At 36.2% G+C, this 72,089-nt stretch overlaps 1 protein-coding gene across 1 annotated transcript; it reads left to right on the forward strand.

The window, feature by feature from the left end:
* The first annotated feature begins 762 nt into the window (after window positions 1-762).
* On the forward strand, window positions 763-51,610 carry LOC149828436 (putative protein S-acyltransferase 14). Its single transcript, XM_090017575.1, has 7 exons — window positions 763-1,210; window positions 44,977-45,223; window positions 45,434-45,525; window positions 48,948-49,071; window positions 49,159-49,244; window positions 49,313-49,378; window positions 51,079-51,610. Exons 1-7 carry the CDS (start codon window positions 1,001-1,003, stop codon window positions 51,202-51,204), a joined length of 951 nt encoding a protein of 316 aa, XP_089873701.1. The 5' UTR covers window positions 763-1,000; the 3' UTR covers window positions 51,205-51,610.
* Window positions 51,611-72,089: the final 20,479 nt, after the last annotated feature.

Consider the following 72,089-nt stretch of genomic DNA (forward strand, 5'->3'; position numbering starts at 1 on the left):
GTTCATTTACAAAATAAATGATTGTTTCAAACTTGCAAGAGAATTTCAATTCCAAAACTCATTGCTTGCAGCCAAACGCTTCAAGCATCCCACACATTATGGCATAAAATATATTTTAAAAATAGTTATTAACAATTAATGAGGGTATACAAGCAGAGCTCAGCTGAGCCGAACATTGATCATTCATATTAGACTTGCCGAGCCCATTTTCACGAATTCGAATGAGCTCTTTAGGAGTTGAACATGAACCGAACCATGAGTGCATCATCTTGTTTCTCAACACGACCTGCTGTGCGCTCTATATGCTCGGCCGAGCCATAATACGACCCTCATGATCTCTCTCCCCCCATCGACCCCAACAGCTGCTCTGAACCTATCAACCCAGCCCACCACCACTCCCTAAACTTTCTCTTCCATTAACATAGCTTCGCAACTAACGTGGAGCTAACCATGGACCCCAGCAGAGTAACCAGGCTCTCGTAACCCATGACTGAACTAAGCCAAGTAGAGTAACCTCATTACCTCTACCTTACCATCAGCCCTGATCTAAACCTACTAGTCCGAGCCCTTCAACACTCTACTGGACGATGTAAACAGTTAGAATTCTGGTTTGATGTGGCCAATACCGGATCGTAACCAAAACCATGTCTGCATCCGATATGGTTTTTTGCCTTGCTAAATCCGAATTCAGTCGGATATCAATTAAAATCCGATCCATTAACATCTCTTACTCTGAACCTTCCGAGACTTCCCCAAACAACCGACCGTACCCCGGTCAAACTCTCTGTCGTCAATACCTTCCCACCCAATCCCCAACATCCCACGAGGGAATGAAACCTTGCAATTGTGGGAAACGGCGGGCGATGGGACTCCGGCAATCTCCTATCTTCGCCAATTTCCGCGGTCATGAAATGGTAGGAGCGATCCTTTGGTGAGGGAGGAGGAAGAGAGGGAAGCGAATAGCGATCGGTCGATTTTGCTGGCCATCCTTCTCCTCATCATGTACAGAGTGGGGGCGGTGATGGCGTGGAACGTTTTCAGATTCTGCACTGCGCTCAGGGGCCTCGGCTCCATCATGATTCTCCTTGTCCTTGGCGTCGTCGGCGTTACCTACTATGCGGTCGTCATTACCAACTACGGCCCTTTGTTGCAACATGGTGGCCTTGAATCCCTGATCGCCTTCTTGATCCTGCTCTGCTTCCATGCTCTGGTACAAATCTCTCTCTCTCTCTCTAAATCCATCGGGATGCCATGAGGCAGCTTATTCAGATGATTGAATTTGGCGCTGTTTGACTCATTTTAGTGCTCACATAAAGAGCGCCGTATTCATGCCGCCTACAAGATGCTTGGATTCTCTATGCCTTTCAGCGGAATTGATTGGAGATGATAACTCATACGCGTTGTGTTTGTTAGTTTTAACTAGGTTTCTTCTTTTAAGGAATTCGTGGTTAAGAAATGGGAACACATGTGGCCGTGGTGACTAGCGAGAAATGCTGGAAGTCAGGATTGTCTTTGTCTCTAACAGGGCTCGTTGGGATAGAGCAACCATTTCATTCACTTTCAGAGTGGAAATCAAACGGGTATATTGCAAGATGTTCTCTCTTTCCTAGTTTAACAACAAAAAGAATAAACTTCTTTAATTTGCATGGTAATTACCACAGCTAAATGTGCGACAGAAGCAGAGACACATGCATAACTGACAATTTCTAGAGTCTGATCTAGGAAATTAATTGTTTCTTCTGTCCTTCTGAGTAGTAGCTACGGGGATTTGGAAGACAATTCAAGCAGCTTGGGATTGTCCGGAGAGTCACTGATAAGAAATCTGGGAGGAGAGATGCCATTTGGTCGTTCGACATCTATGTCACATGGATTCAGCTGTAGATACAACAAACACATTCGTTTGTGTGAGGTTTTCCATTATAAATAAGGGTATATGGTACTGGAGTGAAAATGGAATATCTAGTGGCAGACCAGCATTCCCTGTTTGCAGGAGGAATGGAAGGCTGTACTCAACGTATGTTTATTTGGCAGTGATTTGTTGCTTGTCAGGCTGCACCATTTTTCTTCCCTCTTGATGGTGTTGGTGAGCCACATTCATTTTGTTTGCGAGACTGTTGTTATGTCACAGGCTAGTTCACTCACTGTATTAACAAGAGCAGTCGTGTTTGATTAATAACTGCATGACAAAGAATGGGATTTAAATAATATGCACACTTTTATTGATCATATCTATTGTCTTATGATTCTCATTTACATGGTACACTGTTGGGATGAAGACTTGATTTTGATATAAAGAGGCATTTGTCACGAGGATATCCTCTTCTTTTAAGAGTCATTTGGTAGGGGATGTTAACAGTATCTAGGTTCTTTTGGTTTATACCAGGGTCACAAATATCACCTTTTTTTCTTCAATTTATTTTGGATTTAGCATGTTGGTTCAAAAGTTAAGCTTCGTTTGTACTACAAAATTTTTAATGCAATTTATTTTTTAAAGTTCCACTTATTTTTAGATTCTCTTGAGAAACCATTGCTACTAGCTGTAATGAAAGAGGAGAAAAACAATACAATAAAATGCCTCCTATGGGCTTACAAGAGCTCAAGAACAAGGACCACTTATGGGTCAATACATAAACACATTCTGACAACCCACTAAGAGGTGAAAGCACAAGTAAAAAATATAAATATTATTGAGAGAGAGGGTCCTTGAGAAAGCATAACCCATCCAAGGGGTAACACCCCTTTATATCCACATAAAGGCCCATATAGAGCGGTAGGGAGCATCCCACACAACTATAAATATAGCCGTTGGGAGCTCCCAACGACTATATGTCACTTTTTACTAAAAAAACCAACACAAAACAGAAAAATAAAGAAAGGAAAAAATACAAAAATGACCAATGCACCCCTAATGAGCACAACCTATTGCATATATGTGAAAAAACCAAAATACCCCTAAAGGTAGTACCTATTACATCGATGTAAAATATGTATATACTTATTTATATGTATATATATGCATGCACATGTACAACTTAGCACTCCCCCTCAAACTTATTGTGTAATCACCGAAAGTTTGTCAAGTAGGGAGAAAGAAACACTTTTGTGAAGAAATCAACCAACTGGAACTCCAATGTTAGATAAGGTAGGACCATAGGATAATAGTCTTCTTAAGGTATCCTTCACGAACATAGTGGCAATCCATCTCGATATGCTTGGTTCGTTCATAGAACATGTGATTGTTGGCCATATAGATGGCGTTTTTATTGTCACAATATAACCTTGTGGGTGATTGCATATGTACTCCCATGTCTTCCAATAATCTTCTCAACCACACGATTTCAGATGTCGTGGTAGCCATGGCGTGATACTCAACTATGGTTGACGATAAAGACTCTTTTGCTACTTCTTGCATTTTAGGATACCAACGAATCACATATAAGCACACAAAATCCGTAGTTGAGTGTCTATCGTTAGGATCCCATCTCCGGTCAGAGTCAGAATATGCAATTAATTCAAGTAGAGAGGAGGAATATAAAAAATATCCTTTAAAAATAGAATTTTGTAAATATCTAATAATGCGCATAACAACACTCATGTGCACAGTTGTAGGTGAATGTTGAAACTGGCTTACTGTATGCACTGCATGAGAAATGTCAGGTCAGATGATCATTAAATAAGGGCTCTAATTATCTACCGATAAGGAGTGGGGTCTTCCAAGGGTGTCCCATCATCGATCTTCATATTTTCGTTGTTAACTTCATGAATATCTACCCTCTTTTCATCTGTAATGTCAGACCTGTCATTAATCTTAGTGGCAAATTGGGATTGAGTTAGAAAATAACCACGATCCAAATATGCTACCTCAATCGCTAAAAGTATCTAAGGAAGCCTAGATCTATCATTTCAAAACTTTGTTTCAAAATATCTCTTATAGTAATGATTATATCATCAACATAAAGAAGAAAAATAACATCTCCATCAGATTGCTGAACAAATATAGCAGTGTTAGTATAACAAGACTTAAAACCAAGTTTAAACATAATAGAGCTAAATCTTTCATATCAGGCCTTAGGAGTTTGTTTTAAACCATACAAAGCTTTACGTAGATGAAGAATCTTTTTTGCTAGAATTTCATGTCCTGGTGGAGGATCCATGTATACTTCTTTTAATTCATCATTTAAAAAAACATTTTTGACATTCATATGATAGATGTGTCAATTCTTGATAGAGGTCTTCCTAGTTGTTGATGCAAAGATTTCATTCATAGTCTATACCATATTCTTGGGTATAACTCTTAGCAACTAACCTAGCCTTATATCGTTTAAGGGAGCCATCACTCTTGGTTTTAACCTTGTACACCCATTTATAACTTATGAACTTTTTCCCTTTAGGTAAATCTACTATTCTAAAGCATCAACTTCTATGTTCATGGTTTCTATCCATTTAGGATGGGTTTTGGCTTGTTTATAAGAATTGGATTCGAAATAAGATTTTTTTTTGTTAGACATGCTCTATATTGAGGGAAAAAAGACTCATAGGATACAAATCTATTTGGGAGTCTAGATTCTCTAGTAGATATCCCAAGTCTAAAATACTTTTCTAAGGCATTGGGTTGACTATCATTGTCCTGTCTGCTATATTGAAGAATGAGATGGCTATGTATATCATGGATTACATCACCAAGAGTATTTAGATGAGGTTCTTCCTTCAAAATATCAATACTTAAAGAATCTTATCTTTAGGAAGCAACTCAAACAAGAAAAAGTAGTTACTAGCTTGCTTAGGCACATTTTGATAAAAAAAACTTTATTTTTTCAAAAAATTCACATTTCTAGAGATATAGAGTCCATCATTACGAAAATCATAACATATAAATCCTTTTTGGAGTTTTTGTATTCGAGAAAAACACAAGGAATTGCACGAAGGGATAATTTGTCATTTTTGTTAGTAAGAACGAAGCATTTGCATCCAAATGTTCTCAATCTAGAATAATGAGGAAAATTTTTATAACATTTTTCAAGAGGGGTAATATTTTGAAGCTTCACAGAGGGAATACGATTTATGGGATAAACAACGGTAAGAGTAACTTCAACCCAAAAATTTTTTGGGACATTTTTTGAAATGAGAAGGGTTCCAATAGTTTCTATGATATGCCTATGTTTTCTTTCTGCGAAGCCATTTTGTTGAGTATAGGGACAAGTTCTTTGGTGTATAATTTCATTGAGTTCTAATACCTTTTGAAATCATTTGACATAAACTTTCCCTCAGAATCGTAGCAAAAAATAGTTATATTGGACTCAAATAAAATTTTGACCAAATTATTAAAGGATTTAAAATTTTTATATACTTCATTTTTGTGCGTAAGAAAATAAATCCATGTGTATCGAGAATAATCATCAACAAAGATTACATAATAAGCATAACCACCCTTAGATACAATTGGTGCTTGACCCCATACATCCAAATGTATTAATTCAAGCAATTTAGTAGCAAAAAATGTTATTTCTTGAAAGAAAGTGCCCTTCATTTTTCTAATAATACAATCATGCAATCAAAATTTTCATTACAATTTTTTCTCAAATGAGGTACATTGGATAATTTAGATATGTTAGAATGTTGTAGCTTTTGATGCCACAAAACAATATCCAAATCTTGTACATTGTAACAAAAAGTATTTTTGAAAATTATCAATCGATCCGTGCACTAGAGATCTCCTTCTCTATGGCCTTCCCTAATCTGCATCCTGGACTAGAGATCCTGCACCAAACATTGATCCGATGAAAAGGAGATTCTACAACTATGATCGACTATTTGAGAGACAAAAAGAAAATTTAAATTGAGTTTTCGTACAAATCTAATTTTTTGTATAGAAAAATTTGAAGGATTTTTAAAATCACCAATCCTTTTATGTCAAGAGAGGAGCCATCGATGGTGAAAACATTAGATCTACTCGAATTATTTTTACATTTGGAAAGTAAGTAATTATGTTTGTTTAGTTGTCAAAAGCACTAGTCGGAGCCTAGGCGGAATACTCCTAAAATGACTAGTTGAGACTAGTCAGCCTAGGCGGGACAAAAAAATTAACCATCAAGAAAAACAAACATATTACAATAAATAGTTAAAATGTAGTAACAAACATATGATTGTAACTATGGATGAAGTGTGTAATTCAATGTAACATGTAGCAAAATTTATGAAATTGCATAATATTGAACATACACCAAAACTTGGGGTACACCATCCGATTACTCTCTCTCTCTCTCTCTCTCTATATATATATATATATATATATATAGAGAGAGAGAGAGAGAGAGAGAGAGAGGATTATCTTGCCCCTATTTCGTTAAGTCACTGTTAGGACCCTCCAGAACTCATAGTTTTTAGATGTTTTATGCTCAATCTGAACCGTTAGATATGTTTATGATTGTTGTTGAATAGAGAACATGTAATTGATAAATCATCATTATGCTCAGATATGTATTTTAAAAAGGTAAAAAAATTATCGGTTGATATCGTACTATAATTTCATTATAAAATATTCATATTTTTACATCAAATCAATTTAAGGCAAATCTTGTTTCTTAATGAATAAGTATTGATAAACAGATCTAATGGTTAAAATTGAGCATAAAACACCTAAAACTTTGATATTTGGAGGTTCTTAACGGTGATGTAAAGAAAAAGGGATAAGGATGAACCCCATTCTCATATATATATATATATATATATATATATATATATATATATATATAGAGAGAGAGAGAGAGAGAGAGAGAGAGAGAGAGAGAGAGAGAGAACTGAAAAAATAGATTTTATATGTGTGTGTTTAAAAAATACATGCTTATATGTAAACAACAAAAATAAAAAAGAAGGAAAAAAGAAAAAAATGAGAAAAAAAGAAGAGAGTGGAGGGGCAAGAGGAGGAAAAAGAAAAGAGAAAAAAATAAAAATGAAGGGAAAGAAAGGAGACAAAAAAATGGCAACCATGTCCCTACGGCGTAGGCAGAGACAACTTAGGTGCCACCTAAGCAACCTAGGTGAACAAATAGGGCCCTACCACCTAGACCCATAAGCTTGAGCCGTGGCCCTTTGCCTAGCCTACCTAAGCGACCTAGGCGGAGACTGGGCATAACTTTTTACAACTAAGTATGGGGGGTCATATGAAAAGAAGCACCAGAGTCCAAGAGCCAAGAAATTTTACCTGGAAAAGAAAAAGAGGAGACCGCAACACTGGTGATGAAAGAATATGACCCTTTGAGAAGCAGTTGTAGGGTCTCCATTAATTGGGATAACAACATGGTTCCTACGAATTTTGAATTTCCATTGGTTCCATTCTTATCTTCATACATCTACGCCCGCCGCTCTTTGTTCATATTTTCCTTTCAATTCGGGGCAATAAGGCTTAATGTGCTTCGGATTTTCACAATTATGGCATATAATCTTCTTTCTTCATCATTACGTTGCCTCCCAAAGTTGGGTCTTGTGAAGTGAGGAGGCTTGTAGGTATTAGTGTTGGCATCGGGTCTTTGGACTTGGTCATGGTCTTCAATCTAGTCTCTTCCATACATATTTCAGCCAATACTTCATGAAGAGGTGGAGGCTCATCTTTCTCGTGATGAGTGATGGTGACCCTTACATGTTCGAATTCGGGTTTAAGGCCTTGATAAATTGAAAAAACTGCTCTTCTAAGATTTATTTTTTTCTTAGACGAGTATCATTGTGTGTGACCCAAATAGGCTCTAATTTAACCATTTGGTTCCAAAGTCTTTTTAACGATTCATAGTACTCACACACACTTTTGTCACCTTATTTTCACTTATGGATCTTGTCACGTATTTTCCATTCATAAGCGACATCTCTGTAAGAATATGATTACTTGATAAAAGTTCAAGTCTCATCCGCTCTTTCAAATTCAAGATATTCTGACAAGGCTCCTTACCTATGTCACATGGGTGCGGGTGCGGGGATGCGGCACTTCCAAAAAACCTGGGTGCGGGGGTGCGGCAGGGGCAAAAATGTAAAAAAAATTTATATATATATATATATATAATTTTGAAGTTTTAACAGTTTAACATTTAACAATTAATATTGTCATAATATCATTCATCATGCATGCAGTATATCAACCTAAATATCAAATTATCAATCAAATAAGTAAAGCAATTACATAAATCGACCTAAATATCAATCAAATAAGTAAAGCATAAAAGAACTAAATTACATACCAAAGTATATCCTGATGAAGTAATAGATGTTAATAATTTTCTTCTTCATTATTAAATGCATCATTAGAAGAAATATTGGGCTCAGCTAAATCCATGTTTGTTATGTTGAAATCATGTTCTCCCTCGAAGTCACACTCTTCTGGGTTTACATCCCAAAATTTGGATGTTCCTTGTCTACGTTACAAACCCAATTTGAAAATGGTAAATACAATACAAGTATATTTAAATGAAAACTAAGAAATAATTAAATAACTAAGAGAGCAAATTAGTACCTGTATTATCATTGCTTCGCGAAAGTAATCGAAGATTTAAATGAACATATACTAAATCCTCTGCATGCTTGCTGGTGAGTTTGTTTCTCTTCATGTTGTGGATTTGAGAATATGTGCTCCAATTTCTTTCACAACAAGATGAACTAGCAGGCTGCGATAGCAATCTTAATATAAGACGTTGGAGAAGAGGTGTTTCTGATCCAAATGTTGACCACCATGTGATAAGATCTATATTATCTTATTCTCTCGCGAATAATGTCGGTCTATATAATCTCGAAGATGAAAATTTTCCAAACTCTTGTATGACTTGATGTAGAAGATATGCTTCTGGAAAAAGTCTTGTCATATACATATTTCTATGTCTTGATAGCTCTGAGTCTAAATTTGGAGGGACACGACCAATACCACCAGCTCGCCACTTATTTGCATAATATTTTGGATTAAGAGAATGTGCCATGCAATGCAAATGAGTGTTGCTCTTATCCCATCTTCTGACTAAAATTGAATGAATATGATTAAAAAAATCTGAATCATCCAATGCAAGTTTTTTTTCTTCATGCTTGAAAACTATAACTTGTATTTTTTCAATCATATTATCCCACATTTCATAAACTCTGTGAAGCATGTGCTCATCCTTATCAACTTCTCTTAACATTTCCCAAATAGGTTGCGTAAATTGAAGGAAGTATACCATTTTGTCCCAAAACTCATTATCAAGAATGATTTTTTTAATTTCTTGAGCCTTGATATCATCATCAACACGATAGAATGTCCAATTTTCATCAATCACCATGTTAATCAAAACATTCTTCACTCTTTTAATCCTCTTCATCATCACAATGATGGACGCAAAACGTGTTTCAACGACCTTCAACAATTTCAAATCAAAATGCCTATTAAATATAGCATTAGCACGACAGTGGTTAACAACAAAATTCCTAATGCTTTTGACATTTCTTTCTAAATCTTCAATCCATGAACATAAAGCATATGCTTGTGAATTTTCTTCTTCTTTGGGGCTGCAAATGCTCTTTAGGGCTAGATTTAAGCTTTGTGCTACACAAGGAGTCCAAAAAATATGAGGGTACTCACTCTCCAAACTCAACACTGTACTTTTACAAACTGGAGCGTTGTCTGTAATGATTTGTATCACTTTCTGATCACCCACTTCTTTTATCACTTCTATAAACAGTCTCTTCAAATACTCTGCATTTTTATATTCCCCAGATGCATCAACTGCTTTCAAGAATATTGGGTCACTAAGCGAACAAACAATGAAATTGATTAATGGACGACTTTGAATATCTGTCCATCCATCAGACACAATAGAAACTTCATTTTGCTCCATGAATATTTTTTAATCTTCAGCAACCTCTCCACATTTGCCCTCTTTTCTGCAAGAAGTGTGGTTCATATTTTTTCTAAACTTGGAGGCACATAACCACTCAAATTACAATTTGCCAAGGATGTTACTAAATCCTTCCAATAAGGATTTCTAGTCGCATTAAATGAGAGTGAACCAGAATAAAAATACCTCCCAACTTTTCTATCAAATTCTTCTCTTCCATATATATTGAATGCTGCTTGTATCGTTCATCTACCTCCTACATTGACTTTTTTTTTTTTTCAGCATCTTCTTGGTAGCTTGCAAATGACACACTAATTGCACAAGAATCAACCATTGCCTTTCTCTTCTTATATTCTTCTTGTATTGTCTTCACATTGCCTCATCAACTTTTCTGCAAGCTGAAATGTCATGTCCTGGTATCTTCAACAAATGAGCCTTCACTCTTATGTAAGACCCAACAAAATCTCTTTCGCAGAGCTTGCATCGAAATCTCTTGTTTCCACCACCTTCTTCTCCAGTTTTTGCAAGTTTATCTACATGTACCCATAGTGGCCCCACATCATCAATCCCACTACAACTATCAGCAAAACTAGCAGCAGAACTCACATATTGGGATGAGGGTGACGCAAGTCCTTTCCCTTTATCCGTCATTTTTATCCTTAAAACACAAAAAAAAAATACATTCAAATTTTCAAATCAATTATACTAGACTCCCTCCCCCTGTCGAAAACACAGGGAGAGGGGGGGGGCTCTGTCCCTCCCCTGCCGACCCAACAAGAGAGCGAGAGCGAGGGGGGCTCGGCCCCTCCCCTGCCAAAAATAGAGAGAGCAGGGGGGCCTCAACCCCTCCCCTGCCGACCCAACAAGAGAGTGAGAGCGAGGGGGGCTCGGCCCCTCCCCTGCCAAAAACAGGGAGGGGCTCAGCCCCTTCCCTATCGAAAACAGAGGGAGCAGGGGGTGCTCAGCCCCTCCCCTGTCGACCCAACAAGAGAGCGAGAGGGGGGGCTCAACCCCTCCCCTGTCGACCCAACAAAAGAGCGACCCAACAAAAGAGCGAGAGGGGGAGCTCGGCCCCTCCCCTGCCGAAAACAGAGGGAGCAGGGGGGGGCTCAGCCCCTCCCCTGTCGACCCAACAAGAGAGTGAGAAGAGGGAGGAGGGTCTCGGCCCCTCCCCTGCCGACCTAAAAAGAGAGTGAGAGGGGGGGCTTGTGTAATGAGATATTGCGGAAATATAAAGAGTGCTTATAAGCACTTACAACAATGAATAAAAGAGACAATATCACAAGTCCACTAAGGGACAATACAAGCACAAGCCTTTAAGAGGGCAACAATATAAAAAGCCTCTTATTGAGAAGAGAGAGATCTCTCAAGAATGAAAAATATACAAGGGGTTCACCCCTATTTATATAAGAGGGAGACGAGAGAAAGGAAGGACAAGGGCCTCAAAAGGAGATCCCAAAAGGGGGCTCCCATAGAGTCGTTGGGAGCCCCCAACGGTCACATTGGGGGCTCCAACGACTCTATGGTTGGAGCCCCTTTTGGTCCTCAAAAAATACAAAAAACAAAAATAAAAAATAAAAAAGAAAGTTACATTTTATCAAAACTGGAAAATAGTTGTTTTCTAAAACAACTATGTGAAATTACAAAAATAACCCTATTGGGTATTGATGTAATATATATATATATATATATTATATAAGAGGTACATTTTAACACCCCCCCTTAAACTTTACGGGGAAATGACAGAAAGTTTGCCAAGAAGAAACATGAAGCGAGGAGCCGGAAGAGCTTTAGTGAAGAAGTCCGCCAACTGATATTCTGAAGTGACATACGGTAGAGTAATGGTTCCTCGTAAGAATTCGTCACGAACATAGTGGCAATCCATTTCAATATGTTTTGTACGCTCATGGAAGTTATGATTGCTCGCAATATCGATGACACTCTTGTTGTTGCAGCATAATTTTGAGGCTTCGGTAATATCAACCCCCATGTCTTTAAGCAGACTGCGAAGCCATACAAGTTCCATTGTCGTGGTTGCCATAGCCCGATACTCAGCTTCAGTGGATGATAGTGAAACTTTCTGTTGCTGCTTGCATCGCTAGGCAATCAAAGAGTCTCCTAAAAAGACAGAAAAACCAGTAGTTGAGACTCGATCATTGGGATTACCTCTCCAATTTGCATCAGTATAAGCAAGAAGATTCAAGGAAGAAGAGGAGGATAGAAATAACCCTTTATTGATGGTATTCCGAATGTAGCGAATAATTCGGAGAACAACACTCATATGCACAGTGGTAGGAGCATGCTGAAATTGGCTAACTGAATGAACCACATGGGCGATATCTGGTCTGGTGATGGTTAAATAGGTGAGAGACTCAATGAGTTGTCTGTAGGGTGTGAGGTCTTCCAGAAGAACCTCATCCTCCAACCGTAATTTGGCATTAATAACCTCGAGAGTCTCTACTTTCTTGTCATCAGAAATCCCAGACTTAGAGCAGATATCTGCAAGAAGCTTCATCTGTGACAAAATATATCCTCGAGAAGAATATGCAACTTCAATTCCAAGAAAATATCTAAGAAAACCTAAATTAGACATATCAAAATTATTTTTTAACATATTTTTAACATCAATAATACTATTTTGATCATTCCCAGTGATAATCATATCATCAACATAAAGCAACAATATTACGATATTAGTACCTGCATTTTTGACAAAAAGAGCAGTGTCAGTATAACAAGAGTTAAATCCTAATTTTATCATGATATCACTGAAACGATCATACCAAGCCTTAGGAGCTTGTTTAAGGCCATACAATGCCTTCAAAAGCCGAAGTGTTTGACCTTACTTAATATTAATTCCGGGTGGCGGATCCATGTAAACTTTTTTACTTAAACTTTCATTTAAAAAAACATTTTTTACGTCAAGTTGATAAATAGGCCATTTTTTGGTTGATGCGACAACTATTAGGGTCTTGACACTGGTCATTCGAGCTACGGGAGCGAATGTTTCTTCATAATCAATGCCATATTCTTGGGAGTATCCCTTAGCGACTAATCTAGCTTTATATCGTTTCAAAGAGCCATCGCTTTTAGTTTTAACTTTGAAGACCCATCAACACCCAATAGGTTTTTTGTGTGAGGGTAGATTAACTATTTCCCAAGTATTAGCCTTTTTTAATGCATTTAGTTCAACTTGCATTGCTTCAACCCAATGTGGTATAAATTTAGCTTGATTATAGTGAGTGGGTTCAAAATAAGAATGCAGGGTTATTAAACACGCCCGATAGTTGGGGGTTAAGGAATCATAGGATACAAACCTATTTGGGGGTATTGATATTCTAGAAGAATGTCTAACTTGTGGTTCCTCAGAAGATTCAGAAATTTGAGAGTATTTTTCGAGGGCAATAATAGGATTTTCTTGATTTCTTCTTGAGTAAATATTTATATTTGTATCACTATCATTTGAGGGTGTTATATCAAGATGGGACACCTCACGTGTATCTTCTATGTTTTCAAGAAAATCTTCTTGTATGTCATCGATAAGATCATGTAAGAATATGTAATCAATTTCATTTGTTTCTTCTATTTTATCAAAACCGTTCTCTTCTTCTAGAAATGTTACATCTTTTGAAACATATAGTTTATCATTCTTAAAATCATAACATCTATACCTTTTTTGATTTTCACCATATCCTAAAAAAACACATTCAATTGCTTTTGGAGACGTACTCAATATAACCATCAACTTCCCTCGTTCCCAAGGGTTCTCACTTTAGCTTCAAAGGAACTCAGCAAAATCGCAGACTATTGAATTTCTTTTGATTGGGTCATCGGCAATTTAAGAGACCGAAAAAAGGTTTGGATTTAGTTTGAGAACAACTCTTACTTTTGGAACACAAAAATTTTGGGAATCTTTAAAAGAGCCAATACTTGAAATTTTTAAAAAGGTTCCATCGGCTATAGAGACACAAGAGTCCTTTGAATTAGTGCAAACATCAATAAGTGCATTTTCATGGAGGGTCATATGAAAAGAGGCTCCGGAGTCAAGGATCCAAGAATACGTATCGGGTGATGATGTCGAAGCAATAGCCGCACCCGATGTGGAGGAAGAAACTTTTAGAATTTGTTGGAGAGCCATAGATATTTGTCCAAGAGTTTCTTTGAGATCATTGTTCTTGCCTTCATCTTCTTTGGTGGTAGTTTCTTCAAGAGAGTCCACCTTAGGCTTTAAAGTTCCATTAAGCTTTGGGCAAGCGGGTTTAATGTGACCCGACTCATAGCAATGATGACAAACAATCATTTTTCTTCCTCCATTGTAGTTTCATTGTTTCCCAAAATGAGGAGGTTTATAGGTTCTAACATTGTTACCCGGTTTTGATACGGCAAGTACTTCATCAATATGTTTACTCATACCAAGCCTTGTCTACTCTTGAGTGATTTCGGCAATAGCATCCTCAATAGGAGGAAAAATAGATCTATGGAGAAGTGAGGATCTCACTTGCTCAAATTCGGGACGTAGCCCAAAAAAGAATTGAAGCAATCGTTCTTGTTCCATTTGTTTTTGTCTTAAATCAATATCTTCCATAGAAACCCATTTTGGCTCCAAAAGAACCAATTCATCCCATAGTGGGTTTAGGGCACTATAATAGTCTTGAATGCTAGAATCACCTTGTTTGGTGGTTCTAATCTTTTCTTGCAAGAAATATGCTCTTGCAAGATCCTTTTGGGTATACATACTCTTCATAAAGGACCAAGCCTCATTGGCTCTACGAAATTTAACTATGTTAGCACATACCTTAAGCTCAACATTGTTCATAAACCACGCAAGGATTTTTGCGTGATTGCTTTCCCAATCTTCCACTTCTTTTTGATGATTTTCAATGGCCTTGAGGCGGGCATCTCCTTCAAGAGCCTTTTCTTGACCTTCTTTGTCCTTTGTGAGCATAAGCTTAGGTTCCGGAACGGTCCCCATGACAAAACCCCAAAATTTCTTACCTTTGAGGTTATTTTCCATTGCCGATGCCCACATCATATAATTCTTTCCATTGAGCTTGAAGGATAAGTCAATCTTTGCCTCCATGATGTTGCCAAGAAGTGAGAAGAGATCCACCAAATATGAAATACACGAACCACACCTTTCCTTCAAGAATCGAGTGGCTCTGATACCATGTAATGAGATATTGCGGAAATATAAAGAGTGCTTATAAGCACTTACAACAATGAATAAAAGAGATAATATCACAAGTCCACTAAGGGACAATACAAGCACAAGCCTTTAAGAAGGCAACAATATAAAAAGCCTCTTATTGAGAAGAGAGAGATCTCTCAAGAATGAAAAATATACAAGGGGTTCACCCCTATTTATATAAGAGGGAGAGGAGAGAAAGGAAGGCCAAGGGCCTCAAAAGGAGAGCCCAAAAGGGGGCTCCCATAGAGTCGTTGGGAGCCCCCAACGGTCACATTTGTGACCGTTGGGGGCTCCAACGACTCTATGGTTGGAGCCCCTTTTGGTCCTCAAAAAATACAAAAAACAAAAATAAAAAATAAAAAAGAAAGTTACATTTTATCAAAACTGGAAAATAGTTGTTTTCTAAAACAACTGTGAAATTAAAAAATACCCCTATCGGGTATTGATGTAATATATATATATATATAAGAGGTACATTTTAACAGCTCGGCCCCTCCCGTGCCGAAAACAGAGGGAACAGGGGGGGCTTAGCCCGTCCCCTGCCGACCCAACAAGAAAGCGAGAGAGGGGGGGGGGGGCTTGGCCCCTTCCCTGTCGACCCAACAAGAGAGCGAGAAGGGAAGGGGGTGCTCGGCCCCTCCCTTGCCGAAAACAGAGGGAGCGGGGGTGGGGGGGGGGGTGGGGGGGAGGGGGGGGGGCTCAGCCCCTCCCCTGTCGACCCAACAAGAGAGCGAGAGGGGGGAGGGGCTCGACCCCTCCCCTGCCGACCCAAAAAGAGAGCGAGAGGGGGGCTCGACCCCTCCTGTGCCGAAAACAGAGGGAGCAGGGGGGCTCAGCCCCTCCCTGTCGACCCAACAAGAGAGCGAGAGAGGGGGGGGGGGCTCGACCCCTCACCTGTTGAAAACAGAGGGAGCGAGAGGGGGGGCTCGGCCCCTCACCTGCTAACCCAACAAGAGAGAGAGAGGGTGCAGGGGGGGCTTGGCCCCTCCCCTGCCAACACAAGAAGAGAGTGAGAGAGGGTACGTACATGCTAAAGGAGAGGAGGAGCCTGGGGGAGGTGCAACTGGGGTGTTAGTAGGAGAGAGCTCGAGCTCAGGGGGAGAGGAGAGGAGAGATTAGGGGCAATTTTTTTTTTGCCCTAATCCTCCTTTTCATCGGGGAATTTTTTTAATGCCAAAAAGTGGACAAAAATGACCCTGGATGCGTTGACTGCACCCAGGGTCGTGTTGACTACACCCGGTGCCGCACCCGCACGTGCACCCGCGTCGCGTCGACGTGGGTGCGGCACCTGTTTTGCCGAGTCCCTGTGACATAGCTCCTTACACATGCTTCCCATGAAGAGAAAGAGAGAGCACTTTAGGATGACTTACTTCCAATGCCTTATAGGTGTTTTTGTAATCCAAGAGAGATTTATCTCATTCCTTTGAGGGTCTCTTTTTTAGATGCACTATCTTCTCCCACAATGACCTTGGCAAGAATAAGTTGAGGTTTCAGAGTGAAACTATCAAAGTGTCACAATTCTTTTCTAACTAGGATTACATGTTGTAGTTGGTATCATTAAATTTGATAGAAACAATGGTCACAATTGTTAAAATACATGTACTCATATATATGAAATACCCTATGTGACAGGGACTCTTCAACTAGGTGCCGCACCCGCACCCGATGCGGTCAGACTGATCCTGGGTGCAGTCAACACACCTAGGGTTATTTATGTCCAACTTTTGGACTTTATATATATATATATATATATATATATATATATATATATATATATATAATTTTTTATATTTTTGCCGCACCCTCGCACCCAAGTTTTTTGAAAGTGCTGCACCCGCACCCATGTGACAAAGGAAATACCCGATAGGGGTATTTTCATCATTTCACATAGTTGTTTATAGAAACAACTATTTGTTAATTAGGTTAGTTTATTATTTGTAATTCTTATTTTTTTTCTTTTTTAATCCTTTTATTTCACGTAAAAGGGGGCTCCACATAGAGCTGTTGGGACCCCAACAGTTACAAATGTGACCATTAGGGGCTCCCAATGTCTCTATGGGGAGCTCCCAATGGGTCTCTTTTTTGAGCTTTCTTTTTTTATAAATAGGGGTGATACCACCTTGTATTTCTTAAGCCTTAGAGCTCCTCTCTAATAAATCTCTTATTATTTTGTATGTGTTGCCTTTTAAAGGCTTGTGGTATTGTCTCATAGTGGATTTCTCTCTTATATTTGTCTATTGCATGACATTGTGAATGCTTTAAGCATTCTTTGTATTTTCACATACCTCATTACATTGTGTCATATCCATACAATTTTTGAAAGTTGAAAGCACGACATTCCTCTCATACTTTGTTGGTGCAATGAAATCCAAAATCGACCTATCCTTTAAGCTCAATAGCAAAATCTACATGATGTAGGCATCCACAATGGAGAATAATCTCAAAGGCAAGAAACTTTGGGGTTATGTAATGAGTTCTATTCCGGAACCTCAATTAAAGCTCATCAAGATCGAAGGAGATCATGAAAAGGCTCTTGAGGGAGATACTCGCCTCAAAGCAATTGAAGAACATCAAAGAAAGTGGAGGATTGGGAGAGCAATTACGCAAAAATCCTTGCGTGATTTATGAATAATGTTGAACTCAAGGTACGTGCAAATATAGCTAAATTTCGTTGAGCCAATGAGGCTTGGTTTTTTATGAAATGTATGTATACCCAAAACGACCTTGCAAGAGCCTACTTCTTGCAAGAAAAAGAATCACTAAGCAAGGGGATTTGAGCATTTAAGACTATTATAGTGTTCTAAATCCTTTATGGGATAAATTGACTCTTTTGGAGCCTAAGTCAGTGGTTATAGAGGATGTTGAACTTAGACAAAAGCAAATGGAACAAGAAAGATTGTTTCAATTTTTATTTGGGCTTAGACCCAAATTTGAATGAGTAAGATCCTCACTCTTTCATAGATCCACTTTTCGTCCTTTGGAAGATGCCATTGTCGAAATTACTCAAGAAGAAACACGGCTTGGCATGAGTAAAAGTGTAAATGAAGTCTTTGTCCTATTTAAACCCGGCGACAATATTAAAACATACAAACCACTACATTTTGGAAAACAAGGAAACAATAATGTAGGTAGAAAGATTATTGTGTGTCATCATTGCTATGAACCGGGTCATATTAAACCCGCCAAAATTAAATGAAACTTTCAAGCCTAAGGTGACTTCTGTTGAAGAATCCATTACCAAAAAGGAAGATGAAGGCAAGAGCGGGGATCTCAAAAAAACTCTTGGACAAATATCTATGGCTCTTCAACAAATACTCAAAACTACCTCCTCTACATCAGGTGTCGCTATTGCCTCTACATCACCACCCGGTACGTATTCTTGGATTCTAGATTTCGGAGTATCTTTTCATATGACCCCTCATGAAAATACTTTAACCGATGGATGCACCAATTCAAAAATATCTTGTGTCTCTACGGTCGATGAAACTTTTTTAAAAATAAAAAGCATAGAAACACTAGATTCTAAAAATTTCCAAAACTTTTTTGTTCCAAAAGTAAGAATGGTTCCAAAATTAAACCTAAATTTTTTTTCGGTCTCCCAAATTGCCGACCGTGGATGTGAAATATCTTTCTCATGTAAGGGTTACTTTGTGCAGGATCTTCAGTCCAGAAAGCGGATTGGGCAAGGCCATAGGAAGGGAGACCTCTATTATATGGATCATTTGACTCTTCCTACAAACTATTTTTGTACTTATGTCCAAGATAAAAGTATTGAAACTTGGCATAAAAGACTTGGACATCCAAGTTACTCTATGTATTTTTTTTCTTTTGGAAACAAATTTTGTAAAGGAAAAGATATAAATTGTAAAGATTGCATTTTTTGGGGAAATGAAGTCCGGTTTTCAGCTGGAACTTTTATCTCAACAAAACCTTTTGAATTGATGCACTTAGATGTTTGGGGTCCATCTCCGGTTATATCTAAAGATGGTTATTCATATTACGTAACATTCACTGATGACTTTACTAGATATGTGTGAATTTATTTCCTTAAACTTAAATCAGAAGTTTTTTCTTTCTTTAAAGAATTTTGCATGAAAGTTCAAAACCAATTTCAAAGTAGCATATTCATTCTTAGATCCGATTCCGGTGGAGAATACTTATCCAATGATTTTTAAGATTACTTAAAAAAAATAAAATTTATCGTCAAAGATCATGTCCTAGAACTCCACAATAAAACAAACTAGCGGAAAGAAAACATAGGCATATTATAGAAACCGCTAGAACTTTGCTTATTTCCAAAAATATTCTTAAGAATTTTTGGGCCGAAATTGTTTTAACTTTCACATATTTAGTAAATCGTATGCCATCATCAAATTTAAAAAATATCTCTCCTTATAAAAAACTTTTTAAATTTACACCCGATTTCAATCACCTTTGTATTTTTTGTTGCAAGTGCTTTGTCTTCTTGTATAAAAGAGATAAGTTGTCTCCAAAGGCGATTGAATGTGTTTTCCTTGGATATGGTGAAAATAAAAAGGGATATAGATGCTTTGATTAGAAAAATAATAAACTTTATGTTTCAAAAGATGTGACCTTCTTAGAAGATGAAAATGGTTTTGAAAAACTTGATAAGAAAGCTGAAATTGACTATATGTTCTTGTATGATCTTTCCTCAACGGAAGATATATACGATGATTTTTTGAATCATTTTGAAATTATAGATGATACACATCACGAAGTATCTAATATTGAAACATCACCAAGTAGTGATGACATCATTGATAAAAATCTCCATGTTTATACTTGGCGTGAACAAGATAAATCTATTAGTGCTCTAGAAAAATATTCTCAAAATAATGAATCTATAGAAGAAACTTCCCTTAGACGATCTTCTAGATATTCCATTCCAACAAATAGGTTTGTGTCATATGAATCATTTACACCAAATTATAGGGCTTGTTTAATAACTTTGCATTCATATCATGAGCCCACACATTATCATCAAGCAAAAAATATACCTCATTGGATTGAAGTCATGAAAATTAAACTAGATTCTCTCAAGAAGGCTAACACTTGGGAAATAGTAAAACTTTCTTCAAACAAAAAACCTATTGGATGCCGGTAAGTTTTTAAAGTTAAAACTAAGAGTGATAGATCTTTAGAACAATACAAAGCAAGATTAGTTGCTAAAGGATATTTACAAGAATATGGTATTGATTATGAGGAAACCTTTGCGCTCGTAGCAATAATGACTAGCGTTAGAACCTTAATAGCTATAGTATCAACTAAAAAATAATCTATATATCAATTAGATGTGAAAAATGCTTTCCTTAATAGAAAACTAAACGAAGAAGTATATATGGATCCTCCACCGGGATTTAACATTAGATAAGGTCAAACTCTTAAACTTTTAAAAGCATTATATGGTCTTAAGCAAGCTCCCAAGGCTTGGTATGATAGATTCAGTGATGTCATGATTAAACTGGGTTTTCATTCATGCTATATTGACATTGTTGTCTTTGTGAAAAGTACAAAGAACTAATATTGTTGTTCTTTTGCTTTATGTCGATGATATAATTATTAAAGGAAATGATCAAGGTGGTATTTGTAATGTTAAAAACATGTTAAAAGATAGCTTTGATATGTCTGATTTAGGATTCCTAAGATACTTCCTAGGAATTTAAGTTGCATATTCTCGTTGAGGATATATACTTTCGCAAACGAAACTTGTTGCAGATATATGTTGTAATATTGCGTATTTTCACACTTAGTTCAATTTGAGATTTTTGAAAATTTGGCTAAGTCTGAGAGAAAAATCTTTTGAAATTCAATTTTAGATCGATGCTTTTGAGTCGGGGCTTAGTCTAAGTCTCATCGACAAGGTTGAGACGAACCAATCGAAGCGTGAGAAAGAGTTTTATTTTCGACCTTTAAATTCAAGCAAAATTCGAGTTATTTTCGGGCAAAATTCAGAATTTGATATTTGTGTAATATGTCGTTAGATGGGTCTCGGAATTTTGAGCGCAACGACATTTTAATTTTTTGAATTCGAGTTTCGGTTGATCTGAAAATCACATTTTTTCAAATATCGATCATTTTGTTAGTTCGGATCCGGATTTGGATCAGACTAGATCTAATGGATTTGATCTAAATTAATATGGATTTGGACTCTATCCAAGACCAATATTAATTTGGATTGGATCCAACTCAAGACCCATTTGGATTTTTGAGATGGATTTGAATCTTGGGTCCGAATCCAAATCCATGCCCAACAAAATTTTCAACTTTAAATTCATTAAAAACCTTTAAATTGGGTTTTATTAATGTTAAGAAGCCTCCTAGGTTAATTTGGTAATTTTTGGAAGCTTTTGAAAATTTATTTAATATTAAATAATTAATTAATTAATTAATTTAATGTAATTCTAAAAATTTATTTTGAGGTTTGTCTAGGACTCTTAATAGACCCCTTAAACACCCCTAGAAGGATCTAAAAAGGTTTGAGAATCAAGGAGTTTCAAAGAAAAGAAAACTTTGAAAAAGTCAATACTTGAAGAGTTTCGAAATTTTTAGGACTCTAAGAGAAAAGAGAGTTCCAGCTGGGGTTGTACTCTCTTCTCCAACCCATCTAGAGCTCTATAAATAGATAAAAAAAGAAGAAAAAGATAGAGAAGGGAAAAGAGAGAAAGGGAGAGGAAAAGAAAGGAAGAAGAAGAAGAAGAAGAAGAAGAAGAAGAAGAAGAAGAAGAAGAAGAAGAAGAAGAAGAGGGCTTTCTTCTTCGATTATCTGTTGTTTTCCACCATTGATCTTGTTCCTTTTTCGATTTTCGGTAAAGGTACGAGTTCTTTCTTTTGGATTAAGCGAGAAATCGAATGCCGATTCGATTTCCATGCAATATTTGATGTAAATCCATAGTTAAAGAGTGAATCTATATGTTCACTCTAGAGTACATGGATGAGGATCTATGGATCCTCTTTCATATGTGTGTTTTTGGTTCTTTACACACTCTAAAATAAAATTCTGTATGTGTTTTTCATGCCAAAACAAAATTTTATTTCATGTTAAAAATAGCTTTTAAGCACTTGTTTTGTATTGTATTGGATTCTATCCCTATCTCAATGTACAAGTTGTGGATGCATGTAGCCATGTACGAGAAATTATATTTGTGCATGCATGTCATATTAAGGAATCTGAATATGTATACTTAAATAAAAATATGTATGAGTATGTTTGTAGCATAATTGTATTGGATCAAGCATGAGAATGTATACCTCACACGTTTGTAGGTAGAATTGCACATGGAAGCATATTAAACTATCATGTCTAATTGTAAACTTGATCATACATGTATAATTGTACGAATACATATATGCATGTATACCTAAGTGTAGATTTTTCATATGCTAATATATTTGCGTAAGAGCATGCATATAAATGCATACTTTCATTCTTAAGCTGAACTTGCATGTAAAACACCAGAGTCTCAGGTATGCATATATGCTTGAGAGATGAGATTGTATGCACTTGCAACTTGTAAATGAATGGGCATATGCGTGCAGGAATCAAGGGCAGTCTTGTGCGCCAGTTTAAAAAAAAAAATTCTGGTAGTGACTGGGTTTTTTTTTGGAGGTCACGGGTTCGGCCAGACCTACCGAGCCACGAGGCTCAGGTTCAAAAAAAAAATAAAAATAATAAAGAACACACACACAGACACACACACACACATACACACACACACACACACACATATATATATATATATGTATTTAGTATTATATTCTTGTGAGCCCAATCTGAAAGTCAAGGTTCTTTGTTTATAAAACATTTCAGAATTTCATTACATGTATGCATTATGAGTTTTATACGTGCGGGGTGGAGTTTTCATATACTTTGACGTGGTATGATATGCTCAAACTATGCGTCATTACCACTTGCACTTAAGAGCATGTTTACACATGGTATTGATTTGTTTTTGGCGGGTGTAAACATCTAAATGTTCATATGCTCTAATGGAGACAACATATTTGAAAGTACGAATGTGGATGGTTACATAGTATGCATATTAAAATTTTCAGATTTTGTTATTTACATGTATGGGGATGAAAGAAAATTTTCACATATTTTGAATTGAGGTGACATGCTTAAGCTGTAGGCTATATGAAGTTTGTTTCAAGTGCATGTACATACATGGAATTGATGTTGTTTCGCATGGACATAAATGCATGTGTGTTCACTTGTCCAAATTGAGATGATTCATGAACGAAAGCGTGTTTGTGGAATGGTTTCATAAAAGCACATGCACATAAATAGTGAACACATGCATATGAATGTTATTGTTTCGTGCATATTTTCATATTTGACTTATATGACCGTGCATTGAAAGCATGTTGACATCGTTGCATATATGCCATGTTATGAATTTTGTATATGGTGCATCGATGATCTAAATAAATCATCGTAGGCCTTATGAGCCTTGAGCTTTGGTTTGCTCATTCTTTACTTGTTTATAATGCATCACAAAAATCACATTAATGTTGTTGCACTGTATTGCATTGTTCTATGTTTTTTCGCGGGCGGTGGTCCTGTGATGAGCCTCGTATTTGGAAATGTGAACTTGTGGTATTAATTTGACATGATGAATTGTAAATTAATGAAATGACTATTAATACTAAGATAAAAAATAAAAGAACAGTGTAATATACGTTATGAGATCTCCCATTATTAGAATAAGAATCTTAGAGTTTCGGTTTTGGGGACCACGATGATACAAAAATTTCGTGTGTGCTATTGTTACCTCCTAACCACAGTTTTAGAGAGAGTCTGTCACTTTACCTAGGGGTGGTGTGTAGACACAGTTATTGTTTTGGTATACCAAGAAAGTGACACTATTGGATGTGGAGGACTTTAGTGTCCCGACATTATATATGAAAATCTAATGTTTTGAAGGTGATTCGATCGAGGGCTAAATTTGAAAATACAACTTGTGTGCTAAGTTACCCTGGGAACCCTACTTGACCTCAGAAATTTTTACTCGTTCGGTGTATCCGCGGGTAACGGTAATAAAAAGAGGAACTTAAATTGTGTGCATTTAATTAGAACAAGCATATGAAAAAATACTATAATAAAAATAATAAGTTATTCATGCATAATCCTGCTATGCATTAGATCATGCATATTTATTTGTTCTCTTAATTGTGATATATTGGTGAATGCATAATGTTTGTTCCCTAATGCATATTACAAGTCTTTATTGCTTAAATTGTGATCCCTGTTGTTTATTAATTGTTCTCCCATGCTTAATAATTGTTCCTTAATGCTTAAATAGTTAATTAAGTTGTGATCTTGTTATAATTGCATCATTCTAAAATATTACATGAATATTATTTATGTTATTTTTACTTGTTTGTTTCATTAGAGGGATTCGTACACAGATTTTTTTGGATTCTGACACCCATATTTTTATGGTTTTCGCAACTTCAGGAGATCAGTGAAGTGACTCGCTTCTGGAAGAGCTACGAGTGCTACACGTTTATTAGACAGCTTCACGGATGGACAACGTGACTCTGCTTTTCTTTCTACTTCTTTACATTTAATTGTTCATGCATTTTGATTTTTCTTATGCAATTGTCTCGAGATTATTATTACTTATTTAATAAAATTTGGCTTGTTATGGTTTGGATGATAAATGTAAGATCCCTGGTGGTTCGTTTGATTATTCAATTGTGAGTAGAACTGTAAGGGCCTCGGGTCTCTAAGATTAATTCTGCACTTGATTTAAAAAAAAAATTCTGCATTTTTAAGGTGTATGAGTTGGAATCGTTATAGGTTGGGTATCAGAGCCACTACAAAATCTTACACTTTTATCATATTTTTAGCATTAAGTTTTAAATTTTGGGAAATGAGCCTTGTCCTGAAGTGTCATCAAGTCATGCTTCATGCTCCAGAGCAGTCTCCTTCACTAGTAAGGTTATTTAATACTTTTATTTAAGCATGTAAATTTCTTGTACTTGATTGCATTCATAGTTTAATTCTCTTCTGGTTTGAATTAATATCCTTGGTGTGATGGTATGAATGTAATTGTTCAGGATAAATCTTAAAGGTGTAGGATCGATCGGGTATAACTTTATAATTTTCATGTTTTAGATGTATCACCGCAATTGTGCTTCAACTTCTTGTGGTGCTCCCGTGGATTGGCAGAATCCGAGGGATTTTATGATGAATGCCTTCAATACTCTTACCGAGACGATGACAACGCAGGCAGCGCAGACGGTGCAGGCAGCTACTTGCGTCCACTCGCCCGAGGTCGTTCCGAACACAGGTGACGTTTCCTTTAAGAGATTCTTGAAGTTGACCCACCAACTTTTTCAGGGAAAGCCGACCCAGAGGCGGCAAAGAGCTGGGTCGAGGAGATCGAGCGGACGTTTGACGTTCTACTTATTCCCGAGGACAAGAAGACTGTGTTTGGTACGTACCGTCTGAAGGGCGATGCCAAAAAGTAGTGTGATACCCTGCGGAGGGTGAAGTACGCCGATTTGGATGTAATTCCTTGGGAGGTGTTCAGGGAGGAGTTCCTGGATACCTACTTCTCTTCCTATGCTCGGGAGCAGATGCAACAGTGGTTCCTTGAGCTTACTCAGGGAAGCATGAGTTTGGTGGATTATGCTACCAAATTCAGGAGCTTGGAACAGTACTGCCCGAACTTGTTCGCTGGTGAGAAAGCAAGGGCAGCCAAGTTCGTGCGCGGGCTGAAAGACGGCCTGCAGACTCCAATGTTGATGAGCCGACCTACTACCTTGACCGACGCGATAGAGTTTGCTACTGTCCTGATGGAGGACTGAGAGGTCCAGAAATGCATTTCAGAAGGGAGGCGACAATAGAGGTGGTTTTTCGGGCGAAACGAGGAAGATCCCACCTGCAGGTGGAAAGATGCAAGGTGGTAAGAGGTAGCGGACCCGTGATGGGCGACAATAGGGATAGGCCCAGTCAGTATGTCGCAGGTGTGACAAAAGCCATACTCTGGGCTTTTGTCCGATGCTCGAGGGGGGTGTGCTTCCAGTGCCAGCAGCTTGGGCACATTGCTTCCCACTGTTCGAACAAGCCAGCGGCTTAGGGAGGACAACAACCACCGCAAGAGCAACAACAAGGTCAGCGCAGGATCAACGAGAGAGTTTATACCGTTACGGCTACCATGCCGGACGATCAGACTGATTTGATCAAAGGTATTGTCTTAGTTGCCGATCATTAGGTTCATGTGATATTTGATTATGGTGCTACCTACACCTTTTCGGTACGTTCTAATTTCATTGATGAAATTCTTTTAAGGGGGTAGGGATGTAATATCATGTATTTTCACACTTAGTTAAATTTAAGATTTTTGAAAATTTGGCTAAGTCTGAGAGAAGGGCTTGGCCCAGGTTTCATCAACAAGGTCGAGACAAACCAATCGAAGCGTGAGAAAGAGTTTTTTTTTTAACCTTTAAATTCAAGCAAAATTCGAGTTATTTTCAGGCGAAATTTAAAATTTGATATTCTTGTAATATGTCGCTGGATGCGTATTAGAATTTTGAGCACAACAACAATTTACTTTTCTAAATTTCAGTTCCAGTTGGCCTAGAAATCGCATTTTTTCAAAAATTGAGCAATTTATCGGTTTAGATCCGGATTTGAATCGAATCGGATCTGATGGATTTGATCCAAATTATTATGGATTTGGACTCCATCCAAGACTCATATTAATTTAGATTCAATCCAGCTCAAGACCCATTTGGATTTTTGAGATGGATTTGGATCTTGGATTTGGATCCAGATTCAAATCCATGTTCAATGATTTTTTCAACTTTAAATTCATCAAAAACCTTTAAATTGAGGTTTATTAATGTTAAGAATCCTCCTAGGTTAATTTGGTAATTTTTGGAAGCTTTTGAAAATTTATTTAATATTTAACATTAAATAAAAAGTTAATTAATTAATTAATTTAATGTAATTCCAAAAATTTATTTTGAGGTATGTTTATGACTCTTAATAGAGCCCTTAAACACCCCTAGAAGGATCTAAGACGGTTTGAGTATCAAGGAGTTTCGAATAAAAGAAAACTTTGAAAAAGTCAACACTTGAAGAGTTTCAAAATTTCCAGAACTCTAAGAGAGAAGAGAGTTCCAGCTGGGGTTGTACTCTCTTCTCCAACCCATCTAGAGCTCTATAAATAGATAAAAAAAGAAGAAAAAGATAGAGAAGGGAAAAGAGAGAAAGGGAGAGGAAAAGAAAGGAAGAAGAAGAAGGCTTTCTTCTTCGATTATCCGTTGTTTTCCACTATTGATCTAGTTTTTTTTTCGATCTTCGGTAAAGGTACGGGTTCTCTCTTTTGGATAAGTGAAAAATTGAATGCCGATTTGATTTCCATGCAATATTTGGTGTAAATCCATAGTTAAAGAGTGAATCTATATGTTCACTCTAGAGTACATGAGGATCTATGGATCCTCTTTCATGCGTGTTTTTGATTTTTTACACACTATATTTTCCATGCCAAAACATAATTTTATTTTATGTTAAAAATAACTTTTAAGAACTTGTTTCGTAGTAGATTCTATCCTACGATTTTCTCAATGTACAAGTTGTGGATGCATATAGCCATGTGCGAGAAATTATATTTGTGCATGCATGTCATATCAAGGAATCTGAATATGTATACTTAAATAAAAATATGTATGAGTATGTTTGTACCATACTTGTCTTGGATCAAGCATGAGAATGTATACCTCACACGTTGTAGGTAGAATTGCATATGGAAGCATATTAAACTGTCATGTCTAATTGTCAACTTGATCATACATGTATAATTGTATGAATACGTATATGCATGTATACCTAAGTGTAGATTTTTCATATGCTAATATATTTGCGTAAGGGCATGCACATGAATGCATACTTGCATTATTAAGCTGAATATGCATGTAAAACACCATAGAGTCTCCGGTATGCATATATGCTTGAGAGATGAGATTGTATGCACTTGCAACTTGTAAATGAATGGGCATACGCGTGCAGGAATCAAGGGCAGCCTTGTGGGCCAGTTTAAAAATAAATAAATTCTGGTAGTGATTTGTTTTTTTTTTGGGGGGGTCACGGTCTGGCCAACAGGCCAGCCGAGTTTGGCTCGACTGGCTGGGTCTGGCCAAACTTGGCAAGGCCGGCTGAGCCACGAGGCTCATGTTCAAAAAAAGAAAAAATAATAATAATAAAGAACACACACACACACACATATATATATATATATATATATATATATATTTAGTATTATATTCTTGTGAGCCCAATCTAAAAGTCAAGATTCTTTGTTTATAAAACATTTCAGAGTGTATGCATTATGAGTTTTATACGTGTTGAGGGTGGAGTTTTCATATACTTCGACGTGGTATGATAGGTTAAAACTGTGTCATTACCACTTGCATTTAAGAGCATGTTTACACATGGTATTGATTTGTTTTTGGCATGTATAAACATCTAAATGTTTATATGCTCTAATTGAGACAAAGCATATTTAAAAGTACGAATGTGGATGGTTACATAGTATGCATGTTAAAATTTTGAGATTTCATTATGTACATGTTTGGGGATTTTAATACATGTTATGAATGAAAATTTTCATATATTTTGAATTGAGGTGACATGGTTAAGCAATAGCCATTAGGCTATATGAAGTTTGTTTCAAGTGCATGTACATACATGGAATTGATGTTGTTTCGTATGTACATAAATGCATGTGTTCACTTGTCCAAATTGAGATGATTCATGAACGAAAGCATGTTTGTGGAATGGTTTCATAAAAAGACATGCACATAAATAGTGAAAACATGCATATAAATGTTATTGTTTCGTACATATTTTCAGATTTGACTTATATGACTGTGCATTGGAAAGCATGTTGAAATCGTTGCATATATGGCATGTTGTTATGTTTTTTGCATATAGTGCATCGATGATCTAAATGAATCATCGTATGTTTGGTGAGCCTTGAGATTTGGTTTGCTCCTTTACTTGTTTATAATGCATAGTAAAAATCACATTAATGTTGTTGCACTGTTCTATGCTTTTCCACGGGCGGTGGTCCCGTGATGAGCCTCGCATTTGGAAATGCGAATTTATGGTATTAATTTGGCATATTGAATTGCAAATTAATGAAATAACTATTAATACTAAGATAAAAAATAAAAAAATAATATAATATACGTTGTAAGATCTTTCGTCGTTAGAATGAGAATCTTAGAGTTTCGGTTTTGGGGGACCACGAGGATACAAAAACTCCGTGTACGATATTGTTACCCTTGAACCCGATATTGAAGTTCTTTTTCCTAGCCACGATTTTAGGGAGAGTCCACCACTTTACCTAAGGGTGGTGTGCAAACACAGCTGTTGTTTTGGTATACCAAGAAAGTGACACTATTGGATGTAGAGGTATTTAGTATCCCGACATTAGATGTAGAGGTCTAATGTTCCGAAGGTGATTCAGGCGAGGGCTAAGTTTAGAACTTAGTAATAAAATAAACTTGTGTGCTAAGTTATCCTGAGAACCCTACTTGACCTCAGAAATTTTTGTCCGTTTGGTGTATCCACGGGCAACGGTAATAAAAAGGGGAACTTAAATTATGTGCATTTAATAAGGACATGCATACGAAAAAATACTATAATAAAAGATAATAAGTTATTCAGGCATATGCACAAAAATCATGCATAATCCTCCTATGCATTAGATCATGCATATTTATTTGTTTCCTTAATTGTGATATATTGGCGAATGCATAATATTTGTTCCCTAATGCATATTACAAGTCTTTATTGCTTAAATTGTAATCCCTGTTGTTTATTAATTGTTCTCTCATGCTTAATAATTGTTCCCTATTGCATGAATGGTTAATTAAGTTGTGAACTTTTTATAATTGTATCCCTCTAAAATATTGCATGAATCTTATTTATGTTTTTTTTACTTGTTTGTTTTATTAGAGGGATTCGTACACAATTTTTTTTTTATTCTGACATCCCTACTTCTGTGGTTTTCGCAGTCTTAGGGGATCAGTGAAGTGATTCGCTTTTGGGAGAGCTAAAAGTGTTATACGTTTGTTAGACAGTTTCACGGATGGACAACGTGATTCTGCTTTTCTTTCTTTTTCTTTACATTTAATTGTTCCTACACTTTAATTTTTTTTATGCAATTGTTTTGAGACTATTATTACTTATTTAATAAAATTTGGCTTGCTATGGTTTGGATGATAAATGTAAGATCCATGGTGGTTTATTTGGTTATCCAATTTTGAGTGAAACTGTAAGGGCCCGAGGTCTCTAGGATTAATTCCGCACTTGATTTTAAAAAATAAAATTCTGTGTTTTTAAGGTGTATGAGTTGAGGTCGTTACATATGTTCCAAATCTGAAATTTCAGATGACAAGAAGGTGGTAACTCCTGAAGTGATTAATGCAAAACTAAGACTGGAGGATGGGGTTCTTCTAGAAGATCCCAATCTTCCTCCTCATTAAATATACTTGCTTATACTGATGCTGATTGGGGAGGTAACCCTAATGATAGAATCTCAACTACTGGTTTTTGTGTCTTTTTAGGAGATTCTTTAATTGTCTGGAGATGCAAGATGCAACAAAAAGTTTTGTTGTCTTTCACTGAAGCTGAATACAGGGCTATGACAACCACTATAATAGAACTTGTGTGGATACAAAGTCTTCTCAAAGATATGGGTGTAGACATCTCTGGACCTTCGAAGTTGTGCTGCGAGAACAAAAGTGCAATTTATATTGTCAGCATCCACACCTTTCATGAGCGCACCAAGCACATAGAGATGGACTGCCATTATTTGAATATCAATTGACAGACTTCTTCACTAAAGCCCTTCTTGCTCCCCCTTTTATTTTCTTACTTAGCAAACTTTCGGTCATCTCCTCAAGCACATAGAGGTGGACTGCCATTATTTTCTTACTTAGCAAACTTCTTCACTAAAGCCCTTCCTGTATCCCTTTCTCTCTTTTTCTCTATTTTCCTTTTTTTTTCTTTTCCTTACTATCTTCTTCACACCCTTGTAAATGATGGATGACCATGATAAGGTCACCATCATACCCATGAAGTTAAATGATACTGATTATGTGATGCGGGCTTTGGGGAAAAGGCTTTTGGGGAATAGTGGATGGTTTCGATTCAGAACCTAAACTATCTCTCACCAAAAAAGAGGGTGATAAGGAAGTCCCTCTAACGGAAGAGGAGAAGACTAAGGCTCTAGCCTCTTATGAAAAGAAATGAAAAGAGTGGAGTATGGGGCATGCAAAGATAATGTCATGGCTTATTAATAGCATAGACATTAAAAAATGTTCTAGCCTTGCTAAATTTGAACATGCCGATAAGGCATGAGAATACCTCAAAAATATGTATTCCCTTAAAGATATTGCCCATGTGTGCAATCTTCAAGAAAAAGTTCGGACATTAACTCAAAATGACAAACCTATTCGTGAATATTATAATGAGTTGTCTGAACTTTAGGAAGAGTTGGCTATTCTAGAGCCAAAATGACATTGCGTCGAAGATATCGAGCTTCGTAAAAAACAACTCAATATGAAACACTTTTACCAATTTGTGAATGGATTAAGGCCAGAATTTGAATCCACCAAATCGGCTCTACTTCTTCGTGGTAAAATCCCTATTATTGTGGATACTATTGAAGAACTAACTATGGAGGAAATTCATCTTAGAAAGAGTACTCCAAAAGTTGATGATGATTCAGTTCTAGCTGTGTCTAGACCAGGGAATCATACTCGCACTTATAGACTGCCTCATTTTGGGAGACAGAGTGGTGAGTTTGACAAAAGAAAAGTTATTTGTCATCACTGTCATGAACCGGGGCACTATAGGCCTCAATGTCCAAAGCTAAAAAGGAGAGACAAAAAGAGGGTAGCATCTGTTGAAACCGAGCCAAAAGATCAAGATACACCTGTTTCCATGGCTCAACTGATGGAGATTCTTCAACCTCTTCTCAAAGGGGTATCCTCTTTGACTGAAGCCTCAATTAGAGCGGCATTTGCATCTGTATCCGGTCCTGGTAACTTCCCTTGGCTCTTAGATTCTGGTGCTTCATTTCATATGACCCCAAATGCTAAATGTTTCTCTGAATGTCTTAAAAATAACTCAAGTATATCAAAAGTTTTTACAGCAGATGAAACATCTCTTGAAATAAAAGGAATAGGATGTTTTGAAAGTTTTAAAAAATCCTAAACTTTTTGTATTCCAGAAGTTAGATATATTCCAAAATTAAATTTGAACCTTTTATCTGTTTCACAAATTTTTGATTATGTATGTAATATATCATTCTCTTCTGATGGTTGCTGGATACAGGATCGTCAGTCAGAGAAGCTGATTGGGAAAGGCCATAGAGAAGGAGGATTATATTACATGAACTTTTTTGAACTACCAAAGAATGTATTTTGTTTAAATGTTCAGAAATTAGAAACAAAATTATGGCACAAAAGACTTGGCCATCCTCATATGTCAAAAATCCAATACTTTCCAAGTTTGAAAAAAATTTGTAAATCTGAAAATTTTGTTTGTAAAGACTGCATTCTTGGTAAAATGAAAAGATTACCTTTTTTCTAGTAGAACCTTTATCTCTACAAAACCTCTCGAGTTAATACATTAAGACGTTTGGGGACCTGCATCAGTTATCTCTAAAGGTGGTTATGCGTATTATGTCATCTTTGTTGATGACTTTTCTAGACATACTTGGATTTATTTTCTTAAACATAAATCTGAAGTTTTTGCTCACTTTCAAATATTTCATAAAATAGTCACAAACAAATTTCAAAGTAATATTTTCATTTTTCGCACCGATTCAGGGGGAGAATTTATGTCTGGAGAATTTAAAAACTATCTTAATTTATATGGCATTACTCATCAACGATCATGCCCATACACCCCTCAGCAAAATGGTCTTGCGGAACGTAAGCATCGCCACATTATGAAAACCACTCAGACTTTGCTAATTGCAAGTCAAGTTCCAAAAGGTTTTTGGGCTGAAGCCGCTCTAACTGTCACCTATCTGATCAATAGAATGCCATCTTCTTCATTAAAAAATATATCTCCAATTGGAAAACTTTATTATTTAACTCCAGACTATTCTAAATTAAGAGTTTTTGGTTGCAAATGTTTTGTATTTACAAACAAAAATGATAAATTCTCCCCTTGTGCAATCCCATGTGCCTTTTTAGGATATGCTGAAAATAAAAAAGGCTACAGGTACTATGATCTTCAAAATGACAAATTATATGTATCAAGAAATGCGTCTTTTCTAGAAAAAGAAAGTTCTTTTGAAAGTGAAAAATCCAAAGATATTACTGAATATTCCTTTTTAATCGATTTAACTTCAAAATTCAATGAAGAGGATTTTGAATATAACTTTGACAATGATCAAAGTCCTATTATTTTTCAAATTGATAGCGAAGACCAAACCAGTAGGGATGTTGGTCTGCAATATTCAAGACGAAGAGTTGGAGAGCAACACCCACCATGAGCATTAGAAAGGTTTTCTGAAGTTCTCCCTCATAGAACTTCTAGAATTTCTCGACCTCCTGAAAAATTTGTCTCTTACGAATCTTTTTCACCCTCATATAGGGCAGCCCTTGCATTAATCCAATCCTATGTTGAACCTTCCTTCTATTCTGAAGCCAAAAACCATGAAGAATGGGTTGAAGCTATGAAAATAGAATTGGATGCATTAGAGAAGACCAACACTTGGTCCATTCAAGACCTTCCTCTCGAAAAGAAACCTATAGGTTGAAGATGGGTCTATAAAGTTAAAATCAAAAGTGATGGGACCCTAGAAAGATATAAGGCACGACTTGTAGCCAAAGGTTATGCTCAAGAGTATGACATTGACTACGAAGAAACCTTTGCCCCTGTGGCCCGTATGACCACTATTAGAACTTTAATTGCTTTGACTTCTATCAAAAAATGACATATATTTCAAATGGATGTCAAAAATGCTTTCTTAAATGGGAGTCTTGTTGAAAAAGTCTACATGAAAGCTTTGTCTGGTATTATTATTTCTAAGGGTAAAACACTTCGTCTTGAGAAGGCTCTTTATGGCCTCAAACAAGCACCAAAAGCCTGGTATGACAAATTTAGTCATGTTATGACTGATATTGGATTTCATTCTTGTTTGACTAACACTGTCTTGTTTATTAAGCAATCTGATGCAGGTATCATCATCCTTCTTCTTTATGTGGATGATATGATCATCACTGGAGACGACAAACAGGGAGTTACCAATATCAAAACTCTTCTTAAAACTCATTTTGAAATAACTGATTTAGGATTATTGAGATACTTTTTAGGAATAGAAGTTGCTTATTCCCTTCGTGGGTATTTGATATCTCAATCTAAATTTGCTTTCGATATTGTTTCTAGGTCTGACATTACAGATGATAAGAAGGTGGACATTTTAGAAGTGGTCAATGTTAAAATGAAAATTGATGATGGAGAGCGTCTTGATGATCCCACTTCGTTCAGACAACTTGTTGGAGCACTTTCCTATCTCTCCATCACTCGGCCAAACATAGCACATGTTGTACACACAGCTAGCCAGTTTCAACATGCTCCTACTTCTGTTCACATGGGAGCGGTTTTATGTATTATTAGATATTTAAAGAGTTCTCTCTCACGAGGACTCTTCTTGTCTGCATCGTCATCATTAGATTTAATTGCTTATACTGATGCTGACTGGGGAGGTGATCCTAATAATAGACACTCAACCACTGGTTTATGTGTATTTTTAGGTGAATCTCTAATATCATGGAAGTGTAAGAAGCAACAGAAGGTTTTCCTTTTCTCTATTGAAGCTAAATATAGAGCCATGACAACCACTACAATGGAAGTTGTTTGGCTCGGGCGACTGCTCGCTGATATGGGAGCTGAAGCAACACAGGCCTCACGAATGTGTTGTGACAATAAGAGTGCAATCTACATCGCAAGCAATCGGACTTTCCATGAGCGCACCAAACACATTGAGATGGATTGTCACTATGTCAGAGATGAGTACTTACATGGAACCATTGATCTGCTATATGTGACGTCAGAATACCAATTAGCAGACTTCTTCATCAAGCCTCTCGCGGCTCCCAGATTTCACTTTCTTTTAGACAAACTTTCGCTCATTGAACAATAAGTTTAAGGGGGAGTGTTAAAATGTAAACAACACATATATAATAATAATATTATTATAAATTATTATTATATATTTTTGTATTTATACTTTTTAATTTTTTTGTAATTTTTCTTTTTGTTTTTGGTATCTAGTTCTATTAGAACTAGAAACATCTAGTTTGGTCAAGTTTCAGTTGGAACTTGACCAACTTTCTAGCTGTTGGAACTAGTCCAATGGCTAGAATTCTAAGAGCTAGAAAGGGAGAGCTCCTTATGAGCTCTCCTTAATACTCTTGTATAAATAGGGGTGCATCCCCTTGTGTAAATCATTCCTCTAAATGCTTTTTAAGCATTTTGCTCTCATAAATAAAGTGTTATTTATTTTTATGCTTTTCCATTTATACCCTTTTATGGGTCTTGTCTAAAGTATCTTTTAGATACTTCCTTTCGAGTAGATTCAAGTGCATTCGTGGAGCCTACCATTTCATTACAACATTCAGTCCTGTGGTTAAAATGACCACTATTCGAGTAGTAATATCTTTGGCTGTAGGTTTGTATTGTAAATTGCGGAAATCTCTCTATGGTCTCAAATAGGCGTCGAGATCGTAGTTTGACAGTTTTTCTCTCAAAATCCAAGAATGTGGATTTTGCAGGTGTGCCCTAGATTACTCCATCTTTATTTTCAAAAGTGAAAACATAATCACTTTATTGCTCATATATGTTGATGATATTGTCATCACTGGGAGTTCAGAGAAACATATAGAGGAAGTGAAGACTCTTCTAATGAAATTTTTTAAAAGGAAGGATCTTGGAGACCTTCAATACTTTCTTGGGGTAGAGGTTGACAGGCAGACTGACTCTCTTATTCTGCTGCAACAGATATACACTCTTGATTTGTTGAATAAAACAAGTATAACAGATTGTAAACCTGTTGGGACTCTTTGTGTTTTAAACCAGCGATTAAGTGCAAATGATGGAGAGTTATGCACCGATCCCAGTAGATACTGAAGTATTGTTGGGGCTTTAGAGTATCTTATGTTTACTAGGCCTGATATTGTTTATGTTGTTAATCAGGTCTCTCAGTTTATGCATGATCCAAGAGAGACTCATATGGATCCAATTAAAAGGATATTACGTTATATGAAGGAAACAGTGGGAGATGATCTTGTCTATCGTAAGAGTGAGGGAGGTAGGACAGGGCATAAGCTTATTACTTATACAGATGCAAATTGGGCGGGAGACCCTGATGAGAGGAGGTCTACATCTGGTTACTGCATATTCATTGGGCAAAATCTTGTGTCATGGAGTAATCACAAACAGAAAGTTATAGCACGATCTAGCACGGAAGCTGAGTATCGATCTATGGCAGCCGATACTGTCGAAGTGACTTGGATTAGACATCTGCTTGAGGATCTTGGAGAAAAGGTCAAGGATTCAATGTTAATGGTGGATAATCAAAGTGCCATTAACATTGCTTTTAATCCTATTCATCACAGTCGCACAAAACATATTGGGATAGACCAACATTTTATCAGACAAAAGGTGGAGACTAAGGAAATCCAACCATTGTATGTTTGTACAAAAGAACAAGTTGCAGATCTTCTCACTAAAGGATTAACGGAACATCAATTTTGGTTTCTCAAGAGCAAGTTGTTCATGGTCCAGAACCATGTACAACTTGAGGGAGGGTGATAAGAGGTCGTGCATCGACTATGCGAACGGTTGGGTCCAGATCCAAACGTCTGATGGATCCAAACTGCTCACTTATATTGTTTTCAGCACGTGTTTTATTCTTTTCATTAATCACTGGCATTTTGTAATATTCACATATTGTAAATCATGTTATATAAGTAATCATATTAGGGTTGAGAGGCGTTAATGTGTGCAGCCTCCTCCCTTTTTCCTGCAAGTCTCTCTCTTCTCTTCTCTTATTTTCTGCATAATAGGGTTGCGGTGGAAATCTTTCTCTTAGATGGGATTCAATGAGAGAGAGAGATTTATTTATATGGGATTTTATGGGAGAGAGAAATTATGGAGGCTACTTTAATAAGGTTCTTATGAGGACGTGAATGAGAGAGAGAGAGAGATGCCAATGAATCATATTTTATCAATCTGACCCTATTTAGTCATATTTGGTAAGCCAAAGCCATATCCGATCATAGTAGGGATGCATATATGGTTTTAATCTTTTGCTACCGAATCTGATGAATATTCGGGTTTGATGAAAATCCTAATCCGTTTACTTGTAAAAAACCAGATTTGATATTTGGTTTCCACTGTCCAAATACAAATATGAATTAACTACATCTGACCCAAATCTGAATTGTTTACATCCCTATCACTAGATTAAGCTTTACTCATCATGTTTGATTTGTGTGTGTTCATGCATGCACTTGTGTGTGTTATATCATGTTTGATTTGTGTGTGTGCTTATATACATGACCCATTTATGTATGTATGTATGTTTGTATTGTGTATGTTTGTATGTATATCTTTACAATGCGCTTCTATTGTGGTATTGGATCACCATAACTTATGTGGTACACACTTGATTTACCCATATTTTATCTCTAAAAGCAAAAAACTAACCTGTGGAACATGTTAGCATGTTCTATATGCTATTTTCATGTCTTAAATTGGACTCTACCTTGATGTTGTATATCATTTTTAAACTATCTTTATCTTCATGAACTGTGAGTTGTCGACTTTTCACCATCTTAGAATTTGAATCTTGTAGTGTATTAGACATGCTAAAATCTTGTAGGATAGTTAATAGACTATGTTAAGCACATCTCTATAGTTAGATCTAGCATTTACTGGCTAGATCCACAAAAATGGGAGTATGAACCACTATGTTATCATGGTTCAGAACCACTATATATATATATAAGGTGCTTATCATTGAGCATTATCTCACCTGCTCATGCATTTTCTAAAAGATCTGACCAAAATAGATAGGTTTATCATGGTTCAGTCAATATCTAACAATTTGAATGTGAAAGGTTGTTTTCTTGACTGTTGTGTTTATAATGAAAAAGGAAAAAAGATACAATAGAATGCCTCTTATGGGCTTACAAGAGCTTAAGAACAAGGACCAATTATGGATCAATATATAAACACATGCACACAACCCAATTAGGGACAAAAACACAAGTAAAAAATATAGGCTTCAATTAGAGAACAAATGCTTGAGAGAGCATTGTACAAGAGAGGGTAGGTATCCTCTTTATATAGACAAGAAAGACTCAATAGAGTCGTTGGGAGCTCCCAACAACTCTATTTGGTCAAAGGCCAAAAAGCCCTTATTAAATCTATAAATGATAAAAAGTAAAAAATAAATAAAAAAGGACTAATGTTCACCTAATGGGCACAACCTATTACAATGACTGAAATGATTAAAATACCCCTAATGGGTTTTACCTATTACCACAATATACACAATATAAAATATATATACATTTATATGTATATATATGTACATACACATATATATAAGTATATATAGTTAAATATATACTTATATATACAACTTAACACAACAAAAGTTGTCTAGTAAGAAATAAAAATGGGGAGAAGGAAGCACTTTTGTGAAGAAATCAACTAACTGGAATCCTGATGCTACATAGGGCATGCCAATAGTCTTCTTAAGATATTCTTCACGAACATAATGGCAATCCATTTCGATATGCTTGGTGTGTTCATGAAACGTGTGATTCCCAACTATATAGATGACGTTCTTATTGTCACAACATAGCCTGGAGAGTAACTGCAAATACACCCCCATATGTTTCAATAATTTTCTCAACCACACGATTTCAAATGTTGTAGTAGCCATGGTGCGATACTTTGTTTCGGTTGATGATAGGGACGCTTTCTGTTGCTTTTTGCATTTTCAGGATACTAGCAAATCACCTATAAACACAAAAAAAACCATGGTTGTTGCTTCTTGCATTTAATAAACATAGTTGTGTTCGTATAACAAGATTTAAAATCAAGTTTAACCATAACAAAACTAAATCTATCATACCAGGCTTTAGGAGCCTGTTTCAAGCCATATAAAACTTTTTTAAATGAAAAACCTTTCCTTCTGAAGTTTCATATATTGGTGGTGGATTCATGTATACTTCTTTCAATTCACCATTTAAGAATTCATTTTTGATATCCATCTGATAAATGTGTCAATTCCTAATGCTAGTAATAACCATGAGGGTTCGAACCGAGGTCATCCTAGCTACTGATACAAATGTTTCATCGTAGCATATACCATAATATTGAGAATAACCCTTGGCTATTAACCTAGCCTTATATTGTTCTCGGGAACCATCAGTATTTGTTTTAACCTTGTAAACCCACCTACAACTTATGAACTTTTTTCCTTTTGGTAGATCTTTTATTTTTCGTGTGTTAGATTTTTCTAAAGCTTCAAGCTTAATGTTCATAGATTCTATCCATTCAGGATGACTTTTGGCTTGTTTATCGGTATTGGATTCGAAATAGGAGAATTTTTTTGCTAGACATGCTCTATATTTGGGGAAAATTGACTGGATACGAACCTATATGGGAGTCTAGATTCCCTAGTAGATTTCCTAAGACTATTAGATTGTTGTGACTCAAGGCTAGAATATTTTTCTAAGTCATGAGGCTGACTATCGTTGCCTCTTCTATATTAAAGAACTTGAGGTTCACTTCTATCATTTCTATCTATATTATGGTTCTCATCACTAGGAGTCTATGTCACATGGATTCGGCCAACCAGGTGCCGCACCCGCATCGACGCGACGCGGGTGCGCGTGTGGGTGCGACACTCGGTGCAATCAACCCGACCCTGGGTGCGGTTTGGTCTAGTTTTTGGATTTAAAAAAAAAATTGCCTGATGAAATGGGCTGCGGAGGAGAGGATTAGGGCAAAAAAAAATTTTGTTAGTATACTATATTATATAATTAACTTCTTTTTTGCTTTACTTATTTGAATGTTTTTGCAATTATGGTGTTGGTTTTTATGATGTAGTCTTGTAGATTAATTTGATTTATTGCATGCATGATGAATTGATTTAATGATATTGTGATAATTGTTTTTTATTTCATTAGTGTTAATGTTGTTAACTGATAAAACCTAAAAATTGTAATATATATATATATATATATATATATATATATATATATATATATATTTTGCCCCACCCCCGCACCCATGTGACATAGCCAGGAGTATTTTGTATAGGTTCTTCATTTAGAATGCCAATACTCAAGGAATCTTCCTTAGGAAGCAACTAAAAAAAATGAATAATTATTATCTTTCTTAGGCACACTTTGATCAAATGAACCTTTTTTTTCCGAAAAAAGTTACATTTCTAGAAATATTAAGTTTATCATTTTTTAGATCATAACATTTAAAACCCTTTTGGGTTTCACCATACCCAAGGATAACACAAAGAATAGCCCAAGGAGATAATTTATCATTTTTGTTATTAAGAACAAAATATTTGGATCCAAAGGTTCTCAATCTAGAGTAATCTGGGAAAAATTTGTAAAGTTTTTCAAGAGATGTATTGTTTTGAATCTTAACTTAAGGAATTCTATTTATAAGGTAAACAACGGTAAGTGCGACTTCAACTAAAACTTTCTTTCTAACATTTTTTGAAATAAGTAAAGTTCTGTCAAACCAGTTTGTTGAGAAGTATAAGACAAGATTTTTTGGTGAATAATTCCATTTATTTTCAAATACTTTTTAAAATCATTTGATATAAATTCTCCCCTGAATCAAAATGAAAAGTAGTTATATTAGACTAAAATAAATGTTGACTAAGTTATGAAAAAATTGAAAATTTCAAACACTTCATTTTTGTGCCTAAGAAAATAAATCCATGTGTACCTAGAATAGTCATAAACAAAAATCATATAATAAGCAAAACCATCCTTAGATACAATAGGTGATGGTCAGAATGCAATCAGTGCAATCAAATCATACAATAGGTGATGGTCAGAATGCAATCAGTGCAATCAAAATTTCCATTACAAAATTTTCTCAAATGAGGTACATTGGATAATAAAGATATACTAGGATGACCTAGCCTTTGATGCCACAAAACAATATCCAAATTTTATACATTGTAACAAAAAATATTTTTATGAATAATTAATTGATATGTAGTAGAGATCTCCCTCTCTATGACCTTCCCTAATTTGCATCCCGGATTGGAGATCCTACCCCAAACATTGGTCCGATGAAAAAGAGATTTTACAACCATCATCGACTGTTTAAGAAACAAAAAGTAGATTTAAATTGAGTTTTAGAACAAATCTAATTTTTGGTATAAAAAAATTTGAAGAGTTTTTAAAATGCCCAACCCATTTTATTTCAAGAGAAAAACCATCAATAGTAAAAATATTAGATTCACTTGAATTATTTCTACATTCAGAAAGCAATGAATTATTGGGGGTTATATGGAAAGATGCACTGGAGTCCAAAAGCCAAAAATTTTTACCTAGAGGAAAAGAGCTGACCGCAACACTTGAGATAGAAGAAGATGATCCCTTGAGAAGCGGTTGTAGGGCCTCCACTAGTTGGGACAAGGACATGGTTCCAATGGATTTGGAATCTTCATTGGTTCCACTCTTCTCCTTATCTGATGCATCTACGCTCGCCGCTCTTCGCTCATCTTTTTCTTTGAACTTAGGACAACGAGGCTTGATGTGCCCAGGTTCTCCACAATTATAACATAATCTTTTTTCTCCCTTCATCACTACGTTGCCTCCCGAAATTAGATTTTGTAAAATGAAGAGGCTTGAATGTGTTAGTGTTTGCTCCACATCTTGAGATGGCCAACACATTATCTTTGGTTCCCTTGGGCTTGGGCTTGGGCATGGTCTTCAATCTTGTATCTTTCATACATACTTCGGCCAATACTTGATGTATCTGTGGAAGCTCATCGTTCTTACGATGGGTGATAGTGACCCTCACTTGCTCAAATTGGGTTCTAAGACCCCTTATCAATTGAAAAAATTGCTCTTCAAGGATTTGATTTATCCTTAAAAGAAGCTTTAATTTTTTCATTCCTAAAGTCTTTTGAGAGTTCCATAGTACTCTCTAACACTCTTGTCACCTTGTTTACAATTATGCATCTTATCTCGTAACTCCCACTTGTGTGAGGCATCTTGTTCGGTGTAGGTTTGCTTGATGAATGTCCAAGCCTCATCCGCTCTTTCAAATTCTAAAATATTTTTGCACGGTTTCGCACACATGCTCTCCTTGAAGAGAGAGCCAAAGCGATGGCTGCTACAAGAATGGAATATTCCAAAGCATTTGCTTTTGGAAGAATTTGAACTAATTGTGCCTTTAAATGGATCACGATCAACCCATGATATAGTGGAATCTACTTAAAAATGCATTAGTGAGTTTCTCTACTCAACTATATCAAATTTGTGGTATGCAGATCTGTCCTAAAAGGCTTGTCCTACATATGCACATGCATACCGTTCACTGAAAATCAGGTGACTTGTACTCATTATTATTGAACACATGCATTGCATCATTTGTGGATTGAGGGGGTTCCAAAAAACAACTTGACCCGTACAGTTTAATCCAACTGTTAAAATGCTTGTATATGCAAGAATGATGCAATCTCTCCTGTTTTATAAACAACTATTCAAGAAAATGGCACACATAACTCTTTAGTATGGATAGCATACACTACAAACAACTGCTAAATTTTGGCAGGAGGTGCTGGAAAATACTAGTTATGAAGATAAATATTGTACTTGACTTAGGCTTTGGTTATGCCATGCTGCCTGTAGTTGGTTTTCTTATTCTTTATAGATTTGACGTTCATATCTGTAGGATTGATTGAATTTGACCATAGTTGACAAACCCAGCGAGTCTATTCGGGAATCACCCGAGTCAACCCGGATCGGACCCTAACTGGGTCATCGATTCAGGGCCACTGATCCACATGCTTATGTGTTTTTTGTCATGCATTTCGTGGTTTTAATGTGTAATGCTCATAAAAGAGTACTTGTTATAAGAATCATATGTTTTTAAATCATAAATATTAACAATTATGTATAGTTGAATACGTATATAACTTGGTTATTGATGTCATGCGCTTTAGTGATTATACAATACGGATTTTGATTTTTTTCCATATCTTGACACTAGAAAATGCAGTCCTAACTTGTTTGAGTTACCGAGTTAACCCATTGACTTGCAACTCGAGGGTCGGGCGATCCGAATCCGTGTCACGAGTTTGCCAACTATGGATTTGACTGCTGTTTATTTTTCCCCTGATTGGATCACTTTATAAACTTCTCCTTGCCATTTATGCTTATTTTAAGTAGCACATTTTGGTGTTTGGATCATTTAGTTTTATTTATTTAATGGCATTTTATAAATTTCACCTTTTTTTTCAAAAATAGGTGGAGACCTGCTTATTTCTTTCGCTCATCCCCGTTTGCATTACTACCGTCATCACCACCACTATTTTTCCACCATCACCATCACCATTGTTATCACCACCATCACTACCGTTGCCACCATCACCATTGTTATCACCACCATCACCATTGTTATCACCACCATCACTACCGTTGCCACCATCACCATTGTTATCACCACCATCACTACCGTTGCCACCATCACCATTGTTATCACCACCATCACCATTGTTATCACCACCATTACCACCACCACCATCATCATTGTCATCACCACCATTACCACCACCACCATCATCATTGTCATCACCACCACCACCATTGTCACCATTACTATCACCACCATCACCCTCACCACTACCACCATCATTGTGTCATCACCACCATTACCACCACCATCACCATGATTACTACAACTGCCATCCACCATTGTCACCATCACCACCACTACCATCCACTATCACCATTACCACCACCACCACCCTCACCACTGCCACCATTACCATGTCATCACCACCACCACCACCACCATCCACCGTCACCATTACCCCCCCACCATCCGCCATCACCACTACTAACTAATCCTCTTTTCTTATTCATTAAAATTTGAGTAATTGGTGATTCAAACATTCACTTAATTAAAAATAAGGGCAAGCATCTTCATGATAAAATGTGCTTTAATTTAGTTTTGTAAGCAATAAACAAAAACAGATCCAAACAGGGCCTTTGTGATCAACATAAAAATAAATAGAAAATGCAAAGTATTTGAGACTTCTTTTGTTTTTGGTCAACGTTAGTGTCTTAAAATTATTATTGGGATGTGAGATCTTTGCTTGTCATGTTTCTTTTTTTTTTTTATATTTACACGGAGAAACCGCTCTCAGGATCAGAGACCTAGTCGCGCTGGTTCTGCCTGCCGTACTTATGATCACTGTCTTGGTAGTGTACAACTCTGTGCGCTTACCCCTTGCCCCCAGGTAGTTGCCATGCTTCAGTTTGCACAAGGGATGGCGCCCATGGGATTTGAACCTAGACCGCCAGCCTAGCGGCCTAGGCCCCATCCAACTACGCCAAACCCCTTTGGGGCTTGTCATGTTTCTTCTTGTCATAACTAATCTTGAGTTTTTCCCTTCACTTCTTTTCCTGTTGTATTTTGCTTTTGATGTTGGAACCATATCATTTTTCCTTGAAGACTTGTTTTCTTCCTATCATTTTTGTTTTGTTCACTGTTTAATTGCGTGCATGATAGTTTTTAATGTATTGGAATGAACACAACTTGATTGCTTTCAAATCTGGGTACATTTCCTTATTCTTGGTGTGTTATTTATGTAGTTGGTGATGCTACTTTGGAGCTATTTCTCTGTGGTTTTTACGGATCCAGGTGGTGTTCCACCAAATTGGAGGCCTGATGTGGATGAAGAGAGTGGGGACACTATTCCATTGGCTAGTTCTGAGTTTGTTAATCAAGTTGTTGGTTCACAGCAATCTCCGGTTCTTGTTGATCCATCAAATTCCAGAATTCGCTACTGCAGGAAGTGCAACCAGTTGAAACCACCTCGCTGTCATCACTGCTCTGTTTGTAAGTTATTATTTTTACTTTGCAATCCTCCTTGAAATTGCTTGTGAGAAACATCAACATGTTTATTGTTGAAGTTATGCCAGTTGGATTTTCCACTGTGTCACATTCTTTCTCTGGTTTATTCATACTCTAATTAGTTGCAATGTATCACTGTTGTTTTGTCAAAGTGTTATGTAGGTATTGACTCTAAATATGTTGTGCTTTTATTAGGTGGGAGATGTATTCTGAAAATGGACCATCACTGCGTATGGGTTGTTAACTGTGTTGGTGCATTAAACTATAAATTTTTTCTTCTTTTCCTGGTATGTTGGCTACACTAAGCTCTTGTGAGTCATTCGGTTATTTTTGCAATGTTTAAGCTCCTTCTTTGTGAGTCATTCGATCGTTTTTGCAATGTTTAAAGCCATAATAAGCTGGCCAGTGCACCTGCCAGTGGTTAGATAGTTTTAATGAACCAAGACTATTTGATGCAGTATGAATTTTCATTTAGTATACTGAACACATTTATGTGGGATCTTAAAAAATAACTGTTATCAAAATTGTTATTCATGTGATTTCTTCACAATGAAACATATTTGGAGGTTATAAAAATGTCTTGTTTTTGGTAAGTGTCGGCATATTTGATAGAAAATTATTGAGAGCGAGTAGTTTACTTAATTTCATGATATTTTATCATCTTTCAAAATCTCACAAAAATGTCATATGTTAAATTTGTTAGATAGTGATGATAGTTTTATTGGCTAAATAACTTTTAAAAACTCGAGCTTGACTCATTTTACATGGCATTATATGTTCATACGTATGGGTATATGGAGCATGGAACTTTGAGCTCCTTTTATGACTTGAGCATGATATTTTATGTTTGGTGTTAGTGTCCATTGAATGCTGAAAGAATTTTATAAGGACGATCCATAGACTTTATCAGTTAACTAACAAAATCTTTTGGTGCAATTTTAAAAATTTCAAAAACATAGGTGTTTCTTGATTATCACTCAAAACTTAGGTGTTTTTTTGAAAATTTACCATTATTATTTTACCAGGTATGGACCGAGTCTGTTTTATATAATTCTTATAGGAGCTGAGTGTTGTTTTCCTATTGTAGATCCAGTCATACCTGTGTCTGAATCCAGTACCAGTACCTCTGAGTCAAATCTGAGCCTGGACCCAATCAGGTCCAGTGATGGTCCCACCCTTGACTTAGGATCACCGCCGACCTCATCTGATTCCAGCTGCAGAGAGGTGCTATGGATGAAAATGAAGAGGGTGGACTATATAACATATAAAAGGGGCCAAGCAAATTGCTAATTTTCAAAAATGACTTTTGAAAAGGTATGAAGGTAATATCCTGTTTTCTCAAAATTTCATTTTGGGACAATAGGGTCTCACTTTCTCATTTTCGGGAAGTCGAATGAAGGTACATGCAACCCGAATACATGAAGATCCTATCTGAGGAGCTACGATCCTGTTGGAGCTGATCTATTGCCACTTGGGGAGGAAAGGTGATAAACTTGTAGGCCGAGCACCTATATCTTCGCAAACTCATTTTCAAAATCTTATTTATCTTTTTAAAACCTATTTTTGGTGGAAAATCAGTATATCCACAAATCCTTTGTTGTCTTCATGCAGTCCTGCAATAAGATTGAATAGGAAGAAGTCTTGGGAAAAGTAGCAATCTAATCCTGCACTTCACAAGCTTTATGTAGTCTACATTAGGGTTCTAGGAATTACCAGAATACCCCTGGTAGAACACAAAACTGTTCTCTGGTGAGCCCCTCCGTAAAAATGTTTGAAATTTGACTTTGCCATCCAATGAATTGAGCTTCGATTTCCTCATCTTCAATCTTTCTTATGAAATACTAATCTATCATGGTATCCTTTGCCTTGCCATGATGAATGAGATTTAGAAAAAAATTAATGGCACTTTGGTTATCACAATATATAATGGATCTACCAATCGTCTGACTCAGGGTGGTGAATAGATGCCTTATCCATGTAACTCCCACTGTAAGTTAAGCCGTGGATCGACGGTCCCGCTCCGTACTCGACTGGCCACTTCCTTTCCTTCTTACTGCTCCAGGATATCAAATTTCTGCAAGGAAAACATAATAGCTTGATACCAACCTTCTCTTTCTTGATCTCTTGTCCAATCTCCATTGGCAAACACAATTATGATTAAAGGATTTTCACTCTCTCATATACTACAAGTCATCATTCAAGGTTCTTTTAGGCTCTGTTTGGGAGCCAGTGTTAGAGAGGAGATAAGAGGGATGTTGGCAGTGGAGAAGAAAATATGAGGCTGGAGTTGTCAACTAAATATTGTGAAGATGTGGTTGAAAGTGGCTCATCTCCATTCTCTTCACCACTGTTAACACCATTCTCATCTCCCTAATCAGGATACCCAAACACGAGTGGTGTTTGGTGGTATTAATTAAATCCTCATTAAATTCCATCTCCCTTCCCATCTCTGGCTCCCAAATGGAGCCTTAATGTATCTCAAAATATGTTTTACAACCTCTGAGTGGCCTTCATGCATATATTTTGATGATTTACAGCATTTGTACATGGGTATAAAAAGCAAACCTTTAGTACTTGGATTGTTTGAAATAATGGAAGGTTGGAGGGTTTCTGGAGAACCTTTTTGAAAGGGATATAGCGAAACTGCTGGTTTGTTTAACAGGTGTTTAAAACATCTCTGAATTCTCTTCTTAGAAAACTGATGAACACAAGCATGAGCCCAAACACTTGACGATCTTGACCTGAAACTGTCGTAAGTGAAGCTTGTTCTAAAGATAGGTTGAGTTTGGCTCTATTTTAATTTTTATTAGGTATTGATTTCTTTTTAGTTTGAGATAGCTTCCCTTGGCTATGATTGAAAGTTGAAATGGATCCGACTTGGCCAGATTAGGATTTGAACTTATCATGTACTGAAACTCGTATAGACCCACTTTGTTATGCTCATGATGACAGATATGGTCCTCAGGTTTTTACATCATTTTAGGTTCCCACAATTTTGGACCCATTTCTAAATCAAGTCTAAAAGGACCTGATTGGGATATGGTTTAGCGTATGCTAGTAGTCTTTGGGCTGGTACCTGAATGTGGACTACAATAGATGAGTAATCAGGACCATTTGCCAAAACTCTTGCCTGTCTAACCTCCAATTATAACCTGAAGTTACCAGCTGTGGCCATGATGGTGCCAAAACCAATGAGATGGCTGAAGGGGTGTGCCACTTTTCTGATTTACAACAGAACATATACCTTGCAGTAGTAAAGTGGATGTTACACAAAAATCCCTTTTCCTCACTTTTGTTTTCACATTTTCCATTTCAGCCAATATGAACAGAAGTTTTGAATTTAGAAGTTAGATATGCTATATTAAGTTTCTGCTTTTGTACTTGATGTTTGCCACAAGCCCAGTGTTTTTTCCTGCTATGCCTATAATCTGAGTAGTGTAATATAAATATACATCAGCTTTTCTATCTTCTGTTGTTTCAATTGTCCTTGTTAATTATCCAATTAATTTTTTTATATGCATTTCAGGAAAGCTAATTCACCCTATGATTTTGATGATTATAACTGTGATGTTTCTTTCCATGGAGTGTTCCTATGAAAATAAGTTTTTACCATAGGTGTTCAAATTAAGTTTGGTCTTTCATTTTCATGTAGCTGTTAATCTTTGTTTTTATCGTTTTATGAAAATCTGATTTCTATCATTAAATGCAGTTCTACACTTTTCTTGAAACAACCGTTGTTACATTATCTCTATTGCCACACTTCATAGCTTTCTTTAGTGACCGAGAAATCCCTGGTACACCTGGAACTCTTGCTACCACCTTCCTGGCATTTGGTATGAGTTCTCTTTTCCCGTTTTCTTACTGATTAATGATGTTTTTCTCTAGCTTGTGATCTGGACTTACTGGTTTGCTATATGCAGTGTTGAACATGGCCTTTGCATTAAGTGTTATGGGGTTTTTGATCATGCATATATCTCTGGTGTCTGCAAACACAACAACTATTGAGGTAAGTGTGCTGTAAATTTTTTTAACTCTAGATTCCTTGTTCTCATTCTATGTGGACCTTGTATTCAGGCATATGAAAAGAAGACTTCTCCTAAATGGCGGTATGATCTAGGTCGAAGAAAGAACTTTGAACAGGTGCCATCTTCTCTTTTTCTTTTGTTTTTTTGATAAGCATGCTGGAGGATGTGGCCACATCTGAATTCATTAGTAAGAAAATATTGATTTTTCTGTGTACATGAATCTGCAGATTCTGCACCACATGATTTAAATCCAATCAGGTGGTTTATATTTCCAATACGAAGCATCACCCATGTTATGCAACGTTAAAAGAGTTTTACATAATTGAACCTAAGACCCTCTAAAAGAAATAATGCAATGTTCCACTAAGGCATTGAAACAAGTAATCTGGAGAATTTGGCTCTCTCCCTTCCCTTGACGCTATCAACACTCTTATCCATCTCTTGCTGTTTACATTGGAATGTTTTTTGTTCAGCAATTGTAGAACCTGAATTTCTGACAAAATGAGATTTCAACTAAGATACATCCCACCAACACTAAGAGCAATGATCTCTCTATTTGCAAACTGGGAAATCAACTCTGAAGCCATCTGATCTCTCCCAGGTACAAAAGTATACTTGAAGACTATCCACAGGAAAACTGGTTCAGAAGTGTCAATAAACAGTCCATCATTGAGCCATGTCTTCACAATATGCAGAATATTGCTATTCAAGTCCATCGCTAGTGTGAATTCCCTACAAGCAGGCCAAGTTTCCATTTTTAGCTTCAGAGATAAAGTGCCTGTTCATTGTGAGCCACTTGTTCCTGAAGGAATGAAGCTATGCAAGATGGACTGCCAAGTTTCCAACTAAGCTAACTGAATTGAACAGAAAACCACTTCTTCAATCGACTGGTGTATTTGGATTGGGAATCCTCATTTTAGAAAACATCCCAACAATAGAAACCAAGATATTTGCAGAATAAATGCAATATAAAGAAACAGATGATCATGGGAGTCCCCAACGCTCTTGCAAAGGTGACATCTATTAGGAAAAGGGATCCCTTTTTTCTGCAATCTGTCTTGAGTTGGGAACTTCTTGGCTGCAGCTAAAACTATTGGGACATGATTCAGTTTGGGTTTATGGGTTCATTGGGGTGGGTTTAAGATCCAATTATATGCTGTCTTAGTATTTTTTTATGCATTGTGTGTCCCATTATTACCGCTTTGTATTTGTTTTTGTTTTGGATAGAAATGATTGGAGGAAAATGATTCATGTGGAAGACCCAAAATGAATTTCTTTTTTGGTTCATATCGCTGACCCCAATTGTTTTGGGATGAAGGGGTAGTTGTTGTTGTTGTTGTTGTTGTTGTATTTGTTTTTGTTTTGTCAGCAGGGGTGTTTTTATTATTGTTCATTGCTGTAATAGTTTTGATATAAATAGGAGATATACCCCACGATTTCCCACATTGGGAATCATATTCTTTCAGCCTCAACTTTGCTCTTTCCCTCTTCGCATGGATTGTGCTTTGGTCCACTAGTAAGATACCAAAAGTTTACATTGTATCAGAACTGCATCAAAGATAGATTCACTTCATGACCTAAAATCTTGCTTCTAAATCAACTGTTCTTTCCCAAGCATTCTTTTTCATTCTTTTCTTTGATCTCGTCTCCTTTCTTATGGCTTCATCATTTCTATTGATTCCCAATCGGATTCTATGCTGTGTTTTGTACTTGATATAGCATAATATATGTGGTTGCAGGGCGAATATACTTCCATAAATTGATGCATATACATATATTGTGGAGAAAGTGACATGCATGCTATGTTGGATGCAGGTTTTTGGAGCAGACAATGGATATTGGTTCATCCCTGCCTACTCAGAAGATGACTTGCGAAGGATGCCTGCTCTTCAGGGACTTGACTATCCATCGAAACCTGATCTCGATGGTCAGGAATTATGATGATAGCTTGTGTGTGTGTGTGTGTGTGTGTGTGTGTGTGTGTGTGTGGTGTCTCCATCCTAAACCATCTGCTGGGATTCTCGGCTCCCCAACCACGTTTGTGCTTGTACCTGATCTAGCAAAATGAACAACTTGGCCTTGAGAATCATTCTGACCTGAAAGCAGAGCTGCTGTGAAGATAGATGGGTGCCATTGTGTGGTGCGTCTGCTGTGAAAGTCACAAAATATGAACCTGCTTTTTTAAATTGCTTGAGTTGGATCTGGGTCGGGTGAAAAGGAGCTTGCTGTGGATAGCTGTAGTCATTTGAATGATGTTATTGTTTCTAATTTCCCGAAGTATACATGAGAATTGTAGGTTGTGAAATTCAATCTGCTTCTGTAGTGCATTTAGCAGAGCTGAACAAAACGATGGTGTCTTGGAGATGTGTGTGTGTGTGTGTGTGTGTGTGTGTGTGTGTGTGCATGTGTATGTGTGCACGTACATGCAGGTGTCCCATGCTCAGAGAGAGAGAGAGAAAACCGACACCATAAATACAATATGTGGAGAGCCCACAATATCCTCTCTCCCTCTCTCTACCATGTCGTTTTGATGGTCGTGGTATTATGCTTTGGTTGGTTTAAGGATTAACCTGCATTCCTACTAATTGATTCTTTTATTTCTTGAGAGCAGAAGCCCTTGTTGTATCGGTTCCTAGAGATTGTTGATCCATGCATCTCATTCTTCCTTTTCATCTTTTATTTCTTGAGAGCATAAGCCCTTGTTGTATTGGTTCCTAAAGATTGTTGATCATGCATCTTATTCTTCCTTTTTTGTTAATTGATATCCTTAATCAAATTGGCAAGGATTTGTACTAGATTTTTATTTGAAAAATGACCATATTATTCTTGCAAAATTGTGCGCTTTCCAAAATGTCTACCAATTTGACAATTTTTTTTCCATATTCAAAATCATGGATTCTTGACTTAGGATATTTTTGCTTTAGGAAGTTTGCAACCTTTCAATAAGATTATGCAAACATCTCTACATTCATGAATATAACTTGGGAACCTCAAATAAATATAAATAAAGGATCTTTGCATATGTGTGCTAACATTCATAGTTACCTGTAGCCTTGTTGCGAATGTCTTCGGCATTTGCAAATACACTAGGATTTTCATAAATATATTATGACATTTGCAAAGAAAACATGTGAATCTCTTTTAACTAAATAGTTCTCAAGGTGGTTCACAAATGTTTGTTGATATTCACAAATGCTTATTGTGAATCTCTTTTGCACTCTAAGGTAAGGGTTAAGCCTGAACCTCATTCTAATGAGGTATTTCTTTCAGTCCCATCATGGTTTCCTCATCCAGACGATAAGGATTGTACCTGCGTCTTGTCTCATGAGATATTTTTCAGAAATGTCTCATCATGGTTTTCCTGTTCTGACGAGGAATCCATATTTTTTTATTTTCATTCAGGTAAGGGTTAAACCTGAACTTCGTTCTGATATATTTTTGTCCCATCTAGGTTAATAGCTAAATCTGAATCTTTCTAAAAGCTTATTTTTGTCTAGACTTTATCAAAATCTCTCTTTGTTACAATTTGTGGATATTCATCCAAAAGTCTCATCATGATTTCCTCATTTTCTTTTTATCCAATTATTTCATTCTAGAGGATTTCATCTTTTTTCAAGCCGTTCAGGATAAGGTGCAAAACCCAAGAATAATTTTCACAAAATAATTCTTCTACACTCAGTTCAGATTTTCTGACTGGGGTATTTTTGTTTTAAAAATTTGGTGTGTTTTCTTTGCTACTAAGCTCGGCTTCCAACCGGCTTAGCAGCAAAGAGGGGCATTTGTGAACACTCCAAATTTTCAAAAATTTCAAAAAAAAAAATTTGACCTTGACCCCCACCTTCTGAGCAATTGAGTCAACTTCTAATCAGCTCCTGATTATTTCTCAGACTCATTTCCTTGTTGAATATCCAAAATTCAATTTCAGTTTTCATATCTGACCCATTCTCGGATCCAGATCAGATATCCAAATCCAATTATGAGCTTGGATCTTCTATTTTTCGAAAAATCAAAAATCAATTCTCTATATTGGCTCAAGTATTTTATCCAGATCCAATCTCATAATGTTTCCTCAATTAGAGATCCAAACTTGATATTTTTCTTAAAACCTCGGATCCAGATCCATTTTGAAACCCAATTTATTAAAATTAAACTATGTTATTTCATAAACTCTTTTTTTGGTAAAATACTCAAGATTTCAAATTTAATATTTTCGTAAGGCTTTCAAAAACCTTATCTAGATCTCATCTTTTAAATCCCTCGCATTTTCCTCATATTTTTAGGTTTTTCTCAAAAACAAAAAAGAAAAATTTCAGAAAAGTAGTTTTTGCCCTCCTTTTTGAAAAAAACTTATAATAAAGCCTTTTTTTTTAAATGTTTAAAATATGGAGGGACCATTTTCAAAAATTTTGTAACGGTCTCCTCCTATATAACAAACTGCGTACGAGGAGCTGAGGATCCATTTTTCTTTCATATTCGTCTCTCGCATCTTCTCATCTCGTGTCTCTCTCACATCGCAAGGCCCTCTTTCCTTCCCTTTTCCCCTTTTTCTTCTCTTGTTTGTTCAATTCTAGCGAAGAAGTTCGATCCACCATTGAGAAGGAGCACTCCTCTCCTCTAAGCCAAGTCACGGTGAGAGCCATTCCCTCTCCTTATTTGCTTTTCTATGAATTTGTATTTTGAGCATTTTCTTTTTCTTTTGATTTTGCATAAGTATCGACGATTGTTTTCTCTTCTATTAATTATCGAAAGCATGCAATGCAGTATCGATATGCCTATAGCAGCATCGAGCTGCACACTGCGACAAGTTGCTTATTCCATTTTGTTCATTGTTACCCTCATGATGGTTATATTTTCAGCATTCTTCTCAATCCATTACTGCATTGTCATGGCTAAAGTGGTTTGCCTAATTCTGTTTTCATTGACATTCACATATATCATGCTTGTTAGATAAAATATATTTTTCACTTCATTATAGTTTACATAGCAGAGCAGATCATTTATGTATTTTTTATCCGATCGGATTACCATTTGATCGGATCCAAGTGTCATCGCATTTTCCTGTTCAATAGCGTCAGGTTTGCAAGCTCTCTAGCTTTAGATTTGTGTCAAAGTCTTTTTCATTTTATTCATCGTGTTTTCATCATCACACCTTATGCATCCTGCATCATTGACATTTCCATTACAGTAGTTCATTAGCATTTTTCGCATCCATTTATGCATATGTTACATCATCAGATCTATTTGATTTTCATCACATATTTCCTGCACCATCGTATTTCTTCAATCCGGTACATTGATCTCCTGCTCATTGCTGCATTCCTCTACTTTAAATATGCATTTGTGCTCCATATCATGCTCCAGCTTTTGTTCCTAGTGTGTATCTTCTTAGCTTCATTCATTCATTACACATCAATATGCTATTGTTTATTCCAATCTGATTTCCTATATATCACCATTTCACTGACAGTCCCTGCATATATGCGTTAGATTAATCAAGCTTCCACCATTTCAATTTGCATACATTCTTTTTCTTTCTTTAAGTTCTGAGACTTAGCAACAATGGTTTCCATGGATTTATACCAAGTAGGCTTCGGAGAAGTGATTCTTTGGTGATAATTGAACTAAACCTAAGTGGTAATAATCTTTTGGGTCCGGTAAGTATGATCATCTCGGCAATTCTGCAAGTTACTAACCCATCATCAAATGTCATTTTTGGTGAACCCCCACTGACCATGAATTTTCGGAGCCTCGGTTAGCTGAGTTGACCTCAATTGGAAGTTTTTATGAAGTTCTTGTTAGCTCTGAGCTAACGCTGACAGATGATACTTTCAAGTAATTGCCAGTACCCATTCTAGATGTTCATAAGAAAATCATGTCACTATCATCAATTATTGAAGGCATTTTTTGTGACTTAAGTTGTACTGTTCACCTGCAAGTGATCAGATTTATCTGGATTGACATCTTTCTTAAGAAGACGAATGCACTTGTTCTGTTTGTTGTGTCTACAGAAACAAGTTGGACATTGTAACTTCTTGTGAAATACCATCTACAATTGAATCTATGAAAAATGAGATGGCCAATAATCTGGTCCTTTTTTATGATTTTTGGAATGAGTCATCCAAATTACACCATTTGCAAGAAACATGTGAAACTACCCAAAGTCAGATGTTCAGAAAAGAAGGCATTAAAATGACTCCACATGGTGAAACCATTTCTAAGAATAACTCAGAGGTCTCCTTATTGCTAGAATCTATGTCCATATCAAGCGACCTGAGTTTTTTTCTTGGATGCCCGAAAAGGAACTGCAACAAGAAGTTATCAAGGACTCCATAGCAAAACTGTTGCAGAAATCACTCCAACAGTCATACCCTCTACGAACTTTGACAAGTCATGCAGTTGTCCAGGTCTAATTATTCATACATGGAATGTGGAGGCTCATTTTGTAAACCTTTCTGATGTTATTTGGGATATTATCGTTGACATTTACAAGAGCTATACATCAATGTTACAGAATGAGAAAGTTACAAAATAACTACAACACTAGTGATGCTTGCATGCTTAGCTTCTCAAAGAAGAAGCTTATGGATCAAGTCGCAAGTTTAAGTGATGCAACTTTGGCATGTGAAGATGAAAGCTTAATGCTTTTGACTGCATTATATGCAATAAAGCAGATGGCCTACCATGTGTGTTTTTCTAGCATCCATGCATGCTATTTCTATATGAACAACTTGTTTCAGAAACTTGAATATTTAGGAGTCAAATTAACCCATCTTAAGACCTTAGTTGAAGATGCATATCGTAAAGCAGAGAAAGATTTAATTGAGTTTCATCCAGCTTTGTCTCTTATTGAGTATACTGCTGACATGCATTTCTCAAAGTGGTAAAATACTGGTTGTGGCGGAAAGACCTTTTTGGTGGCCTTTGACCAGGAAGCTGACTGCTATGAGAATATCATTTCAAGAATTCACATCCAATAATTCATGCTCACATGAAGAGAATGCACTGGAAGGGAATGGAAAGTTCAACCAATTTGCTTTGGCTACTACATTGCAATCAGATTGCCTGATAATATCCAATGAGCATCTTTGTAGCTCCTTTCCGTTCAATGCTTTCAGCATTGTTATAGAGTATGGAGGATATTATGGCTCCTCTAGAGTGTCAACTATTTCTCTGGAAGTTGTCGGCATGCACCATATTCACTTCTTCAAAATTAAATTGGAGGATCTTCATATTTCTGATGTTCATTATGATGGCTTCAACATCTTCTAGCATTTTGAATTGTCAATGGAAGAGACTTATCAACCATTGGCCCAAATGCAAGATTTCGATAACCAGGAGTTGGTCAATCTTCTAAACTTTGTACCTATTTTGAGAAGGATTACAAGTTGGCACATGTGGGAATTGATGATAAAGTTGGGTTGGGAAATATGCTTCAAGAAAATCCATCTGTGCTGATTCCAGAGGGCTCTAATTGCATAGGTCCAACCAGCCCTTTATTTCCTAGTTCAATTGTCATTGCAAACACACTAAAGTTCAATCATGAATTGCTAACATCTCAAAGAAGCTCATACCAACGGATACTCACCAAGGAGAAAGATGGAATTCAAGTTGTGGAGAGAGATACGTCTGCCTGTGGACCTCATTTTTAGTGTTGATACTTGCCTATTGTGGTTTGATGTTAAAAGATTCATGATGAGTTGTCCTGTAGAAGCCTCTTCTTGCATGCCAATGTCTGTAGAGAGTATTGCAACCAACCTTTTGTTGTCACTTAGCTTCTATTTTAGTGACTGCATACTGATCTTTGAAGGGGAAACCGGTTTCCTTTCAACAGTTATGGAATTGTCAGATGGGCTATATGTTGTTGCTGCTAAGTCTGCAAAAGCAAAGATGATGGGTTTTGCTGATACTATGATAATGAAACCTTGGAGAGCTAGCATGATGGCAGTAAGCCTCAGCCATAATTTGATTCGACAGAACTTACACATTACCTGTATATTGTCTGCGTATCGTCCAAGTGCTTGTTGTCGTCTCCTGCACATCACAAATATCAAAAGCACTCACAGCATCTTTTCACAACATTTCATTCGGGGTCTTCACAGTATGTTGTGTATTCTCACAGCATATCACTTGATGTTTCCATATGCATTTCTTCATTTGCATTGGCATTACACTTAGATAATTCCATATGCATTTCTTCATTTGCATTGGCATTACACTTAGGTAATTCCATATATATTTTTCTATTTGCATTGGCATTACATTTAGGTAATTCCATATGCATTTCTCCATTTGCATAGGCATTGCACTTAGGCAATTTCATATGTATTTCTTCATTTGCATAGGTAGATGCATATGCACTTCTCATTTAGGATAAGCATTGCACTTAGGCAAATGCACATGCATTCCATTTATGCATTAGGCATTGCATCCTCATTAATTTATGCATTTCTATTATAGCTTAGGCATAACCATATGCATATTAGTTTTGACATGATATTTTCAATTTCTTTTTATATTTTGCATTTTATTGTCTTGTGCTAACTCATATTTGCAGGGAAAGCTTGGGAGATTCTGATTTTCTCTCCTAGATTAAGAATTTTAGTATTTTAATTTCAATTTAAGATTATAATAATTCTAGATTAATGAGAATTTCTATTTAGGATAGAATGCATGAGCATATAGTTACAAATTTTAAATTCTCATAATTGCTTATGGTATTTCATTTTATTTTATTCTTAAAAAAAGCACTATGAGATAACACGAATGGCACGTGCACCATTCTAATAAAAGGTGATTAATCCTAAGTAAATGAGTCACATTTATGGCCATAGTCAGAATGTGAATAATACTTAGGATTTTTATCTTTTATGGAATAAAATTTGACCTACACTTTAGGTCCTTTCTGAAAACATCATATTTTCAAAAAATTGTTTTTTTTTCTCTTTTATCAGAATTAAAAGTAAAGATTAAATCAAGATATGTTTGTGGCCATAGTCATGGATATATTCAAATTTAATCTTGCTTTAAATTCTATAAAAGCATAAAAAAATAATTTCATTCCTTCTTGGAATTTGAATGAAGATTAAGTTAAAATATATTTGTAACCATAGTCATGAGTATATTAAAATTTAATCTCATTTTAATTCTATTAAAGAATGAAATTTGTATTTAAATTCTAATTTTAAATAAATTCTTTCAATACATTCATCATTTGGCATCATTATTTGCCATCTTTTCAAATTATTTTTAGTCATTTTCAAAATTCCAAGTGATTTTGAAATAAATTTTCAAAAACACAGTTTTCATTTCCAAAATTCAAAATCATTTTCAAATCCTATTCACAAATGAAAATTATCTTTTATTTCAAAATTTCACTTAGCTTTAAATCTTATTTCAAATTCCAATTTTCAATCCATATTTTTGAACTTCACATTTCTAAATTTCATATTTTAACTTTGAATTTCAAATTCAAATGCTAAATTCAAAATTCTTTATTTCTCTTCAAAAATTCCAAAATTTTGAATTCTCATTTTCAAATTCAATTTTAAATTCTGAAGTTTATTTCAAATTCAATCCTAAATCAAATGTTTGAAATTTATTTCAAAAACCCATCTTAAATTCCAAGTTCAATTTCAAATGTCAAATTCCAAATTCGAGGTTCAAATTCAATATCAATTCTAATTTCAAGTTCAAGTTTAAATTTCAAGTTCAATTATGATTTCAAAACTTAGAGTTGATTTCTAATCTTGATTTTCAATTCAAAATGAATTCAAATTCGATTTTTAGTAAATTTCAGATTTCAAAATTCTCAAACTCTGAATCCAATTTCCAAATCCTCAATTACAAGTTTTCAAGGTAGAATCCCTTTCAAAATTCAACTTTTCAAAAGCCACTTTCCGAACTTCAAAGGACATTTCTAAAAGGATATTCCCAGTCCAATTTTCAAAATCCAATCCAGTTTCAAGTTCATCTTTCTTCAAAACTCAATCTTTCAGAATTTCTAACTTCATTCTCAAATCTCAAATCTATTTCAAAACTTGGATTTTAAGTTTAAAACAAGTTTAAATTCTGAATCACTCCTTCAAGGATATTTTCAAAGCTTATTTCAAAATCACTTGGAAAAATCTAAAATTTTGAAATATCTTCAAAAAACATACATTTAAGCACAAGCATAACTCTATGTGTATTTAGGATTTCAGAATAGTCATTTAGATAAATTTTGGCAAAGCAAAAGGCATAAATTTGATCCTTGGTTCAATTACCCCTGGTAAAGGCGTCAGGAACGATTGAACCTCGTACTGACGAGCGAATCCTGTCTCTCCATTTTTTCTGCAAAATTTTCAAAACGGAGGTGAGTAAATTTAAAAAAAAAAATCTTTTTTTAAAAGGTCAAGTGAGACCTTGCAAAGAGTTTCTCTTATTCTCTCTTCTGCTTTTTCCCTTCAAAAGGGAAAAGGAAGAAAAAGGAAAAGAGAAAATTTTTGCAACGATCACACTATGGCCACACATATATCTTGTTTTAATCTTTGCTTTGAATTCTGATAAAAGAAGAAAAGATATTTTTGGAAAATATAATGATTTTTAGAAAGGACCTGAAGTGTAGGTTAAATTTTATTCCATAAAAGATAAAAATCCTAAGTATTATTCACATTCTAACTATGGCCATAAATGTGAACCAATTACTTAGGATTAATTGCCTTTTATTAGAATGGTGCACGTGCCATTCATGTTTCACGATTGTGCTTTTTGAAGAATAAAATAAAAGAAAATGTCACAAGCAATTATAAGAATTTAAAATACAACTATATGCTCATTCATTCTATTCTAAACAGAAAAATAGAAATTCTCATTAATCTAGAATTATTACAGTCTTAAATTGAAATTGAAATATTAAAATCCCTAATCTAAGAAAAGCAATCAACATCTTTGAGGCTTTCTTGCAAACACAAGATAACAGAAGGCAAAAGAAATGCAAAATATAGAAAAGAAATAAAAAATATCATGTTAAAGCTAATATGCATATGGTTATGCCTAAGTTATAATGGAAATGCATACATTAATGAGGATGCAATGCCTAATGCATGAATGAGATGTTTATGCATTTGCCTAAGTGCAATGCCGATGCTAATGAGGAAATGCATATGCATATGCTTAAGTGTTATGCTTATGCTAAATGAAGAAATGCATATGCCTAAGTGTTATGCTTATGCCAATGATGGATGTATATGCATATGCCTAAATGCTTTGCTTATGCAAATTAAGAAAATGCATATGCATATGCCTAAATGCTATGCTTATGCTAAAAGAATAAATGCATATGCATATGCCTAAGTGATATGCTTATATTTATGAAGAATGCATATGCATATGTCTATGTTAATGAAGAAAGGAATATGCAAGTGCCTATGCTAAGAGGAAGTGCATTTACATGTGTCAATGCCTAACTGGACATGAATGCCTATGCAGGATGATATATCAATACCTAGTTGAATTAAATGCACATACAAAATGAGATGTTGATGCCTAACTAGACTGAATGCACATATATGAAGTGCCAATGCCTAACTAGAATGATTGCACATATAGAATGAAGTGCCAATGCCTAACTAGACTGAATATTTATGCAGAGTGGGATGCTGCACATAAAAAATTGCATATGCTAATATACAACTTAATGCAATATAGGGGATGAAATGTAATGAGTAATATGCAAGTGACTGTCATACAAGTGCACAGGTGCTATTGATATGCATATGAGAATGCCTTGCTTAAAGTGCATGTGAGGGATCTAAATGACATGATATAGATAATCTTGCAATGAAATCAAATGATACACTGCGAAAATTAGATGATCTATTGTATGAACTCAAATGATATGCTATGAAAATCAAATGATGTGTTGCAGGAAATCACATAATCTGTTGTGAAGGTCAGGGGATGTGTTGTAAAGAAGCAAGTCATATACTGTGAGAAATCAAGGGATATACTGTGAACACAGATCCAACCAGACTAAAATAGATGCAGAGGGTTATGCATCAATAGATCGATTTCATAAATTGCCTTCAACATCCAACTTCAGCAGGTGAAACTCACAGTGGTTTCCTTGGCTTGCTTTTACACAGTTAACTAATTTTAAAATTTGATCTCGCAAATTGATTTCACAGGTTAAGTGCAGCAGGTGGTAGGTACATCAAGCCAGCTGGAGGTTGCTGTGTAAAATGTGTAGGTATACAGAGCAAGTATGGTGTGAAGTGAACATGAGAAAGGAAAATGCAGATGTTGTGTGCAAGTGCAGAAGTGCAAGTGCAGAGGTGAGATGTTGTGAGAAGTGGAATGCTGCATAGTGGAGTGCTATGCAGGTGGTAGAACTGGGGCAGTAATGGATGCATGTGCTGCAATATAATAGTGTTGTAATATAATGAAAGATGCTATATAATATGCAGATTATGCCGAGAATGTGAATGTTGTGCTGAATTCAAAACAGAATATGGAAAAGTATGGATGAGAGGTAGTGCCAAATATGTATATTCAGCTACTTGTTTCAAGTGGAAGAGATATTTTGTTATCATCAAACTCATGTTGTGTAAAGACTGCAAAGTCCAATAGAGGCACTCTATCAAAAGTTCCCTGAGATGTAATACTTGGGATGATATGTTGCTCCAAATTATTTACACTACTACATGATGCACCTGATCTTTGTGACAGGTATTGTCTTGATCTCATGGAAGAGGTTGAGCTAGCTGCTGAAGTGCATAGGTAACAGTGAGTTGCAACCTGTGGCAATATTATGAACATATGTTGTGGCCAAAGCAAGGGAAATAGGGAGTTCATGAGGATGGCTTATTACATATGACATACGTGTTGCTTGTCCAAGACTAAATTCAAATGAAGTGGTATGATTTCCTATGTGAGCATGAGAGCATGTGTTGGTATGTTTCAAGGACAAAGATTCGAGCTAAGGACACCTTGCTAAAATGTGGTTTACATGGCATCTTGTCATGCTAAGATGGTGCTGCCTATCACAGCAGACAAGTATTTCTAAACTTACCATTAGCTAGATTGGATTCGGTGATATCCAACTTGCTTAAAGTGGGATAATCGACTAGAGCATGGAAGAAAGCATCAATGTACTGCTCTTTTCCCCAAACTAGAGCTTCTAGATTCCTAAGAGAGGTCAATGCCTTTTGAGTAAGTATATCAACAGCAGGGAATGCAAGATAGATTTGATGGAATACTGGTGAGCAGGTAAGAAATGTTTTGCTGAACTATTGTAATGAGATGTTGAACAGGAAAGAAAACTGATGAACAAAGGGGGTGATGCATAGCCTCTTGGAAGAATTATAACGAAATGCCTAACTATGCTATAAAGTAAAACATAAACATTGCTATAATCGAAAAATTAGCAAAGGGCTGGTGCTTAATGTTTATCAGTCATGAAATGTGATAGATGCAACAGTTCAATTAACACAAATGCTGAAGAGAGAGATGCGTTGAATGGAAATGTTGCAGTGAGTGAGGTGATAATGTATAAAAAAAAAAGATAAAGTAAACATGAAATAGGTATGCAATGATGTGATAGGATGCATGAAGTGAAATGAAATGTGAAATGAAATGAATGCACGACTGGATGTTGATGCAAATTTCATAATGCAATCTGAAGATTGATATGGCAATGAATGAGAAAATGTACAAAGGATTATTGAACAACATTATATCAATCGATGCACATGAACATTATAATGAAGACCAAGCTTGTGCGGCAATGCAAATGCAGAGGAGACAACACAAATTGCTCACATACCTACTTGTTTCTTTATGTAGTAAATTAATAACACCTCTGAGAATTAATACACCAGAAGGGATTTCCAGATGAGCACAGAGTCGGGTAAGTTACATGAATAACTTCTGTAAATTTTCATACTAAATTGTACAGGAAAATAATGCAAATGTCAGCCGATAAAAGAGAGTTCCTCCTTTCAGCAAGCAAACCAAAGTCTCCAGATGTCTGCATTTCCTTTGCAAGTGTTATTATAGTGCAGACACCAAAAGATGTACTGATAACACTATCCATTAGCCCAGATGTTGCAATATGAGAATCAACTAGAAATACATCATATGGCTGGACCATTTTCGATTTTCCATCGATATTCTTTTGAAATGAGCATGCAACTTTTGCACACAAATAGGGCAGCAAAGCAGGAGGTATGCTGCTGGGCCTCTCGCAATCTAAGCCTTCTAATACAAGAGCAACAAATTGCCAAATTCTCATTGGTTCATCATTGGTTATGACAATGGTCTTTCCAGACACATGAGTTGTGTCAGAACTCAGAGCTTGTTTAGCACAGATATGGGAAACATTATCAACATTTATGAAATCCCATTTATTTTTGCCATTTCCAATAATATAGTTAGATCGGCCTCACAATAAATGGAAGAAGGTATGGAACACAGATTTACATTTTAAAGCAGAGGATGCGATGAAGATGATTCAATTGAAGGTGAGAAGATGTTGTGCTAGTGGCTAGTATGCAAATGGATGAACACAATGCAGTGATACTGTAGCGTGTCTGATGCAATGAACTAAAGTGACAGATGTTGCTTTGAAGTGTTGATAAAGCTTGAATACAGAAGCATCTATGCCAAGCTGATCCGGTGAAGAATGATGCACAAATTTGAAATTACAATAAAAAGTTATGTGCATACACAGAGGATTCAAAACAAAGATGTGTATGATCAGATGAAATGTTAGATTATATGATAATGTAACCGACTGCACTGCTGAAGATCGCCTGGATCCTCTGCGACAAAACATATCGCAGAAGAGCAACAAGAGTCGACGTTACAAATGCTGATGTGCAAAGAATCAGGTGCAGTGAATGTTCAAGTGCAAGATATATGAAATCACAAAGCAACAAGGATTCAAGAGACAGAATGGATGCTATAATGAAGTGCCCGAATATGCAGAAAGTCAATAAAACACATGTATGGGATGGTAATTGAATCATGAAATGCTAGTGAAGATGATGAAAATATCAAACATGAATGATACAATAAACAGAGGTGCTGGTAAAAATATAAATCGGAACCAGATGCTATGATGCTAAGAAGTAAAATATGATGTGGAGATGATGTATAAAATTGAAGTATGCTGGCCATTATACACAGATGATGCAGAAATAGGTGAGATGCTAAACAGAGAACGTATTGTAGAAAATGCAAAAGCCTACAGAACAGAAGGAAGTGAAAGCAAAACATGATGAAGCTGAATTTAAATTGCAAAGAAAAATGTTGGAATATAAGCATTCAGATGATATTGCAACATGTAGGTCGATGCTGCTATATGCAGATCGATCCTACAAAAGATGCTTGCTATTAAACAGTGAAGAACAAACAAGGGCAATCGTGAAAAACGGAAAGGAGAGAAAGAAAAAGAGTAAGAGGAAAAGAAAAGAGAAATAGAGAGAAAGGGAAATAGAAAAATTACTCATTGTGGCTCTGTATGCTACTGCTACTGGACTGATCTTCTTCAATCGATCAAAAGGAGTAAAACCAAAGGGAAGGGAAAAGAGAAGAAGAATAAGAAGAGAGGAAGAGGGAAAGGAAAAGGGGAAGAGGGGGGGTTCGGTGGATGAGAAACCAGAAGATACGAGATGGATGGGAGAGAGAGATGAGAAGGTCCCCCCCTGCGCTGGTTTATAACAGAGGAGATCGTTACAAAAGTTTCAAAATGGGTCCTTTGAGTTTTCAAAATTTTTAAAAAGAAGGCTCCTTTACAAGGTTTTTCAAAAAGGGGGTTTTAACTTATAAAAACTTCAAAAACCTAAAATAGTTTTTCTTAAATTTCACCCTTTTCTATTTTCTTGAAAGAAAAATCTAGAATATATATAAAGGGGGGGTCCAGATGAAGTTTTTAAGAGGTTTTGTAAAAATATTTTGTTTCAAAATTTCGAGGATTTTACAAAAAGACGGGATTTGTGAAATAGCGAATTTGATTTTAAAAATTGGGTTTTAAAATGGATCTATATTCGAGATTTTGAGAAAAACATCGAGTTTAGATCTCGAACTGAGGAAATGAAATGAGATTGGATTTGGACAAAATACCTAAGCCAATACAGAGGATTGATTTTTGTTTTTTTTGAAAAATAGAAGATCCAGACTCAAAATTGGATTCAGATATTAGATCTGAATCCGAGATTGGGTCAAATATGGAAAATGAAATTGGATTTTGGATCTTCAACAAGGAAGTAAATCCGAGAATTAACTAAAAATTGACCCAATTGCTCAGAAGATGGGTGCCAGGGGAAAAAAGGGAATTTTGAATTTTGAAAATTTGGGGTGTTCACACGGTCATCTCTCCCCATGGAAACCAAAAAGTATAGGAACGCGGGTTTCATCTCTCTGCTAGGGCTTGGATAAGATTGTCATTGATAGTCTGTTTGCCCACTACTGATGCTAGCTCCAATCCACAGTCATTCAGAGGGTCTGAGAACATACGAGTGAAGTTGGTGAACCAAGAGTAGTACCATTGGGGAAGAAAAGGACCGATGTTCCGAATTCTATGCTTGGGAAGGCCCTGCCTTATCGCATATAAGATATAGCCCTCAGGAAAGATGGTATCATTTTGGCTAGATGCCATTGGGATACATTGGAAAGGGAAAACAACGAGAGTTAGAATAGAATGGCGACAAGATTGAGAAACAAGATTTGTTGAAGATGAGATATGGCAGGATCAGATCTGGTTGAAGAATTGAGATCCAGGATAAAAAGAAGAGAAAAAGACACATGCCTAGGTGTTTGAAAATAAAAGGAGAATTTGGAAAAGACGCCTAGGGTTTTGAGAAAAACCATTCTAAAATGTACAAGATATGAAAAGCAATTGATAAGGGTCATAAAATCAAATTCACACCATAACAAAGTTGCACAAACAAGGATGTGCATACAACACTCCCTAAAAGCTGACTCTAACATGCATTGTTCAAAAAGGCTTATGGGATGCTACCCTAACTCTAGGGTTCCAGATCATCTGTATCTAATCATAGTATGACTATATACTTGAGCTAAGGCTCAATGTACGTGGCATAAAAGTATCTCCAAGGTTCTTAAGGGTATGGCAGTTCGATCTCCTTGAGCACATGTTGATATACCTTGGACTATGGCCCATGGTACTAACAGGGGGGTTATTAGCCCAGATAAGTGGTCCAGTTGTGGGGATTAGTCCAAAATTATGGTTCAAAGATAAAGCCCAACAACGTGATGACCGAGACAAAATGGGTATGAATGTGTTATAAATATGATTCAATCATGCACAATCAGAAGACTCTAATGCATTTTGATCTAAGGTAGAGCTTTAAATGATAAAAGAGCATACACTTGCATACAAGGTTTGCATTCAACGCCTAGATTGAGGAGGGTTGTATTTGACCTAGGTCTAAGTGAACATGAATAAACCTCTTCAACCAATCCTACCAAACCACACCTAAGCTTGCATGCACCAATGTTAGCTAGGTCAAATTCTAGGCTCCTAGGTTCACAAATAAATGTTGATATTGTAGAATAATAACTTAGACATTTAAACAAGACAAGTCATAAGCTCAATCAATTTGAAGACAAGTCCCATCATGGTTGTCAAACTTGTTGTCATGCAAAATTTTGTGTTTGCAATTCAACTGACATTTTGAAAAAGTTTTTAGAAAACTCGCCTCCGTTTTGAAAATGCAAGAAAAACTTGAGAAATGGGACTCGTCTGTCGACACGAGGTTCAACTGTTCCTGGCGCCTTAACCAGGGGTAATCGAACCAAAGATTGAATGATATGCCTTGTTTATTCAAATGTCTGAGAAATTATTCTAAGTCCTAGAATGCAGAAAGAAATCAAACACGCATATGATATGATTTGGAAAAGAAGTTTATTGAAAACATGATGCATGCCTGAAATTCTTGAAAAACACTTTGAAAGGAAGATATTTTGAGATATTCTGAAATTGAATTTTTAAATGAATCAAATGATTGGGTGTGTGGCCTTGTGGGCTCATGCATGATGCATGGATGCAATTTATCAAAAAAAAATAGAAATATTTGAGAAAATTTATTGATAAATCCTTTTTTTTTAGAAAATTCTTTTGATGAAAAGGAGTCTTTGTGCCTTATAGAATTTAATAAAGATAAAGTTGTCACATATCCATGACTGTGGCCACAAATATGTTTTAAATACATCTTATTAAACTCTAAAAGGAGGATTTAAGAAAATAAACCTTTTGAAATATGTAATTGATTTTTAAAAAATAGTCTAAGTGTTTAGTCTTTTTGTAACTTAAAAGAGGTTAATAAACTTGAATTTCAGTCATATTCTGACTATGGCCACAAATATGAATTCTATTAAGTTTATTAAATTCTTAGAAGAAGGTGCATGTGCCATTCATGGATCACCATAAGTGAGATTAAAACATGCATATGCATGACAACAATAATAATTAATAAATAAAGAAACTATATGCATATGCAACCTAAACTATGCATAAAGTAAATAAACTAAACTTCCACTATTTTGGTCCTTGATTACACTTTATATTGAGAAATTGAAAAATAATAAATAAAAGAAAGAAAGTATAAAATAGAACTTTGAACTTTTCTGCAAAATTAACACACATGTTAGTAAAAACATGTAGGCTCTTAAAGATTTATCCAACAATATCTAGAAATTGAGAGATATTATCCTGAAATAAGCATTTTTCATGCATTCAAAAAATAAAATCTTAAATAAGCTAAATGAAAATGCATGATTTAATCGACTATAAAACTGAACATATTTCAGAAAATAAAATTTTGGAATTGAAGGTAAAAAACCAAAATACCTCTAGAATCTTAGACTAATTGCCCAAACTTCTTCTAAGTATTTAGAGTTTTGAAGAGTATTTTAAAGCAAACTAAATTCTGAAAGCTAAACAATCTCAAATTGACACCAAATCGGGTGGAGAGCACCCTGACATGATTAGAAACATAATCAAAATTTAAAATCATGAAAACAATTCATAAAATTGAAAATATATGCAAGAGAATGCCAAAATTTTCCCTATTTTTGCATAATAGAATTATGTAGAAAACTAGTTTTATGAAATCAACTAAATAGAATCCTAAATGGTGCCCTAAAATTCTGAAAATTGACATTCCATGCCAGTGAGCTTGCCTCCCGTACCCTTGCACCTCCCCTCTGTCCCTCTTTCCAACCTGTCGGCAGGGGACTCGCCCCCTTGCCACTGGTATTTTCCGGTAGGGGGGCAGAGCCCCCCTGCCCTTGTTTAAGCAACAGCGGCAGGGGGATCTGCCCCCCCTACCGTTGTGTTTGATCGGCTGGCAGGGGGCGGAGCCCCCCTGCTGCTGGTACTTTTCGGCATGGGGCGAAGCCTCTTGCCCTTGTTTAAGCAACAATGGCAGGGGGATTCGCCCTCCCTGCTATTGTGTTTGCTCAGTCAGCAGAGGGCTCACACCCCTGCCACTGGTACTTTCTGGTAAGGGGCTCCGCTCCCCTGCCCTTGTTTAAACAACAACGGCAGAAGGATCTGCCCCCCTACCATTGTGTTTGCTCGGCCGGCAGGGGGCCGCACTCCTGCCGCTAATACTTTTCGGCAAGGGGGTCCACCCTCCCTGCCGTTGTGTTTGCTCGGCCGACAGGGGGGCGGGCCCCCTGCTGCTGGTACTTTTTGGCATGGAGCTTCGCATGTTTTCTTATGCTTCTCCCTATGTCTATGTCTTTGTCTTTGGCTGGTAAGAGTAATGTGCATTACTGGTGCATAACAGAGCAAAATGTGCGATGCTTAATGCTAAGCATCACATGCGGCTTAAAATGTTATGCGAAAAGAAACAAGCCAAATGCAAATCAGGTAAATACCCATGGTGAGTAAGTGATGCAAGCACATCAAGGTTATTTAATTTCTTGGATGCAACATTTTTCTGTTCACACACTCACTTAGTTGTGGATATCTAGGACTGCTTTGATGGAGTTCGAAGATCATGCTGAGCATGATTTTAATGTATGAAAATAGAAGTGTTCTTATTTTTAGAGTTCGGATTCCATGGTAGTAGTTAGCAGGATATTGGAGTGTGTTTGCTGCATGTAAATGTTTGACATTGTTTTGATATAAATAATTTGAATGTATTGCAATGTTTGATGTGACTGTATCCATGCTTGCATGAAGTTATTTTTAATTTGATTATGCCTTCCATATGAAATTGTATCATGAAAACATGTTTCAAATGAATGTATCGTGTTATGAATGAGTTTGCACATGAAAATGAATGATAAGTTATCAATGCTTCAAATGAATGATTTTGCACATGAAAATATTAAGTTATCAATGCATGCATCATAGTTCTTGTGATTGAATGTCATCATATATATATATATATATGTGTGTGTGTGTGTGTGTGTGTGTGTGTGTGTGTGTGTGTGTGTGTGTGTGATATATATATCAAATCATTACATCCACCATGAATGCATGATAAATTAGATATTTTCTTCATCATAGCATTCTTATGATTCTCTTTTAACTGGTTAGGATAATATATGTAACATCATAGGATAAAATGACTGCAAACCATGAATAAATGTACCGTAGGATAGTTGACAATGAGGTATCACTTGAATATATGGATGGTGTTGACCATTTTATTGAATTTGCAATGACAAGTGTTAGTACAGTGGATCCCACAGGTCAGATCAGATGCCCTTGCACGATGTGTAAGAACAATCGATTTGTAGAACCTCATGGCGTTAGACATCACCTATACAAGAAGGGTTTTGTGAGTGATTATTAGAATTGAATGCTTAATGGTGAAGAATTTTGGAACAATTTTAATGCACAAGTGGATGTGGTGTACGATAATCTATATATCGATTTGATATTTGATGCCGCAGGACCAGAACTGGGTTCTGCTATGGGTCCTAGTGATGTACCAACTGGGGTAGAGGAAGAAGCAGCAAATGATGCAGCTAGTAGATTTTATGATTTACTTAGAGATGCTGATGAGCCACTTTGGAATGGTTGTGAGAGTTGCACTATCTTGTCTGCAGTTCTTCAACTAATGAATTTGAAGTTCGAGTATAATTTGATTCAATCATGTTTTGACCGTCTGTGCTCTATTGTGAAGAGTAGGTTACCCAAAGATGAGAAATTGCCATAAAATTTCTATCGTGCGAAGGTTATGGTCAATGCTTTAGGTATGGGGTATCAAAAGATAGATGATTGTCCAAATCACTGCATGTTGTATTTCAAAGATCAAGAAAATAGCAGATCATGTTTATCATGTGGGCATCCTCGGTTCAAGCCAAAGACAAGGGGCAATGGTAGCACGAGGTCAAAAGAAGTGTCATACAAGTCACTCAACTACTTCCCTCTCACCCCTAGATTGCAACGATTGTATATGTCTTTGAGGACAACTACACACATGAGATGACATGCAAATAAAGTTCGACATGATGAAGACAAGATCACGCATCCTGTTGACACGAAAACTTAGAAGCACTTTGATCGTACTCATCAGACCTTCGCAATGGAAGTGAAAAATATTAGGCTCGGTTTATGTACAGATGAATTTAATCCATTTGGGGGTAGATCAACCCCATACTCGTGTTGGCCAGTATTTGTCACCCCATACAACCTTCCTCCAAGCTTGTATATGAAGCGTCAAAATCTTTTTTTTGTCTCTATTGATCCCTGGCCCGACGTCTCCGGGCCAAAATCTTCATGTATATTTAAGGTCATTGATTGATGAACTGAAAATACTATGGGATGATAGTGTTCTCATGTACGATGCCACAAAAAACAAAACTTCAATATGAAGGGTGTTGTTCTATGGACAATCAGTGACTTCTCTGTATATGGGATGTTATCTGATTGGAGCACACATGGGAGGTTGGCATGTTGAACACCCCAAAATTTCTAAAAAATCTAAAAATTTTCCCTTTTGCCCCTGGGTCCATCTTTTGAATAAACAGGTCGATTTTTTATAAAAATTTCATTCATTCATCGAATTCGCTGGAATCCAGACTCAATTTCCCTATCTGACCCAATCTTGGATCCAAATCGGATATCCGGATCCAATTCTGATCCCGAAACTTCTATTCTTCAAAAAATAAAAAAAATCAATTCGTGGTATTTTATCGGATGTTTTATCTGGATCCAATCTTAATTCGAGATCCAAACCCAATATTTTCTAAAAATCTTGGATCCAGATCCATTTCAAGGGTCATTTTCTGAAATAAATCATGTAATTTTCATAAAAACCCCATTTTAAGAAAACTTGCAATTTTAAAATCAATATTTTACAAAAATCCTTCAAAACCTTATTTTGGATCCCATTTTTCTAAACCCCCCCGTATTTTCCTCATATATTTAGAATTTTTATCAAAAAAAGAATATAAAAAGAAAATTTTCTGAAAAATATAGCTTTCTACACCATTTTTAAAGAAAAACTTATAGATGGGCCCTCTTTTTGAAAAGTTTTCAAAATAGGGGGACCATCTCTGAAAAAGCCCTAACGGCTTTCCGTTAGCCGCAGGAGCTCTCTCTTTCTCTCTCTCTCTCTCTCTCTCGATCCTCTCTTTCCTCTCCCGCTCGTCTCCAACAACCCCCCCCCCCCCCCCCGATCCTTCCTTCTCTCCCTTTAAAAGAAGCACGCAGGGGTCCTTCCCCTTCATCTGCTTTCACCCCAGCATAGCCCTTTCTTCTCTTTACATGATCCATCTTCTACCCCTCCATGTGCATCCTTGACGCTTCGTCTGGATCGCCTTCACCCCACCACAACTTCTTCTTCTCGATTGTTCCTTCCTTC

Source organism: Nuphar pumila, chromosome 9 (genome assembly GCF_984573655.1).
Source record: "Nuphar pumila chromosome 9, dmNupPumi1.hap1.1, whole genome shotgun sequence".
Taxonomy (NCBI): domain Eukaryota; kingdom Viridiplantae; phylum Streptophyta; class Magnoliopsida; order Nymphaeales; family Nymphaeaceae; genus Nuphar; species Nuphar pumila.

Coding starts and splice junctions, on each gene's coding strand:
- LOC149828436 (XM_090017575.1), top strand. CDS start 1,001: ATGTACAGAGTGGGGGCGGTGATGGCGTGGAACGTTTTCAGATTCTGC. Junction 45,224..45,433: donor CTGTCATCACTGCTCTGTTT/GTAAGTTATTAT, acceptor TGCTTTTATTAG/GTGGGAGATGTATTCTGAAA. Junction 49,379..51,078: donor GAAGAAAGAACTTTGAACAG/GTGCCATCTTCT, acceptor TGTTGGATGCAG/GTTTTTGGAGCAGACAATGG.